This window comes from Zophobas morio, unplaced genomic scaffold, assembly GCF_036711695.1.
Source record: "Zophobas morio isolate AGI-343-1 ecotype UQ-CSIRO unplaced genomic scaffold, CSIRO_AGI_Zmor_V1 ptg000019l, whole genome shotgun sequence".
In the NCBI taxonomy this organism is placed as follows: Eukaryota; Metazoa; Arthropoda; class Insecta; order Coleoptera; family Tenebrionidae; genus Zophobas; species Zophobas morio.
In genome coordinates this window covers 101,164-173,252 of record NW_026972124.1, presented here as the reverse complement: position 1 = coordinate 173,252, position 72,089 = coordinate 101,164, and the positions used below count along the sequence as shown (strand labels likewise).

At 39.7% G+C, this 72,089-nt stretch overlaps 3 protein-coding genes across 3 annotated transcripts; 1 reads left to right on the top strand and 2 right to left on the bottom strand.

Moving 5' to 3' along the window:
• Positions 1-27,302: 27,302 nt before the first annotated feature.
• LOC135131155 (uncharacterized) lies at positions 27,303-30,079 on the bottom strand. The gene is made up of 4 exons (XM_064058734.1): positions 29,954-30,079; positions 28,246-29,516; positions 27,930-28,201; positions 27,303-27,880 (listed from the first exon to the last, which is right to left on the bottom strand). Exons 1-4 carry the CDS (start codon positions 30,077-30,079, stop codon positions 27,303-27,305), a joined length of 2,247 nt encoding a protein of 748 aa, XP_063914804.1.
• Positions 30,080-48,183: 18,104 nt separating this feature from the next.
• Positions 48,184-48,987, bottom strand: LOC135131154 (uncharacterized). Its single transcript, XM_064058733.1, has one exon. It carries the CDS (start codon positions 48,985-48,987, stop codon positions 48,184-48,186), a length of 804 nt encoding a protein of 267 aa, XP_063914803.1.
• A 4,567-nt stretch (positions 48,988-53,554) lies between these two features.
• Positions 53,555-56,218, top strand: LOC135131153 (uncharacterized protein K02A2.6-like). Its single transcript, XM_064058732.1, has 5 exons — positions 53,555-54,375; positions 54,443-54,728; positions 54,790-55,730; positions 55,808-56,156; positions 56,198-56,218. The coding sequence occupies exons 1-5, from the start codon at positions 53,555-53,557 to the stop codon at positions 56,216-56,218; spliced, it is 2,418 nt and encodes an 805-aa protein (XP_063914802.1).
• Positions 56,219-72,089: the final 15,871 nt, after the last annotated feature.

The window sequence follows — 72,089 nt, the reverse complement described above, 5'->3', positions numbered from 1 at the left end:
TTTTTCTATGGCACATCTACTCTTTTGTAGAAGGTCCTCATTGTTGTGACCTTTATTTAAGACGCTAGTGTCATCAGCAAACAGGGTACTAATTGATGGTGCCAATGCATCGGGAAGATCATTTATATATACTGTAAATAGGAACGGTCCCAAGATTGAACCTTGTGGTACACCATGTTTAATTTTAAGAAAAGTTGATTGTTCACTGTTTACGATGACACACTGCGTTCTGATAGTAAGATAACTTACCAACAACTCAAGAGGTTTACCCCTGACGCCATATTTAGATAGTTTACCCAACAGAATATTGTGGTTTACACAATCAAAAGCTTTGCTTAGATCACACAAGGTAATTTGCGAATCAAGCCACTCATTTAAACCTTCTACTATGTCACTGACTAAGTTAGCAACAGCTTTTACAGTAGAGCGTCCCTTCATGAACCCATATTGATGTTTTGTTATGATGTTATGTTTGTCAAAAAACGAAATCAATCTATTTTTTATCATCGTTTCGAATATTTTGCTTAGAACCGGCAAGATGGAGATAGGTCTATAGTTTGTGATAGATGAGGGATCACCCTTTTTGAATATAGGTAGTACCTTTGCGGTTTTAAGACAATCAGGAAAAATGCCCTTGCTCAAGCAATCATTAAAAAGATCTGTGAGAAATGGGGCACTAACTTCAGCTATGTTTTTTATCATGCCACTGGTTATGCCATAAATATCGGGACACTTTGAATTTTTTAATTGGCGTGTACACCAGACTGTTTCTTCTGTAGAAATAGGTTGGAAAAACAAGATGACTGATTTTCAACTAAATTTGTTTCCGAATTTGCAGATTTCGTATGTAACGAATCAATAATAGTTTGAGCAGTATTTACAAAAAACTTGTTAAACTCAGTGCTCGATATTCCGCATACATCAGTCCTTTTTTTAGTAACATTTCTTTCCCAGTTTATTAATTTCCACGCCGTTTTATTGTAATTATCCGAGTTGATTAACAAATTTCCATAGGCAGTTTTTTTTGCTTCAGCAATAGCCTTTCGATAAAGTGACCTATATGTTTTCAAAGCGGCTTTATCGCAGTCCAATCTAGTTACTGTGTATATTGTGATAAGGCTGTCTAATGTACTTTTCATATTTTTAAGATTTTCATTATACCATTTGATAGGTTGTTTATTGACTTCGTTAAGTTTAGTTAACGGGAAATGGGTATTGCTAAGTTTTTCTAATTTTTCTTGTAAGCAAGAAGTAAGATTATTTATGTCATCATGTTTTGTCTTATTTAGCTCACCAATTTCCAGCTCAAAAGAGGCACTGAATTGCTGAAGCGTTTTGTGTGTGATTTTCTTTACCCACACTTTATCTGAGTCATCCTCCCTCACATGTATATTTTTTAATGTTATAGACGTGCAAGAATGATCTGAGATAAAGGGGTGTTCAACGAGGGTGGTAAGGTCACAGGCTCTTAGATTTGTACATATGTTATCAACGCAAGACAATGACTCTATTCTCGTTACCTCTGTGATTGTATAGGTAAGACCATGTTCGTTTAATAAATTTTCCATGTCTGTGCATATCTCGGAAACGTGCTTTGGAGATACAGTTAAGTCGAAACTCAATGTTGTAGTCACCCAATATGATTAAGTTTTTACATCTGTTGAAGCAGTGTTCAATGACTTGATTAAATTTATCTGAAAAAATTTCAAAATCACCATTTGTTGATCTATAGGCAGTCACAACAAGACAGTTTAAAGTTTGTAAATGTAGAGCACAAAACTCAGCATGTAGCTCCACACAAAAAGCATTTACATCTAGTTCGCGATACTTCACTTCATTTCTTGAGAAAATACATACGCCTCCGTGTATATGTTTCTGGCGACAGAACGACGTAGCCATAGTAAACCCATGTAGATGAATGGTTTCCAATAGGATCTTCTGTGTTACCCAGTGTTCCGACATACAGAAGACGAAACACATGTTTTGATCAAGATAAGTGCCTAACACGTCAATTTAATTGTTTATGCTTTGGACATTGAGATGTGAGATTTTCAGACCTGAGATGTGTTTGGTGGAGGTGCCGAGGTTTTCATTTATCTGTCTTTTCTCGAAAAAACTGCTCCGAGAAATGAAAACGGCTAACGTGTATATTTTTTGGCCAGAAATTGGGGGTGTATAGCTTTTCTTTATGTTCCATTGGGGCACCCACCTGAAAAGAGGGGAATCTGCTCTTGCTGGTCAGTTGTTTACATTGGATTTCTTCATGGTCATCAATTCTCTCCTTAAGGTACTCTAGTACGTCTTTTATTGTAGTTCCTTCTTGTGCGCGGGCAATTCGTAACCAAATTTTTTTACTGGTTCCACACAATTTATTGTTGGTATCACCTGTTCCGACGATGTCTTGTCGTTTTCTATTGAGTTTTGTTTTGTTTACAAAAGTTTTTTGGGGGGCTGATTGATTTTGGTTTGTTGTTTTGTTATTTACAGTCACCGACGCCGACGTTTGTGTATTTGACTTGACTTTGTTCCTATTTTCTGCCGGGGGCTGTGGGGATGCTCTTGATTTTGTTTAGGTTTCTTATATGTGATAAGCGTAAATTCTTCGCTTTTTATATCCGAACTATCCGTCGGCAGTATTTGCTCTTTTTGTATAGTTTTGCTGCCGGATTTTTTGGGAGTAGCTTCTTTAACAACAGAGGTTATCTTTCTGCTGTTAGGAATTTCGATGCCATTTATGCTGGCAGGGTCATTTTTCCAACAGCGGCAACCCGAATTTATAGAATTCGCAGTTTCAATGTCAACATTTTTTTGGGATACTTTCTTTTCAATGTTGTTCATCTTGTGATTTAGTTCTGTAAAAAGTATTTTGAAGTTGTCATGTAGGCACCAAAGTAAAAGGTATTGGTAGCTGGATTTATGACTGGTCCAAATAGAGTGTCGCCTCTCTGTAATAATGTTTGCATAACATATAATTGGGCTACGTCAGGAAACTGTTCAATAAAGTTGTTCATTTTTAACTTGTTGGTTTGTTTTTTCTCCTTCATCATTGTCATCTTTATCGTCATCTTCGTTCGTCTCCTCGGGTTTTGCTTCAAATACCTCTTCGCTCATAGGTAAATGTCGTTGAAACAACAAGTCCTTGCGATTGCCTTCACGTCCATAACTTTTGCGACGTTGTCCGTTTGATTCGAATACTTCAGGAAATTCTGTTTCAGATTTAGCAGTAGTATTTCTTGTTGGTACCACTTCTTTGAGTAGCGGTAACCGCTCTTGTATTTGTTGCAATTTATCTAAATGTTGGCGTTGTTGGTTTTGCTGCTCTTGATGTATTCGTCGTTGTTCAAGAAGTTGTTCGAAAGCCTGCTGTTGTTGTTGGAGCTGGTTTTTTTCTAATTTCATGGAAACTGTCTTTATAGGCTCCACTATAGGTTGAAATAGTTTATTTAGTGATTCATCATGCTCTTGTATTTCCAACTTCAAAGCCCTATGTTTTGTTCTAATCTTATCAGATATTGCAGTAAGGCGTCGCTTTAGTTTAACGTCGCTCGTGATACCTATTCAAATTGAAACTGCATCGTTGAAATGAATGTTTCTCTCTTTATATCTTAATGAAACTGTCAAATCCTTTTCGATATCGTCCGTTATTTAATTGTTTTCTTTACTTATTACTAAAAATCCAAATTTGTCCTTCCAACATTCTTGAAAAATTTATCAAACGTCATGTCTGTACCCACGTGATCTCGATGAGCATGTCGCAGATTCATTTCACCTTGTTGTAGTAATATTAAAAAATTTGCGTTGTCGCGTATCAAATGCTTGGGAATCCGAGTATAGGTCTGACAAAGATAGAAGCAATCTGTATTTCTATGTCTACCCATACAAAAGTAGCATCTTATAATATTTTGCTTATCACATGCTACGTCATCAAAAACGAAAATCGAATTTGGTCTTGCATTAAAAGGATCCACAATCTTGGCGTCTTCATCGTATGGGAAATATCCTATTCCTTTGATTGATTTTAAAACCGTTTGCAGAAGCTGATACTTTTGTTGAAAAAGCGATTTCGAATAAACATACACATTTTCAAACTTCAATCCGTTTTTATCAAAAATCAAGGTTAGCAGAATATTAGTTTTCCCAGAACCCGAAGGTCCTGCTATAATTGCACGAACGGTATTGGGAAAGAGTTCCCCATGTCGTGATGGTTGTAGTTTTGTTTCAGAAATATCGTGATTCTTCACTGACAGGATCGTGTGTTGCTTAATGATCTTCATTGTTTATACTAACATAAATATATATACAGTGTTCGTTTTTATAAAGATTGTTCAGTTCAATGTTAGTCATCAAAGGTAAAGGACTTGTTAACAGTCTCATTAACAAATTACCTGTCGAATTACATTTACCTGGCTTGGGCACGTGTCAAAGCATCAGACGCTTCGTTAGGAGAAAAAGCAAGTGCTTGGTTCGTAACGAATGCAATGAAAGTTAAAAGAAAGTTAGGGATGAGTTTGCAACTACAAAGAAAGAATACGAAGAAGAAGAAACCGCAGACGCAAACAACTCTTCAAAAAGCTGTGTTAAAAAATTTGAAGAAACAAATTAATGACGTTGATGATGTGTCGACCTTATTAAAAACAGCCCGTGTAGCGGTGAAAAAAGCTGGTGGTAAAAAACGCATTCGAATACCACGAATAATACCACTGCCTAAAATAGGTGGTATACTACCAATTTTACCTGCAATATTTGCTGGTTTATCGGCTATAGGTGCTATCTCAGGAGGGGCCGCAGGTATAGCTAAAGCGATTAACGATGCTAAAGCGGCGAAAAAAGCGTTGGAAGAATCTGAACGACATAACAAACAAATGGAAGCTATAGCTATAAGTAAACAGGTCGATGGTTTATACTTGATGAAACATCTCAAAGGTTATGGACTTTTTCTCAAAAAGTTTCGAAAAAACTTCCAATAAGGCTACCCAAAAGAGCACTCACGGACTTTGATCTACGAAAGTACGCAAAACCCTTAAACATTCCGCATTTTCGAGACGTTTTCATGAGAGATGATCTGCCAAAAGATGGTCCTCGAAAACATTAATCTGGTATTGTAAATTTGGATTCAAAACATGGATGTGGAACTCATTGGGTAGCCTATAAGAAATCGAACAATATTATACGACACTTTGATAGTTTCGGTAATCTGAAATCGTGTTCAGAGCTAGTAAGTTATCTAAATAATTGTAGAATACTATATAATCAAAATAAATACCAAAATCTAGGATACAATTGTAAGGAATTTCTCTCGTGAATGGGCTACGAGTCGCACATGGAAGGAATTCGACCAGCACTGGATACAGTTCCAAATAAACAATGACGTCATGGTACTCCACTGTGGTTATGGTCCACGAGGGGAGTCATTCGATTCGCAGCTATCGCCAAGTCATGTACTCGTAAACTGAGCTGTCCGAATTGATTTTAATAAAATATCTGTTTTGAAAACGTTGAGTCTTATAGTGCAGCGGTGGGATCGGAACTTGTGTGTCCATACCGCTCGCAAAGTGTGTGTGCATTTGAATGATAAAAATGCAATAAAATAGCCGATCTCGTACCCGGTATTCACCGGACGAGGATGCTGAACGCCAGCACCGGCGAAGCCGCCTTCGCGAACGCCTCGGAACGCGACCACATGTATCAACTGCGTATCATGAGTCGCGCCGAACGTGGACGCCTTCTCCAAGCGGAGTACGACGTCGGTCCCGAAGCTGATCGACCTTCAAATGAAATGACTCGCAACGTAAGCACTTTTAATTCTAATTATAACTCGAACGATTAGAGCGTTTGGTGGAGACGTTAATTACCGACAAGATTAGGCACGGTCGTGATTCTTATGTTATGAAGTCGGATTGTATTCCGCAATTTTCACCTGGCGATTTGACGATGACAGCACAACGTTGTGTTGATAAGATAGACCACTTGGTGACAATCAACCAATGAACCGAAAAGACCACAAATTACCACATACAGGGCCATTTTGCCGGGCCTAGCAAAGACGTGGTATTATCACCTAATCGATTATCATTATTCGTGGGAACAGTGGAAAGCTTTGATTACTAAAACGTTTGCGAATCAAAACGAGTTTGCATCAAAACTTCGGGCATTGGAAAACCGAACAAAACTGAAAAACGAGACATGGACGCGTGTCAACGTTCAAAAGAGGGGAAATATTTAAAGTTAAACATCATAACTACCCTAAACGGGATAATGAGTCCGACGGGGATCACACCAAATACAAGCACCGCGATTTTAAATGTTTCAATTGAGGGGACAAGACGCATATAACAGCGAACTGTCCTAGACCACGTCTGAGTGCTCGAGATGCCACCGTTTGGGGCACGAAAGCACTGATTGTAAACGACCCCTGTCTTCAAAAAAAAAAATGGAGTGTGACACTGACAAAAACGATACGCAAAAGTGCTATTTACGGATTGTTTGATAGATGGGAAACGATTTTGGGGCTATACCTTAAATACTGGCTATAGCATTATGGTTGCCTTGACAGAGAGCGTTGCAAAAAGTTTGCAAGTCGATTTGATAACGTGTCAAGTGATGATTGTGGGCTACGGAAATGGTCGCACGCAAGTTTTAGGTGAAACCACAATACAACTCGAAGTCGATCTTGCTAAGGCCGAAGTGCAAGCCTCTGTTGTCGCTGATCGAGACCAAGAGATCCCTGTAATGATTGGGCAAAGTTTCCTTAACAAAGCAAACGTTGTTGCTCTTATTGTAAAGAAAGACGAAGTCAAATTATTCGATCCGGAGATGGTACAACTACCTCAAGTGGATGGCTTGTCACAGAAAAAGATCACTTTACAAGTGAAGGATGACGTGATCATTCCCGAAAACCATATCGGTTATGTTAAGATCGTGGAACGCCCACTATGCCAGGGAGAGATCTACATAGAACGTACCGAATGCTTGAAACCGGGGCAAGAATATTGTGTACCAAGCTGTGTTATCTCCGCAGATCAAGAAGTTCTCCCAGTTCCAAATTGTTTTGACACACGAATCAACTTCAAAGCTGGACATGTCCTTGCTAGAGGAGAGCTATGTTTGGAAGATGTTGCCACACCATGGGTGAGTGCTTTATCCTTACAGACTGCGCCTCTTCAACCGTTTACGATGGCTTATATAAGTAAAGAAGTCGATGAAACTCTTCCTGAACATTTTAAACGTAGATTATTGCAACTCCTTAACGAGTACCGCGAATGTTTTGCAGAAAATAGTAACGAATTAGGTGTTACTCACGATGTTGAAATGTACATTAAATTGAGTGAAGATAAACCTATAACATACAGGCCATATCGGTTAGCTCCCAAAACGGGCGAAAGTTCGCGATGCGGTTCAAGAGCTTTAGATAGTGGTATTGTGGAAGAGTCTGACTCTCCCTATGCTAGTCCAATACTACTAAAAAAAAAAAGACGGGTGAAACACGAATATGCGTTGACTATCGTAAACTGAACAAGTACCCACGGCCAAGGAAGTTACCGTGGTGACGAATATGCACCTTACGGCCAACGTTGTAAGCCAAAGAACGAACACACAATTTCTCATTGTGTTATGTCGACCACTGATGAGTTCAAGGCATCCCAAGTGTTAGCACGAGGGTATCCATGTGAAGAAAAGTTTCTTCATTTACCTCAAACGACGATAAAACGATAGAAGCTATTAGCAAATACTATTGGTTTGCAAAAATGACAAAGTATGTCAAAAGATACAGATACATAGCTTGTTATCTGCCTTTGACAAGGGTCCGAATCCAATGCACACTCTACACATTGATCATTTGGGACTGTTTGTAAGAATTAGTAGCAAAAGCACCTATTTAAAGCAATAGATGCTTTCACAAAGTTCAATTTTATGAAAGCAGTAAGCAGTACGAAAACTGGACCAGCAATGTTATTCCTTAAATGAATTTTTGGACTGTTTGGTATACCGGAAAGATTAATATGTGACAGAGGAATTTGCTTTATGAGCAAAAAGTTTCAAAACTACGGCAAGGAATGTGGCATTAAGATAACATTTAATGCTACAGCAACGCTTCGGGCAAACGGTCAAATGGAACGATACAACAGAACGATTCTAAACGCATTGAGTTGTCGTGGTGAGAACAAAGTCAAATGGGACGAAAGAAAAACCTAATTACAATTTGGTTTGAATTCGACAGTATGTAAAAGCACTGAAAAAAAAAGAAAATACGGATGACTTACTGTTGGATTATCGCCCATACAGTATAGACGATGCATATCTCCTACATACGTTTAGTTTTGACAATGAAACTCAGGATTTGCAACAGATACGGGCGAAAGGTGTCCAGAAGATGTGCGAAGAACAAAAATGTCAAAAAACAAAGTTTTAACGCTAAAAGACGACCAGCTGATCAATACGCAGTGGGTCAGCAGGTGTTGGTTCTCGCCTCAAATGAGGAAAAAAGCAAGAAGTTGCTGTCCACGTTTTCAGGCCCGTATATTAACGTACAGACATTACCTCACAATCGATACGTTGTCGAAGATCTTCCTGGAACACATCGTTCCCAAAAATTCAACAGATGAATTGTACCTGTAGAGAAGTTGAAGCCATACGTACTAGATATGGAAGAAGACGAACTATCCGAAACGAATAATGATTGCCCTAACAGTACAGTTGTATACTGAGTTTTGTTCTAATAACAATTGAACTCAGTCTGTATCCTTAATGTTTGTTTAATAAAAGTAAGTTTTGAATTCGTCTCTTTCAGGACTGCAAAACGTTTACTATCGCAAAGCACAGGGTCAAAGTGTCCATGTTTTGAATATTAAATCTATATAAGAAATGCAGAATGAACGTCATTCTGAACAACAGAAAGTTGGCTCAAAAATAGAAAGTTTATTCACTCAAGCAATACAGAATGAACGTCATTCTGAAGAAAAAAAGTCTATTCAAGAAACGCATAATGAACGTCATTCTGAAGAACAAAAGTCTGTTCAAAAATAGAAAGTCTACTCAAGAAACGCATAATGAACGTCATTCTGAAGAACAGAAAATCTATTCGAAAATAGATATTCAAAAAAACGCGAACGCCTTCTGAAGAGCAGAAAGTCTGGTCGAGCATAGAAAGTCTAGTCGAAAAATGCAGAATGAACGTCATTCAGAAAAACAAAAAGCATGTTTGCAAGTAGAAAGTCCATTCAAAATAAGTAGAATGAACGTCTTTCTGGAAAACAGAAAGTATGTTAAAAAAAAAGAAAGTCTAATAAGAAGCACGATTCAAGGCAACAGAAAGTCTGTTGAACAGAAGAAATGCTTTCCTAAAAGCATTTCGAACGATGTATTTGACGATTCAGAAGGCAACAGGGAAAAGTCCGTATTAATTGTTATTAAGATACCGACCACGAGGTTGGACTGATGCGTAGGTAACTGCACAATGAAGTCGACATCGATGAAAAAGTTTCTGATGTCAGTGTCGTCCAGCTCCAAGTCGCTGAACGAACAGAAAGAGAGCAAAGAAAGCAGAAAGAAAGGTATGACCGGAAAAGAAAACGCCGACTTACGTAGTCAGGCAACAGGTACTGATGCATAAAGCTGTTGCATCTAACGACGGGAAGAGCAAAAAAAAAAGTTTTACCCAGCTATGTCGGTCCTTACCAGGTAACCAAAGTGTAGATATGTCATAAAAGATCTGCCTGGATCGCAACGTGCGTAAAAGGCATATGAAGGGGTCACCTCGGTTGACAGACTGAAACCTTTTCACCCCACGTTGATCAGTGACAAACTGAGGTCGTCTGATGAGGACGAAATGGGAAACGTGTCCGGGTGTAGTACCCAACCGCGCAAAGATGATACATACCACGTATCTGCAAATTGACACGAAAGAACGCAATTTTGTTGTTACGAGAAACGTTTTTTCCTCCTTTCAAGTAGGTTCTTAATTTTAGGTTAATGTATGTATAACGTTTACTCTACGAGGACGTAGAGTATGGTAGCGTGGACGAGCTGTAAGGAATTTCTCTCGTGAATGGGCTCCGAGTCGCACATGGAAGGAATTCGACCAGCACTGGATACAGTTCCAAATAAACAATGACGTCATGGTACTCCACTGTGGTTATGGTCCACGAGGGGGTCATTCGATTCGCAGCTATCGCCAAGTCATGTACTCGTAAACTGAGCTGTCCGAATTAATTTTAATAAAATATCTGTTTTGAAAACGTTGAGTCTTATACAATTGTGGTCATTTATGTTTGCAGTTCTTGATTCAATAAATTTGTAAGCAAAACTAGTTTTTTATTTAGTCATGAGTCGAACCTTCACACTAAAAGGTCACGGTAGCTTCCTACAAGCTGATTTATATCCACCTGTGGAATTAAATCCTAATTACGATTATTGTTTGGGATTAATAGGATTATTCACATATAATAGCATACCTAGCGTCGAAACCGGACTAAATGATAAACTTTATTATTATTCTTCATCGTCGTCAAACTCGAAAGAGAAAGAAGATGTGGATCTAAAGAAATTAATTATTCCGACAGGTAGCTATGAAATAAGCGATCTGGAACGTTACATCCAAGAGCATATCAATGGATCGACTAAAACATCGAGAGATCAAATTTTTTCGTTGAAACCGAATAATAACACATTGAAAGCAGAATTACAAAGTATCTACAATATTGATTTTGGTAAAGAAGGTACACTAGGAAATTTATTGTGTTTCTCTAAAAAAGTATTAGTAGCGAATACAAAACACGAATCTGATATGCCTGTAAATATTATTAAAGTAACCTCAATTCGAGTGGAATGTAACATTGTGACAGGTTCATTTTACGCTGGCCCACCTTGTCACACCCTCTATGAATTCTCTCCAACAGTAGATCCTGGATATGGCATAAATATCGAACCAATGCATCCTTTATATTTGCCATTAATTAACAAAAACGTCATTGATAAAATAACCATCAAACTGATCGATCAAAACTCAGATCCCATTAACTTTCGTGGTGAAGAAGTAGTGGTCCGATTGGAATTAAAAACTATTAATGGGTCTTACATTTCGCAATAACACACGTAATATAAATAAGAAGTCATTTAGGATCACATCTTTAGTTGACAGATATTCGCCAGTGAAGACACTATCAACCATACAGCGTTTACATTCTACGTTCCTTGGGTTACAGTGTCAGAAATTTTGGATATCTATCAATCCCCACAATAGACCAAAGCGTAGATAGAGAAGAGGAACGTACTTATTATCCTTACGTGCAATCGTTTAATAACAGTGATGAGATACAAATCGACATTCATCAACCTGACGCATTTATTTGCATGAGTGATTCGAAACTTCGAATTATTGGCGAACTAAAAGAAGAAGCAACTACTACAGTACCTGTTGCTATAGAAAGTGAAAAAACAGAAACCCCTGTTGCGGGAGAACGTAAATTAACAAATAATGCAGGTCTTTACCTGTTTGAATCTGTAATTTACTCTTTTAATGGCAAAGAAGTTGAAAAAATAAGAGATCCTGGTACTACAACAACCATTCATAATTATTGTGCTTATTCAGAAAATCAGTCTAAGAATCTTATACAAGCCGGTTGGAATCCAAATGCAACAGGCCATACAATACTTACCCAAGACGAAAAAACCAAGAAATTTGAAATATGGGTGCCATTTAGTTATATTTTTGGTATATTCTTTTACTATAGAAACGTTATGTTTGGACATCATTCTATACGACTTGTACGCAGTCGCAATGATGATAACGCGTATATGGTCACTAGAAGTGCAAAGAAAGCAACCATAAAAGTGCATAGCGTGTCGATACAAGCAAAGCACATTTATCCCAGCGACAAAGCGAAAATAACGCTATGGCCGAAGATTCAAACCGATAAACCTATAACTATAGGTTACAGAAAATGTGAACTTCATGAATTACCAAAGTTAAAAACAGGCACTGACAAAGAAATTTGGAGTATTAAAACTACGGCAAATTTAGAAACGCCCAGATACATCGTCCTCGCATTCCAAACAAACATAAAAGACAACCATAAAAAAGATGTTGCGAAATTCAGCCATATTAACTTGAAAAAATATCAAGCATGGGTGGGTTCAAGTGTTTATCCTTATGCAGATTATAGTCTCGATTTTAGATCTAATCAATATCTATCAGCATATACGGCATATATGAATTTAGTGCAACAGTTGCCTGGAAATTCTGCTGCCGATCCAATAATTGACTACTCTACCTTTGCCAACACACCTCTGTTTGTAATTGATTGTTCACAACAACCTGAACCTGAAAGCGTCAGTGGTAGATATAAAGTTAGAATTTGAAAGTCATGAAAATTTTCGACCAAGGCTTATTGTTTAATTATACACGATAAGATAATTGAATATAGACCTAAAAGTGAAAAAGTGCAATTCTTAATATAAAAAAAAGTGTTAGTTTCTCTGAAGCACCTCCAACTATTCATTATATGTGTCATTGGTCATACGCTTACTCTCAAGCCAGAAGAGGTGATAAATGGATACAATATGCTGCAGATAGAGATAGATTTCGTTTACGTATTCTGAGGACTGAACAAATTTTAAATCCTGTATTAAAAGTTGAACACATATCGAAAAAATGTATCAGTCTAGGTTTGACAGTCTGAACAAGATGAAGTTTCTGGTAATAAATATGCAGGGATTTTGTATTCCTGAATTTATACCGAAGGAGCTCACATTCACAGATGGTCGGTATGTAGCCCATTATTGGATTAAATCACTCAAGCCGTTTAAAGATCTTGATCCGAAAATTAAAAACATATACGATGGTTCGAGAACAGTCATCATCATCTGAGATACAACGACGGCATCGTGGAATCTAACGAGGTCCCGAATATTTTATACAAACTGTAACGAAGCGAATTTTCGCGGGCCGGAAATCGTACCGCGTACCGCGAGAACCGGGAGTAAATTCGCGATGGCCGCGCCGCCGCGGCAGGAGCAGAGGACTCTTGCCTGAAACTCCAAGGAGTGCGGAAGTGTTGGGTGAAGAAGAGTTTTGATTTTGAGAAGTGTGGCAGAAGTGAGCAGTTCGACCCCCCGACCTCCGTAAGTACTTTTTTGGGTCGTCTGCCTGTTTTGTACCGGTTTTGGAATCGCCGCCCCCGAGCGAAAAACCGTGTCACCGTCACCGCGTTTTTTTTTGTCACCGTCGAAAGTCGACACCGTCGTGCACGCGTCGTTACCGTCACCGCGCTCTCCTCCCGGGTCGCCGCGCCGTCTTCGCGCGATTTCCAGGTCCAAGGTCGCCGCCCCCCAGAGCCCGGAGGAGCCCGGCCTGAAGGAAGTCGCCGCCCAGGAGGAACGACCGTGCCAGACATTTAATTTAATTTAGTTTGTAAAACCGTTTTATATTTATTTAATTTGCTTAGCCGTAAGTTTTATTATTTTAGACCGTGTAGCTGGTGGCAGGGAATAAACCCTATTAATTGTATAAAATTTTCTGCAAATGCTACCTCTTGCTCTTTTTTCTTAATTATTGAGTAAGCCTGACCTAGTTGTTGCGAATGTGACACAGCATATGATCCACGACCACGGCTATCACCACTACGCTGACGATGCGAATTTCTGAAATTATTTCTTCCGCGTGTTTGACCTCGATTTTGATCAAAATAAACATTTTGATTTCCATGATTATTTCGAAGATGAAAATTACCCAGAAAATGTCTGCTTATTTCCGAAATTATTTCGAACACGCGGATTCTGCGCTCGCACGCTGCCAAATTGTAGATAGTAAAGAGGTTTTAAATTGTACTCCTATAAAATAACATATTCCTACACATGTAGTTTAAGAGTGTTTACCCAAAACGTCCAGATTTTTCGAAAAAAAAAAATCAAAACTATAAAACAACATTTTGCAATTTAATTTTGAATCTGCCAAACCGAATGCTTTGCGATCTTGCAGATGTTTTAAGATTATGATAGGCGTGATAAATTTTTATTCATAATATATTTACTTATCCCCTCTAAAAAATTTATGACGTCAGCTCAAAATTTTTACAATATATCCTATCTAAAATGTAGAAAATATGATGAGTCAATACTTGTGATTTATCACTCCATTAATATTTTTTGGATCTGCTTATACAATATACTCAAGAAAATTAATGAGTGCGTAAATTTATTTTATTGATTAAATGAGAAATAGCTCATAGTAATATCGCTTGTTGTCTTAAATTGAGAATGCTTATACATAAACGAATTACCTCTTTTTCAGTTGCCTTTGGTAATAGAGTAAACTGTTTCGTTATTTTATTCATTATAAATCAATATTCAAGACGACCCAATTCATTTTCCCGAACTATCCGAACTGATATACGTGTAATTGCAAAAATGTTGATGACATCATCGCAAAATTTTGTAATAGAAAACTCACTTGAAACAATCGGGTAGCAAGTTTCTTTACTTTTACTTGAACATTACTACGTATTAATTAAATTTTATTTTACTTTAGTTTTAATTGTGAACGGTGTTTAAGTCTGAATTGTATTTATTTTTGTCCTGTTAATGGATTTGTATCTGTTGGGCAAATACATATAATTATTAATATTATTATTATTATTACCTGAACAATTCTGAGGTAGAATTGTGGGAGTGAGTAAAAAGCGAATAAAGCTTAATAATAATTTTATTCAAAACAACCTAACTTATTTATACAAATCTAACTATTTACAGCGTACGAGTGGTTCTAAACTTAAAAGTAATGAGAGATATGAAATTGCATTACGACCCAGTTTCTTGTATGTTCTTTTGTTCCATTACCGCTGCTTTCTTAACGCTGACGATGGTGCTTGTGCGATGGTCAGCGTTTCGTAGTTCTGGTGCTTACAATTCCATGTTTCAGCGTTCTACATTCCTGTCGTTGATCCTGACCTCCTTATTGGTGACGTAAAGAGGAAATTTAAATTTAAGAAATTATTGTTTAAATTTTAAGAATTAAACATGTTGGGTCTCTCTCTAAATGGACAGGAACGATGAGGTTTTTAAAAGGGTTGCACTGGGAACGCAATGGTATGTATTGGTAATTAATTAGGATACTCTTGGCGGGTAAATGGGCATCATCTCAACAGCCTCCTCTTGAGGTCGTGGTTGCGTCCGTTGTCTTCTTCGTTGAAGCCAAACTGCAGCCACAATTGTTAGAACGGTGAGTCCGATAAAGACGTTGGATCCCACCGCATGCAAATGTATTTTTCGCCATGTTGTTTCTTGAAGATCAGTCTGTACTTCTTCTTTCTTCTCTAAATCTTCAATCGTGTCCTGAGCGTGGACCACGGTCTCTTTTATCGGCAATAGTGGTTGCTGCATCTTTGGTGGAGCCAAATTTGCCACCACAGGTCGAAAGTATCTGGCTAGTACCGGTACTGATGCTGTTCTTCTGGGTGTTAGCAGATTTTGTTTTGTGTTTATCACGCAACTTTAATCTATTGAAATGACCCCGGTCTTGTTGAGGGTTACGTCTTCTCTGAGCCTCTTGCAAGTGACTGCTATTCTAGTAACCTCCGGCATTATGAATAGCCAAGTGTTCTTCGTGTACATCTGCTTCCAAATAGTAGTTCTCTGTATTCTTCTTTTAAGAACGGGATATGTTGTGTTGTCAACTCTTTGATAGATTTCATCGATTACACAATTTGGGCTGCTTTCAATGTTGTAGAAAATGTCGGGCGAACATACGTAATAGTGACTGCCGAGCTGAATGCTTTCCTTGAGTTCTTGTTCGTTTATGTGGAAATACATTTGAGTATTGTAGTCTATTACCAGCATCTCATTTGGAAGATCCAAAATCCAGTACGAGTTATTCTCTATCTTAAGGGGTATTGGAGTTACTTTGACTACTCGTTCATTTCTGCCAGCGTGAAGTAACCAAATATGCGAATGAAACTGTCATTGTGTTCGACTTGTGTTTTGAGAATAGGGTGCGAGATGATGGTTAGAGTTGACTGAAGTTTTTTAGCTGCTTCGTCCAATATTTGTTGGATTTGTGCCGGTGTGTAATTGATAGAAGAAATTCCCCGAATTCGTGTATATCTCTACGACAGCTCGGTAGTAGCTTTCCAAATCGTCTATGTAGCTTTCTGCCAGCTGATAAACACGGAGTAGATGAATGCTTATCTTGTTTTCGTCGACTCCTGCAAACCATCGTTGCATATGGTTTACAGCTTAGATACCTTCGTTCAGTTTTTCTTGAAACCGTTTCAGTCTGTTCTGAATTCTGTTTTCTGTGTCGTTGAATGTTGCTAGAGCTTGCAACATTATTTTTGTTTGATGAGTGGATGTCCTTATGAGTTCATGTTGATTTTTGTCTAAGGCTTCGATATCATGGTACACTTCATCATTTACTCCGAATACTGAAGTCAATAGTTCTCCTAACAACCCTCTTTTCTGACGATCACGTACTAACTTTTCCAAACTCTTGCTTAGCCATTCCACTTCTTTTTCTTTTAAATGATGAACCAAGAACTTGCATTCTGTGTTTGCAGATACTTCTCTTGCGCTAGCACAAAGTTTTTCTGTTTGCGTTACTGTTGGAGTCACCATTTTCGTGTCGTTTTTCATTCGTTCTTTTTCGAATTTTATTTCCAGAGAGCGGAAAATATGCAGCAAAATTTTGGGAAATATGATCATATGATATGCACCAAATTTATGCAAATATGCAGTAACTTTCTTAATATATGCAGAGATATGCAGTTGCATATACTCCAAAAATTAAAAAAAAAGCTCAATAAGCGAACTAAATTTATGTACAAATTACAAAAACAGGTTTCCCGAGCTTACGTTTTATTACAAATAATACATCAATCACATTGCAAAGAGTTTAATTACATCTCACTAACACATAAATCACACTTTTACCAAAAATAAATACAAACAGAACAAATTAAAATATAGTAGTAATCGACTGTTTAATTACTATTTTGGTAACAATTTGTTTTTAAATATTTTTCAAAATATTCTAACAAAACGTTTTTCCTGTGATTCTATAGTATGTATTTGTAAACAGAAAAACTGCGTACTACGTCCACAGATGTAAAAATACTTACCGGTCCAGAAAAATGAAAAATAATGGGATAACGTCCCTCCGATCACTACAAAACATACCATTAATACACCGAAGGAACAAACAAAAATATTGGGAGTGAACTGATTTCCAAAAGTAATTAGGGTGCGAATTTACCTGGAAGGATGGCTTAACACCCAGTCGTTTCTTCAAACTACCATAAAATCCAAACCTTTCCTAGTTATTTGAACCTTAGGACAATATTTGCAATATGATTTATGAAATTTCGTCTTTCTAGATAAATGTCGATAGAATGACAATCATTTTTTTTTTTAAATAGCACAAAAATTGATAAAAATGCAAAATATGCACCCGTTACGTGAAATATGCAGCAGAAGGCAAATATATGCAAATATGCAATTTTTTATAGATGTATTCATTTCTAATTAGCAGGATTCGTTCACATATTAAATATCAAGACTTATATGCAAAAAATAACGGATATGCAAATTTCATAAAATCCGCTCTCTATTATTTCGATTCTGAAGGTTCCTCTATTGATCCTTACATGTCCAATGTGTTTAACATACATGCCATTCTTGAGATATTGCACTTCATATAAGGATGATCAAGCATGAGTAGTCTTAAAGACGATGAATAATATTGTTACGAAATACACCCTTACGCCGCCCCAGTACGACGCCTATGGCCGTCGAGAGCTTTCTGGACGTACGCACGGCGCTCATGGGTGAATCATCACTGCTGACGGTGTCGACGGCCGAGCGGCGGGCGCATAAAGACAGGTCTGGAACCGTCTCGAAGCGGAGTCGCGATGGATGTTTGTGAAAGATCTCGATCAGAGAAGTATGCGACCGTCGGGGACGGATTATTCAGCCAGTGAAGACAGTCAAGAGCGTCCAGTGAAATTCGCCGGCATAATTTCTGTACATATTCGTTGCAATAGTTAGTAGTGTAATTCGAGCTAAAGAAATAAATCTTTGAGCTTTACCTACGCCCGATTAATTATTCGCCCGTCAAAAGTAACAATATCATGACAAAATGTCCATATTTGATCGGGACCTTCTTGCCTGGCCCAAATTGTTTACGGGTCCAATGGCTTTTTCAATTTTCTCCTTCGGAATTTCTTCTCTAGGAAGTAGGATGAGTTTGCATAAACTTCTTTTAAAGAGATTACCATCTGATCGTTGTAATGTGGCCACTCGTACTCTTCCATCTGGAGCTTGTTGAACCTCTTGTACCTTTGCTAGTAGCCATTTGCTTGGATTGATATTTTCTTCCTTTATTATTTCGAGGTCTCCTGAGCACAAGTTACCTTTTTCAATTTTCCACTTGTACCTTTGTTGCAAGGAATTCAAGTAATCAGCTGACCAAACTTTACAAAACTCATTCCGCATTTTTCTTATCAATCTCCATGTTTCCGAAAGATTTGTGCCAGGTTCTGTGGTGATGGGGCATGTCGGTGACATCAATTCGTTTCCTATGAGAAAATGTCCAGGAGTCAACATAGAACGTCGTTGATATCTTCCGTAATTTTACACAGTGGGCGAGAATTCAAACTCAATCTGGCAGATCAACGTGGATAATTCTTCGTAGGTCAGTGTGGTGGTTCCCAATATTCTTTTTAAATGATACTTCATTGATTTTACTCCTGCTTCCCAAATTCCTCCGAAATGCAGACTTGCGGGAGGTATGAAGTGCCACTGGATGCTTTGAATATTCGATTCGGTCATATTTTTCGTTACTTCTTTTTCTAAGAGTCGATTTGTTCCAACAAATGTTGTGCCCTTATTACTGTATAAATGTGCAGGAGTCCCTCTCCTAGCAACAAATTTTTTTAGAGCTGCTGTGGCGAGACAGATGAATACCGCAATATATCCCTTGTACGACTTGTACCCTCGGGCCTTTCGTTGCTCTTACTTGAATAGGTCCAGCATAATCTATGCCAGTATGTTCAAATGGTGCGGAAGGGATTACTCTTGCTGCTGGAAGTTGTCCCATCAATTGATCTGTCGTTTGTGCTTTCTACCTGAGGCACTTGACACATTGATGTTTCAAATGTTTCACCGCATTTTTTCCATTTAGAATCCAAAATTTTCTTCTTATATATGCTAGTGTAACTTGGTTCCCTCCATGTAAAGTCGTGTGGTGAGCGTCCAGAACAATTAATTTAGTTACGTGATTCTTGTTTGGTAATACATATAATGGGATGCTGCTGAGTGTATGCGAGAAGCGAATGCTGCAATCTTCCCCCAACACGAAGTACTCCGTCTTTGTCAATGAACGGATGTAATGCACGGTTAGCTTGAAATACTTTTAACTCAAAAGTGCTTGCACTCTAATTTTTTTGCGTAGCATAGTTTCTTTAAATTTTGTGAACCTTTTAAACAAAAAATGAAAATAATCGCTAGAGCCGTTTAAAAAAAAAACATGTTTTAATGAATTCCATAGAATCAGATCTGTTTAGTTGAGTTGGCTGGGCTTTGAATCGTTTTGTTGTGTGTCAAAAATATGTCAAATGTTCCCTCGCTGTCGGAAACGTGACGACTGCATGTCTATTATGTTTTTTTTTCCCAGTAGATTTCATTTTTTTGTGAGTCACCCGGTATATGCAAATTCAAAAAATATGAATAGAATGATAAATTACAAGTACAGACTCATCATATTTTGTATATTCTAAATAGGATTTATTCGGCAAACTTTTGAGCTGACGTCATCAGTTTTTTGTAGAAGATAACCAAATATATTTTGACTAAAAATTTATTATGCTCTTTATAACCTTAAAACATTTGCAAGATTTCAAAACATTCGGTTCTGGAGTTCCTGATTAAATCAATAAAATACATTTACCCATTAATTAATTTTTTTGGGTCACCCTGTATATGCAAATCCAAAAAATATAAATGGAATGATAAAACACGAGAAAAGACTCATCATATTTTGTACATTTTAGATAGGATTTATTTAGCAAAATTTTGTGGTGACGTCATAAATTTTTTAGGGGGGATGAGCAAATACATTTTGATCAAAAACTTACGATGCTTATAACTTTAAAACACCTTCAAAATTTCAAAGCATTCGGTTTTGTAGTTCCTGAGTAAGTCAATAAAATAAATTTACGCATTCATTAATTTTTTTGAGTCACCCTATATACGCAAATTGTTTCATCCAACCAATACACGTTTCTCGAAAACTGTCTCTTGAAATCGTACTTGTTGACGAGTATGTGGAGTTCCATCGGACAAAAAGTGAGTTATACAACGTGGACAATCAGCGGGCTCCAAACCGTGCACTTTGTCAATATGGTATGGATGTGACCGTGTTCTTTTAATGTAGGATGCACTACAAGCTGCGAAAATCCAATTTCTTCTTTCTGTCCCATCACGACCACGATCGTGAGTTTGAGGTTGAAGGTACCATGATCTCGGAGATGCTGTACCACTGATGCAAATGTTCGCGCACACACTCTGCATTGGAAAACTCTACCATACACCGATTTCAACGACCGCTCGATAATCACTGGCCCTTTTCGTGTTTTTCACGTTGCGATTAAAAAAAGTGCCTGATAAAGTTACTTTTTTGGTTCTTAAACCGAGTCGCCTGCCATTCATTGCAGTAATTATGTAGGTCACCAAACATTACCAGCAGCAGTATAACAATTTACATTTAATTTCAAATATTTTTTTCTAGACACTGCTACCACTTAGGACCCTGAATTTTTGCCAGTGACATAATCATGTTGTGACCTATTCCCCATTTTTTTTTGCATGTATTTCGCAGTCAGCCTGTATGTGTTAACTCTTTACTAATCTCCATTTTTCTTCTGGCGATTTTGCTTTTAATTTTGGACATTCGTAAATTGAATGGCAGTCTTGGGATTATCTGCATAATTTCAAAGTGGGGTTCTTTTGTATTTTGTGAAACTGGGTATTTTCTTTCTTGTTTGTCTTAATTATTTCGAGAGATACAAATCTTGTCTGCAGGAATTACATCATCTTTTCGAATTCCTGCTGCGACGAAATTCCGGTTGGACGGTCCGGAATCTCGCCGATAACGTATGGGGTGGCGGCGTACTTGGGTGCCAAGCTTTGGGTCGACTAGTATCGCTGATATCAGAAACACGTCTGGTCGACCAAGCTTATGTGGCGACCTTCACGCCGCCGGGGGTGCGCCTTGGGTCAGGAGCGGCGGTCGCTCGGGCGCCAGCTCCCTCTCCGGGGGGAGGGAGCGCCAGGGTGCTTTAAAGCCGGGGACACGGAATTTAGGTGGTGAGCCTCCGCGAAAACACGAGAATAGATAAAATAAAACGGCAAGGATATTTTACAATAAATAGGGTTTATTCCCTGCCACCAGCTACACGGTCTAAAATAATAAATCTTACGGCTAAATCTTAATTAACTAAAAATTAAATAAACACAATAAACGCGAATTTACCCCCGGCTCTCGCGGTAGGCGTCACGGTTTCCGGCCCGCGAAAATTCGCTTCGTTGCACTGCATATCGTGTGGATTGTTCAATGACTGTTCACACAGCCTATTTGTTTCTGTGTCCCATTTTTGAGAGACTATTTTGGTGAGTATTGGTCCCCACGTGTCGGTCTGAATGTCTAAATTATGTAATGCTTCTAGACATTCTTTTATCGTGTCATGTAATTTATTCTAGCTTTTCTGCTAATTCTTCCTGTATTCTTGGCTGATCCAAAATTTTGTCTACTAACTTACTTACGGCAAGCCTTACATTGCTGAATCTTTTTGCCAACAGCTCCCATGCAGTTTCGTAATTATTTTCCGTTATCTGAAGATGTTGGATGACTCTGCTGGGCTCATCTCTGATGTACGTCTTCAGATACTGCATCTTTTCAATGTAGGAGAGCGATGTATTTTTGTGAATGACTTTGCTGAATAGATCGTGAAAAGTGGGCCAGTCTTCATAATTTCTGCTAAACGTTGGAAGCTTAATTTGGGGTAATTGGATGTTTGGTTTCTCCTGTTGATGGGCGAACGGTGACTGGATTTTTCCTTTCAGTTTCTCGACCACAACCTCGTAATTTTCTTCAATCTTCTCATACATTTCGTCGGCAAAATATTTGTCTTCGAATTCACTTTCATGGACGTAGATTTCTTCATGCAGTTCCATGATGCTTCTTCACTGACCTTGGATTTTTTCGGCTAGAAGTTCGCACCGGTGGCATTTTATTGCATAAAGTGACACAGCTGACAGACAACCATGAAAAAAATCTAAAGTTTGTTAAAAAAAAGTGATAAAAATTTTGACTTCTTCGCCAAGAAAAACAAGAAAAATATTCCAAAGCGTGCGTTGTTTACCACCATATTTTCATCATCTTTTCCGGAAATCATACTGCTTTGATGGGTGCATTTAATTCATTAAAAAAGAAACATTTTCTAGGTGTTGCTATTTTTTTGAAAGGCAGTGTAGTATAATGGTTTTACCTTTTCGAAGAATTAAAGAAATTTGTTATTATATTTAAATTTGGTTTTCTTTGATGAAGAAAAACACCATACTTGGAAATTGTGAAAAACTCCAACAAAATTTTACCTACTTCATGGAGGATAAAGAAGTAGATGTGATAATATTTACAGGTAACGGGCGCAACTCGGAACATTCATCTACAGTAAAAGGTGCGCCATTGGAACTTTTTGAGTTCGAAAACTCAGGTAGTGGATGCAATTCAGATCCGTCCTCTTAAACGTAAGCTCCACGTGACTATTCTCTAGAATCATCAAATTGTGCCAGATAATTACACTATCTTCAAATTTATTCAAAATTGTCCAAACAGATCCTTTTCCATGAAAAGATAAAATAAAATCCACCGCATCCACTTTGCAATCAACGACAAATCTAAAATGTGGCACCCTACAATCCAGTTTTAGTATTTTCGCATTGATATTAAACCTGGAATTGACTTAATATTAATTACGATTGCTGAAAAGTTATAAACTTACTCCACTTTCGAGGAAGTCGTCTCGTTAAAACGTGACCCTTCTAAACGTTTGAAAACCTGTTTCACACGAACTAGTTCACGGCCAGTAGCAGCTTCTACCTATATTAGAAATTTCAAGGGTTCAATGTCCAGCAAACTCACTTTGAAGGGAAGACTCATTTGTTTTATAGCGTTTTCAGTCGCTTTGTTTTTCGTTACATTTTATAAAACTAGAAGCTAACATTTTTTATTTGAAAAAATGATGATGCTATATAATGGTAATACACTGTAAAGTTGTTTCGAATTTTTAGCGTTATCATAGAGAATCAAATAGCTTGTGCGCTCTCCTAGACTGCGTATAGAGGAAACGCGACTGTTTTGTTTGCTTGTTGATTATTATTTTTCGCTTTTCCTCCAGTGAGACAAAAGAGCTGTATAGCGAGTTATTTGTTGAGTATTTCTTGTATTTGGAAAGTATTGTGGTCAAAAAGGAATTCAACTCTACGACTATTTGTCGGATTATTGTTCGTGCCATCGTAATTTTGGCGACAACTTGCGTCGGATTAAACCTGGTCTCCAGTGAGATAGATAGACCTCAGACCACCGAGAGGTAATTATTTTTAATATCTTCGGTTTAATTATAATTCTTTCATCCTATTCTCAAAATAAATTCTTACTTCCCTAACAAGTGTTGAAATTCATCCTATTAGGTAGCTTGGAATCTTAATTGATTTGTTACAGGTTGAACAATTCTGGCGTAGAATTGTGGGGAGTTTGTAAAAAACCAGTAAAGCTTAATACTGATTTATTGAAAACAACCTAACTTATACAATGTATCAATGTTTCTAAACTAAAGGTAATATTGAATATGAAAATATATGGCCTCCCAGTTTCTGGTGATTTCTATTGTTCTGCTGCTGCTGTCTTCGGAAAGCTGACGATGATGCTCTTACGGTAGTCAGCGTTTCGTAATGCTGGTGCTTGCAATACCGATGATTTCGCGTTCTGCATTCGCGTCGTTTTCTTGACCTTATTATTGGTTTCGTAAAGAGGAAATTGAAATTTAAAAATTATTGTTTAAATTTAGGATTTTTGCCGTATTTCGGAGTGTCATTGGGTTTTGTTTTGATCTTGAATTGGTGACTGGTTGAGCAGTTCTCCCAATTTTTGCAGCTTGCTGAGTTTCTTTTCTTGTCATCATGTTTTTGACCGTTATGCGTTTGTTATTTCCGTGTTCTTCTTTTATTATGCTACCGAACAAGATCCATCCAAATTCTGTATTTTGGTCCATAAAACCATTATTTGTTTTTTGGATACCGTTGAGTATTATATTGCGGTATTGGCCCGCGCCTAGTAATACGTCAATTGGAAGACTGGCTCCGTGATGATGCGATTCTGCCATACCTGAAGATCTGCTTCGATGTCTTCTTCCGGTAGAGATTCCGTAATTTTTGATAACACCAATAGATCTGCTCTGAGTGTAAAATCACTTGAAAATCGTGGAATGTACTCGACTGTAATTTTGGAGTTTGATTTGTTCGGTATTCCCCCTCCTTTTCTTGTTGGCCGTAATTATATCGAGAGATAGAAATCTTGTCTGCAGAAAATCCATCATTTTCTCGAATTCTTGCATATAGTGTTGGTTGTTTAATGACTGTTCATACAGCCTGTTTGTTTCTGGGTCCCATTTTTGAGAGATAATTCTGGTGAATATTGGTCCCATGTTTCGGTCTGAATGGCTAAATTGTTTAATGTTATGTAATTTTTTCAACTTTTCTGCTGATTCTTCTTGTATTGTTGGCTGATCCAAAATTCTGTCTAGTAACTTACTTACGGTAAGCCTTGTGTTGCTTTTAGTCAACGGCTCCCTTGCTGTTTCCTAACTATTTTCTCTGATGTACGTCTTCAGGTACTGCATCTTTTCAGTCTTGGAGAGCGACGTGTTGTTGTGGATGACTTTCTTGAATAAATCGTGGAAAGTGGGCCAATCTTCATATTTTCCGCTAAACGTTAGAAGCTTAATTTGGGGTAGTTGTATGTTCGGTTTCTCATGCTGAAGGGCGACTGGATTTTTTCTTTCAGTTTTTCAACCACAACCTCGTACTTTTCTTCAGTATTTTTCTTCGAAATCAATTTCTTGGACGTAGATTTCTTCATGCAGTTCTATGACGCTTCTCCACTGACCTTGGATTTTTTCGGATAGAAGTTCATACCTGGCTCGGCTGTAGTCCTGAGCTAAGTCACTGTTTATCTTGGTCAGTTAGATGGAGATTTTTTGCCGTTTGAACAATTGACGTCGGATGTGGGTTTCTTGCTCCGGGTCGACGTAGGATGACGTCTGAATTGAGTCGAGGTATTTCTTTGCGTTCTGAGGGTGGGCCCCAGTATCTTCAATTCTTCATCATTTCACTGAACTTCATTCCAATATTCTTGTTCTGCCTTATTGGATCGCCAAATTTTTGGTTTTTCTGATTGCAGGATCTTTTCTCGCCTTAGTTAAGAGAGCTTGAATTTTCTTCCCCAAATCCTCTTGTTCTTTGGCTTTCTTGTTGAATTCATCTGTGACGAGTTTTTTCTTGCACCCTTAATTCGGTGAAAGCCTGCTGGGTATAAAGGGCACCGCCGACCGAAAATTCTCTCGGAAGTGGTGACGGCCCGGAATCTCGCCGATAACGTGTGGTGGCGGCGCACCTGGGTGGTAAGCTTATGCGGCGACCTTCACGCCGCCGGGGGTGGCGCCCTCGGTCAAGAGCTCACCACGCCCGGGAAAACATGATAATGAAATAAAACGGCTGGAAATATTTTAAATAATAAATAGGGTTCATTCCCTGCCACCAGCTACACGGCTAAAATAATAAAACATACGGCCAACCAACTTAAATAACCACAGGACAAATTAAATAAACAAACAGAATTAATTATCCGGCACGGTCGTTCCTTCAGGACGGGCTCCTCTTGGACTTGGGGTGGCGACCTTGAACTTGGAAATCGTGAGAAGACGGGAGAGGAGTGCGTTGACGGTAACGACGCCTGCACGACGATTTCGCACACAAGTTTTACTAATATCACTATCACAGTCGTTAAAAACGTGAGTATTAATCACAACTTTACTAATCTATAAGAATGTAAATTTAACACTTCAGTCGAATTTTTTTGCACTTTCTAAAACCTGTTGCACACTAACTTGGTAATTACATCCTGATAACTGACGGTATAAACTGAAACGTTTTTCCAAACAATCCGTTTGAAACTTACCGGGTAAAACGTATTGTACTTTGAGTTTCTCTATGGCAAAATTTATGATTTTGATAAGAGCTGTAGTAGCTTGAATAATGACTTGGTGTCTTTAGTCAAATGTCCATATTTTAGATTCAAATTTTGCCAAGCTTTCATCCAAGTTACAAATTTCTCCATGAAAATAAATCTATGATCGTTTATGTTCTTAAACACACTCTGATTTGAATCGCGTTTAGTTACATCTTTGAAAAGACTTTTCACATTTACTATTTTTCACCACCTTAGTATGATATCTAAAAAATCTGCTGTATAGCCACTATCTAAATTCCTAATTCTTAAAGCAGCTACTGTTTTTTCTTGAAATATATTTTCAGCCAACATCACTTTTTGCCTGTCGAGATTGGTTGGATAAACACTTTTATAATTAAGTTTAACCGCAGTTGCTAATAATAAGTTGGTCAAATGGCTATGTGTGTTATAGAGTTTTCTTAAATCTTTAAAGCAGGCCTTTTTAATAATACTGTGGTCATCAAAATCTGGATAAAAAAAGTTTTTTCATCATCTTTTTCATTGATCCAGTTATTCCTGAGATCTTTAAACATATGTACAGTGGCATACGTTAAAAATAAAGGTAAAGTAGGGTATTTTGGGTTATCAATTTTAAATAAATCTTCTGACTTGAAATGTTTGACTACTTCCTTTTAAATTTATTCTCTAAAGATTGTGGTTGGATCTAGTCAAAGTAGCGGTACTACGATGTAATCATCTCGAACGAGACTCTTATATAATTATAATCGAACATCACTTAAGGTAACTTCGTTTGATTTTTAATTATATTACGAGTCTCGTTCTTCGAGATTACATCGTAGATGTTTAGAGCAAACCAACTTAGTCTTTATTCCTTAATACCTGTTACAGAGCTTAATGCCATAATAACATTATTCAAGCTAAACTTAATTTAAGACTTACTTAAACTTATTTTAGACTTATTCACCCTGTTGATTGAATAACACCTCTACAAACGATTCTTTTCTTGGTTCTATCAGGCGTTTGTATCACTTTGCGAACACCTGTGAGCTGTACTCTTTATGATGTTTACATCTAAACCTCTCGCCTCTGCAGCAGACGTGGCTGCGTGTCTCGTGCTGTGAGCAGTGTATTTGGGATCTATTCCGGCTTCCACGAGACAGCACCTTATCCAGCGGCTTATTGATTGCGCAGTTGCCCTATGGTTGGGCCTCTTAAATGTAATAAACAGGTAGTCTTCATTCCCTCTTAGAACTCTGGTTCTTTTTATGTATTTCAACAACACCCTGGCGACGCAAGCGCCCTTTCGCTCTTTAAAAAATGGTAGACTGAATGAGGGTTGTGCAACTCCGACTCTAGATGTTTTAATTTGCTCCGATATCTTTATGATAACATTGCTCTTCGAAATTGTCATGTCACTTATTTTGATTAGGGACAATGTCTGAACCTTATGGGCTGTAGCTAAGGCTAATAAAGATACCAACTTAAAGGTGAGAGATTTTAGGTCCAGGACTTTCAATGGTCCCAGTGCTTCTGCCCAGTTTAGAACTGCCTCCTGTGTTCCAGGTGGTGTCATATTTAGGCTTCGGTGGTCTGTTTTTAAAGACTCCTTTAAAAAAACGACTAATTGCAGGATCACTACCCAAGTCTATCGTGCTTATCAGATTAATCGCTGATATCTCTGAATTAAGTGTGCCGTATGATGCCTCCTGATTGAATCGAAATGTTAAGTATTTTAAAACTAGGTAAATATCTGGTTGTAGGGGGTCTCTCTTTTCACTCTGGCAGTAACTCCACCAGTTTTTAAGGGCTGTGTTGTATTGTTTCAGAGTAGAATCCGTTAGTGAAGAGATTAGAATCTCTACTGCTTCTGCTGGCACTAGTTTCTGTTGATACGATCGCCGGAGAGTCTCCCTGCAACCAGGGAAAGATGATCCGCTAACAGGTGAATTAGAGACCTGCAAGGAGATAACAGAAGCTTAGGTGAGGGCGAAAAATACAACGGTTCTTCTAATAGCATTGATTTAAATATGGGAAACCAAGGCTGGGTAGGCCAGTGAGGGACCACCACTATTCCCTGAGCCTTATCTGAATTGATTTTTTGTAGCACCTTAGCAACCATCGCGAAGGGAGGGAATGCATAAAAAAGGTATTTACTCCAATTAACTGTAAAAGCGTCAATGTACCGAGCTTCTGGGTCTCGTTTCCAGGAGCAGAACACCTCGGTCTTAGCATTACTCCTTGATGCGAACAAGTCTATTTCTGGGAACCCCCACCTTTCTACTATGGTCTGAAAGAAGGGGGCTCCTAACTCCCATTCAGTATCTACATTGACTCTTCTAGATTCCCTGTCTGCGTCTGTGTTTTCCCGCGAGGGGATGTAGGAAGCAAAGATCCAGATTCTTCTTTTCTGACACCAAGTCCAAATATCTTTAGCCCCTTGATTGAGTTCTACGTATTGTACACCCCCCATACGATTGATATACGAAATCGCCGTAGTATTGTCAATTCTAAGTAAGATTTCGCAATTTTGGACTTCCCTAGCAAAGCACTTAAGCGCCAAAAACGCTGCTATAATCTCCAGCTGGTTTATATGTAACTTCTTCTCCTCCTGAGACCAAAATCCGTGAGTATTTTCTCCGTTGCAGTGCGCACCCCACCCTGTGAGCGATGCATCCGAGAAAATCTCTAACCTATAATTTAATGACCTAATCGGATTCTTTGCTACTGGAATATTCTTCAGCCACCACTCCAGATCTTTCTTTACATATGAATGAATGATCATCCTTCGATCAAAGTTTTGATCGTTTTGGATTAGCGCCTTCATTTTTTCTCTTTCCAAGATTTTGGTATACAGCATCCCATACGGTACGCCTGGGCATGCTGCAACCAATCCACCAATTAGACCCTCCATTTCGCGAATAAAACAAGAATCTCTGCTTAAAATTTCTCGAATTGTTTTAATTAACCTATACTTTTTCTCCTCGGGTAAGGACAGAGTCATGTCCTTAGAGTTTATAATAAAACCCAAATACTTACATTTGTAATCTGGCTCGTCTTTACTTATCTCTTCATTTATAATGAACCCAAGCTCCGTTAGAGTTTTCCTCGTGACTGCTACATTTTTCTTGCACACGGCCCGAGATTTGCCGATGCAAAGCGTATCATCTATGTACGCTGTCGATAACCATCCCCTTTCTCTAAGAAAGTTCAGGACTGGCTTTAGTAACTTTGTAAATACAGGGTGACTGCGAAATAAGTGCAAATATTTTAACCACGGCATCCCCCACCCTATTAGAGCCGAAATATAGAAAAAACAAATTAAAAATCGAATGGGGCAAAACCCCCATGAACCACCCTCGATACGAAGGCACTGAGCCACCTTGTAAACAGAGTTGGAAAAACGTTCGAATAAAAACGACCTAAACACTTTCCGTTTCAATTAAAAGTAAAACCGACTTTTTGCTGCTTATCATTCGTTCATTCATTTACTCATTCATCGTTAAAGGTTAGTGTGAAAGTTTTTTGGTAATTTTGATTCTGACGGATGTTTGGTCCTTGTCACAACGATTTTAGATTGTTTATTGGAACAGAAATAAGAGCAACTTAGAATGCTACTACCTTTTTACAAGAAACGTTGAAAATGTTGTCCTTGACTAGCAATACAGGCGTCAGAGCGTCGCAAGAGGTTTGTTGATAGGTAAAAACCACTGTCACTCGTTGAAGCTCTTCGATAATTTCTGGACACTGTTGATTTCCACAAACGAACTGTTTCATCCAACCGATACACATTTATCGAAAACCGTCTCTTGCAATCGTACTTGTTGACGAGCATGTGGAGTTTGATCGGACAAAAAGTGAGTTACACAACGTGGACAATCAGCGGGCTCCAAACCCTTTACTTTGTCAACATGGTATGGATGTGGCCGTATTCGTTTAATGTAGATTGCACTACAAGCTGTGAAAATCCAACTTCTTCTTTCTGTCCTATCACGGGCACGATCGTGAGTTTGAAGTTGAAGGTACCATGATCTCGGAGTTGCTGTACCACTGATGCAAATGTTCGCCCACACCAATTACCATATCGACACAATCTGCATGGGAAAACTCCACCATAAACCGATTTCACCGACCGCTCGATGCTAACTGGCCCTTTTCGTGTTTTTCACGTTGCGATTAAAAAAGTGCATGATAAAGTCACTTTTTTGGTTCTTAATTCGACTCGCTCTGTTCCATTCATTGTAGTAATTATGTAGGTCACAAAACAGTCCAGCGTACAACAATTTACATTTAATTTAAAATAATTTTTTCTAGACACTGCTACTACTTAGGACCGTGAATTTTACCCAGTGACATAATCATATTGTGAGCTATTCCCCATTTTTTTTTGCATGTATTTCGCAATCACCTTGTACATACGGACTTGTACAAAGTCCAAAGGGCAAGCATTGAAATTCAAATATTTGACCCTTGAATTTAAATCTTAAAAATTTTCGACTACCCGGACCAATTTTTACCAAGAAATATGCATCTTTCAAGTCTAAACTACATAGAAAATATTTTTTATAAATTAATTTCAAGGCTACTCTCATATCCTCGATCTTAAAATGACTGGTCTTTATAAATTGATTTAAACATTTAAGGTTTAGTATGAATCCCTTAGAGCCATCTGGCTTTGGCACTAGAAAAAACGGTGATAAAAATTGGTCTTCTACAGCTTCGCATCTAATTATTGCCCCCATAGCTACCAGTTTTGTTATTTCGTATTCTAACAGTTTTTCGTCTTCTGCCGAAAAATGCAATTCTTTATTAAAGCTCAGGGACCGTGGTGGTCCTTCAAGAAGGAGAATTTCATACCCTTTCACACAATTCAGGACAAAGGGATCCCTGGTGATTTTTTCCCATTGCGAAAGGAACTGACTGAGTCGTCCTGCTACTAATCTCACCTTATTATTTATTTCTTTGCATCCCTCAGTGGCCGTGGCTTGCTGGTTGACTTCGAGACATTGCTGTATGTACTCTTGCTGACCGGCTGAGATGGGAGGAATTTCGTCTGATACTGTTTTGGGCCCTGATACGAGTTCCCCTGTCTCGGATACGGGCCCCGCCAGTTTAAAGTGCGTCTAGGGGCTGGCTTGCTTGGTTTCTTGCTAGTACCAGTAGGTCGATGGAAGAGGAGAGGCTTTAATCTCTTTGCCGATCTTCTCCATTGACTTTGCAGTTTTTATCTTTTCAGTTAGCTTCTCTCCAAACAACAGAGACCCAGGCTTGGTCGTCTGTAACAGATTTTTCATTGACTTGGTCAATATTGGAGAGATAAACGCTCTTCTAGCTGAAGAGACCTGGAAATGTAGCTGCGTAATTAGTTTTCCTGCATCCGCTAATTTTTCTAGTAACTCCAGACGATCTAGGGGTTCTTCCTCATCTTTTAAAATCATCGTGATGCCTTGTCCTAATGCTGATAAGGCTGAACCAGCTAAGTTCTGTTCTTGGGTAAATAGCTGATCCCTCTTGGCACCCGTTTCGTTCAGAGTAGCTGCTATTTCTTCATTTAATTCTGGGGCCTCGAGAGAAATATTCCCCTTTCGAGGATATTTGTCCACTACTTGGACTTTAATCTCTTTCGGCAATCCGTCAGACAGCCAAGATGCCCAACGCGTCACCAAGCTCTCATGCAGCTCTACTTGATCTTTTTTCTTAGCCCCTGGACCATCTCCTAGAAGCAGTTCCACCTCGTTATCTAGCTTCTTAGACTCAGCTGCCTCAGTAGACTGGGCATCATCCTTTACTACTAGGCCCTCTTCCTCAGCCTGCATCTGCGCGATCTCCTCGAGGATCTTGTCTGAGCCCGAGGTACACCTGACTGACTCTTTGAACCCGGGATCCCCGACTAGGGGATTGACGGATTCATTTTCATTACCAGGGTTAACCTGATTTCCATCTGCAAGGAAAAATAATTACTTAATTTTTCCCCTAATGCCAGATGAAAATTTACTGCACTGGTTGTTATTGCCTCCTACGTGCAAAATTCACCAGCCTGGACGCCCGTCAGGGTCTCATCCTATAGAGTCCTGACGTCGTGTTATTTTTTAGATAATTTCTAATAATATAATTTAATTTACCTTTATCGAGTGATTTTATAAATGTGTCCGTCAGGCACTGCACCACTCTTTCTAACCTCTTAATCCGCTTCTCGCACTTGCTCTCCTCATCTCTTTCTCTGCTGCGTTTTTTCCCCATGTGTAATCTTCGTCCGAAAGACAATAAAGGACAATAATTCTTGAATAAACAATTAATTTCTTGATAGAATTAAATCCTCAAACATGTTGTTTATTCTAGCACAAAAAACGTTATGACGATTAGCCGCTAGGGTGCGGCGTAGGAGCAGGCGGCGGGAAGCCGAAATTTTAAATTTATTCTCTAAAGATTGTTGTTGGATCTGGTCAAAGTAGCGGTACTACGATGTAATCTCGAAGAACGAGACTCGTAATATAATACATATCACAGTTAAGTTACTATATATTTTGTATAAAATTTATATCTTTTAACATTAAATTAGTCAAAAATTCACCTGTTAATGTTTTTATAAGAGTTAATGTCCTTGCAAAAATGTTGATGACGTCATCACAATATTGTGTAAAGATAAAACTTAACTCGAAAATGCTGGATTTGCTTCATTGTACCTCCGGAGTGAGGGAAGTTCTGTTGAAACAACTTTCGAACATTTTTTTTATAGTAATATTAATATAATATCGAACCCCTCGCCTCTGCTGAAGGCTAGTCGGAGCATAAGTGCTAATTTCTGAAACAGGTAAGGGAGTTTTCTTTTATTTCTTTTTTCTATTCTATCCTGTTTGATAGTTGATAGCAAAAACCAGTGAAATACAAATGCACATTGTTGGAAGTTCATTGTTTTTTAACTAACGAATGCTGAAGAACCTGCTTGTCAGTAAACAAGCCCAAGATGAATCAGTGAACCCGTTGAAGTCATGTACATTATTTTTACTTCCTCAGCGTAAGCAAAGGAAGTGTAATGGGATGGCTAGGGAGAATTAATCTACACTTGCACTTGTTTTTATAGGAGTTAATGACACAATTTCTTGAAAAGAACCGAAAGCTGAATGCACCATAGATGCTTGAATAGTTCGAGCTTCCAGATTTGTGTTGTTTGTTGCTTGACCTGTTAATTCATCACCTTTATATTGAACGGATAGATTTACGTAAATCTCATCTACAGTTAAGATAACATACCTTTCTATATCTGTCAAATTCTTAGCTACATGGTTTAAAAAACATTGTTTGTTTTTTCACAATTTGGACTTATGTTTAAATTACTTGATAATCTTTGTAAATGTTTTGGATGAGGAAGGATAAGATTCCCACTGTTACGAAGAGCATTATAACCCGCAGCTGAGTAGTAATGTAATATAAAAGACAGAATAACGGTTTCTTTTGAATATCTTGTGATAAACTCTGTTTGTCATGAATCCCCTGATGGGTGATTACCAGGGTACATACTAGTAACTCACTTTCACACTTTTATTACGTCGTTCTGTTCTACACACTTCTACACTAACAATAACTACTACTCCTTCTGTACTCCCAATTCATGTACACGCCTTTTCCGCTAAACGTTGGAAGCTTAATTTGGGGTAGTTGTATGTTCGGTTTCTCATGTTGAAGGGCGGACGGTGACGGGATTTTTTCTTTCAGTTTTTCAGCCACAACCTCGTACCTTTCTTCAGTCTTCTCGTACATCTCGTCGCCAAAATATTTTTCTTCGAAATCAATTTCATGGACGTAGATTTCTTCATGCAGTTCTATGATACTTCTCCACTGACCTTGGATTTTTTCGGATAGAAGTTCATGCCTGGCGGGGTGTAGTCCTGAGCTAAATCGCTGTTTATCTTGATAAGCTCGGTGGAGATTTTTTGCAGTCTGAACTATTGACGTCGAATCTTCGAGCAACGCTTCTAATTGATCGAAATATTTCACTTCGAAATAATTGTGGGTAGTTCTGATGGTGGGCCCCAGTATCTTCAATTCTTAATGATTTCATTGGACTTCATTCCAATATTCTTGGAGTTGTTGTGCCCTTTTGGATCGCCAATTTTGGGTTTTTCTTTTTGCGGAATCTTTTCTCGCCATAGTTAAGAGGGCTTGAATTTTCTTCCCCAAATCCTCTTGTTCTTTGGTTTTCTTCTTTCATTTATGACGAGTTTTTTCTTGCACCCTTAATTCCGTGAAGGCGTGCTGGGTATAAGGGGCACCGGCGACCGAAAATTCTCTCGGAAGTGGTGCTTGTGTAAGGATGGTATCATCGAACTGCAGTTTCGCAGCCTGAAATTGTAGATTTGGAAATGGTACCGGATTTGCGGATGAACACGGCCCGAAAATTGTAGACTTGGAAATGGTGTTGTATTAAAAAAAGGAGTGGTGCCACTGGACTGTAGTCTCACAGCCCGAGTTTTTAGACTTGGAAATTGGCACCTGGTTCAATAATGGCTCGAAAGACCATGAATTAAGGACCCGGATGGGTTAGGTAGCACCGTGCTTGCTCGCTGCACCTTGGGTCGTGGGTTCGATTCTCGCCCTGCTCTAGGTGTTGTGTATGTCCCCCGTACCCTGTAATTGGGCCTCCGGCCTGTAGGGTAACGTAATTGAATAAAAATTAAAAAAAAATGAACAATTCTGGGGTAGAATTGTGGGGAATGAGTAAAAAACCAATAAAGCTTAATACTGATTTATTGAAAACAACCTAACTTATTTATACAAAACTACATTTTTACAGTGTATGAGTGTTTCTAAACTAAAGGTAATATTGAATATGAAAACATATGGCGTCCCAGTTTCGGGTGTTATCTATTGTTCTGGTGCCGCTCTCTTCGGAAAGCTGACGATGCTGCTGTTGGGCTGGTCAGCGCTTCGTAATGCTGGTGCTTGTAATACCGATGATTTCGTGTTCTGCAGTCGTGTCGTTTTCTTGACCTTATTATCGATTGCGTAAAGAGGAAATTGGAATTTAAAAATTATTGTTTAAAACAGCAACGTCGCAATTAACTGTCAAGCAGAGGCCTAAAATTTAAATGGCCCATTTAAAACCGTATTGAATTTACAAAACATAAAAAAAGAGTTTTTACTGGTAAAAACACACTGAAAATTCAAAACATAAATAAAATAATTCCTCACACTGAACAAAACATAAATTCTACAAAAAAAGCAACAAAATTTAAACTAACTACTTACGTCTAAATCAAGTTTTCTCATAAGAAGGAATGAGCTTTAAAATTTAAAAAGTTTTTGTTAATAAAATAAACACTACAACTAAAGACAACACATAAATAAAATACTTACTCACATTGTACATTTCACAGTATAAATTTCAGAAAAATAAACATCACAGTAGGTACTATGCACCTGAATTAAGTTTTCTTATAAGTAAGAGCTTTTCGATTTTTACTGCCTTTGTCTACTACCGCTGCTGCAAAAGACAAATTTTTTGTTGTTTTGTAAAATTATTAAACAATATGTTGGCGAATGTAGATAACAAATAGAATAATAACAAGGATTTATTATGACCACAACCACCATCATGTACCTACATGATACCTATTTAGAATTTTAGAGATTTTTCAATTTTAATTTTTGATAATTTTACAAGTATTTGTTTATGACCATTAAGACTTAAAAACGTCGATTTATATTTTTCAGAAATTAACAGGGAAAAAATACCGGTCACAGTTATGCAATCAAGTCATTTGAGGGGGCAATCAATCCTCCGCGTTGCAGTTGATTGAAATATGTGTAATCGGCTTCGGTTTCTCCATGAAAATAAATCTATCATCATTTATGTTTTTAAACGCACCTTGATTTGAATCGCGTTTAGCTACATCTTTGAAAAGACTTTTCACATTTACAATTTTCCACCAGGTTAGTATGATATCTAAAAAATCTGCGGTATTGCCACTATCTAAATTATTAGCCCTTAAAGCAGCGACTGTAGTTTGATGGAATACATTTTCAACCAACATCACTTTTTGCCTGTCGAGATTGGTTGGATAAATACTTTTATAATTAAGGTTAACCGCAGTTGCTAATAAGTTGGTCGAATGGCTATGTGTGTTGTAGAGTTTTCTTAAATCTTTAAAGCAGGATTTTTTAATAATACTATGGTCATCAAAATCTGGATAAAAAAAAGGTTTTTTCACCATCTTTTTCATTGGTCCAGTTATTCCTGACATTTTGAAATATATGTACAGTGTCATACGTGAAAAATAAAGGTAAAGTAGGGTATTTTGGGTTATAAATTTTAAATGAATCTTCTGACGTGAAATGTTTGACTACTTCATTTAGCATATTTCTATTAATTCTATATCTACGTATCACAGTTAAGTTACTATTTTGTATAAAATCTATGGTTTTTAACGTTAAATTAGTCAAAAATTTACCTGTTAAGCTTTTTATAGGAACTAATGTCCTTGCAAAAATGTTGATGATGTCATCACAACATTGTGTAAAGATAAAACTTAACGCGAAAATGCTGGATTTGTTTCATTGTACCTCAGGAGTGAGGGAAGTTTTGTCGAAACAACTTTGGACCAATTTTTTTTTATAGTCATATTCATATAACATCGAACCCCCCGCCTCTGCTGAAGGCTAGTCGGAGCATGAGTGCTGATTTCTGAAACAGGTAAGGGAGTTTTCTTTTATTTCTCTTTTCTATTCTATCCTGTTTTGATAGTTGATAGCAAAAACCAGTGAAATACAAATGCACATTGTTGACAGTTTATTGTCTTTTAACTAACGAATGCTGAAGAACCTGCTTGTATTAGATACACAGTCAGTAAACAAGCCCAAGGTGAATCAGTGAACCCGTTGAAGTCATGTACATTATTTTTACTTCCTGAGCGTAAGCAATTACAATTAATCTACACTTGCACTACTGATGGATTTTTATTTTATAATTTTCCATAAATACAGCGACTGAATATTATTCGCGCGACGTTCTTAACGGCTCTGTCTTACATTTGGTTTTTTCTAGTTTTGTAATATTTAGTTAATGAGGTGAAGGGAACAAGACGCCTAAAACAAATACATTTGATGATATTTTAATGAGTACAAGGAAAATACCCAACACCTATAAGAAGTGAAAAACAATCGTGTTTAATGGAAAAATATATATAAATTACGAGTACATTACAGGACTGTAATCGAGTCCGTCGACCCACTTTCTACTTTTACGTTTTCTCGACCTTTCATGACCCGTAGACTACGAAGAAATAGGTCTCCCTTTTCCGTCTGTCTGTCTGCCCTCACGGATTTTAATTAGACAGATAATACAAAAGTACTGGACCGATGTTATCAAATGTTGTATTTATATTAGGAATATCATGTTGATGTAGATGGAAAACGCTAATCAAAATTTGTCTAATCTAATGGGTTTTAAATTGTATAAAATAACATAGTCCTCCACATGTAGTTTACGACGCCATGTTGAGTTTTTACCCAAACGTCCAGATTTTTTGAAAAAAAATCAAAATTATGAAACATGCTATCTAAAATGTACAAAATATGATGAGTCTGTACTTGTGATACATCATTCCATTTAGATTTTTTGGATTTCCTTATACAACACCAAATGCTTTAAAATCTTGGAGCTATTTTAAAGTCATCATGAACATGGTAAATTTTTAATCAAAATGTATTTGCTCATCCCCCCTAAAAGTGATGAAATAACCTCAAAATTTTGCAGAACTAATCCTATCTTAAATGGTCAACAAAAATTTATTTTGAATTTAAAAAAGACAAGGGAACTTCTCTCTTTATACAGGTTTCCGTGTCTGTCTGCTCAAAATTTTGTCGAATAAATCCTATCCAAAATGTCCAAAATATGATACTAGCGATTTATCATTCCATTCACATTTTTTGGATTTGCTTATACAGCATGAACAAAAAAATTAATCGGTGCGTGAATTTATTTTGTTGATTTAATTAAGAACTGCAAAACCGAATGCTTTGAAATCTTGGAGATTTGTTCACCCCCCCCCCCCCCTAAAAAACTGTTGACGTCGCCTCAAAATATTATTGAGTAAATCCAATCTTAAATATGCAAATTATGATGAGTGTATACTTGTGGTTTATCACTGCATTAATATTGGCGGGTGTCTCAAAAAAATTAATAACAGGGTCAATTTATTTTCTTGATTAAATCAAGAATTGCAAAACTGAATAGTTCAAAACCTTGCAGACATTTTGAAGGTATTGTAAGCATGGTAATTTTTTATGTACAATGTATCTGTTTATCAACCCCAAAACATTGATGACTTCATCTGAAAATTTTGCCGAATAAATCCTATCTAAAATGTGCAAAATATCACATGTAATTTATCATTGCATTCATATTTTTTAAAATTGCTTATACGGAGTGACAAAAAATTTTATTGATAAATCAAGAATTGCAAATCTGAATACTTTGAAGTCTTGCAGACGTTGTAGACTTATTGTGAGCATGGTAAATTTTAAAAATTATTCATTTAACTAGTGATCGTTATTTTATTATAGAACTATTCACTGTGGATACATGATGTATAAATTAGCAAAAAAAAGACAAATAAACGCAGAATTAAGTTTAATTTAACAAAATAACATAAACAGAGCGACAATTTGAGAAACGTCTGTAAGAGTTAACAGCATTGTTTTCGCGTGAAAACGTTTATCAACTGCAAAACTTATAATCAAATGATGAAAAACACTGTTAACAACAACACCCTCCTTCATTGTTTTAATTAAGAAAATATCGTACTTGGTCTGTTTCTGTTATTCTGTTAAATTAAATTTAATTCTGCGTTTATGTTTTCTTTTTTTTGCTCATTTGTACAACATGTGTGTTCAGACTTGTAAAAAGCGATAAAATTGTTATTTAATTTTACGGAGTGTCGAGAAATTATACATACAACAGTAATATACCAGAAATGTTTGAATGCAATATTTTATAATAATTTAAATTGTGAAATGTCTCACGGGATGGATGGTTCTACTTAAAAATATTATTTCAATTTAAATAGATTCACATTTGAAATTCTAACAGTTTTTGGCAATATTCAACATTTTAGTTTTAAAGATTGAGTCGCTTTGGAAATAATCAGCGAAATAAATGTCATCGTGGATTCGAAAGGGGAACGGGATTTTATGCTGATTTTGTGTTATGTTTTATATGTTTTATGTTCTCAATTTTGGAACGTTTATTTTCAAAAGTACCTCTCAAAGCGATGTACAAACCGAATGATATTTTGTGTTTTGACCATAGGTAATATGTGTTTTATGTATTTATGTGTTGATGAGTTCGATTCACGATGTATTCTTATTTCATAAATTTTGTTTAATTGAATTCGCTTGACGAGTTCGGGCCAAGTCAAGATTGACTAATTTTCCCTGTCATTCATATGACTGTTTATTCGCATACTGGATGCCGCCAACACGAGACATGCGGAGGGTGGCCTACTAGTAAAGGAAACTTTACTGGGGGTAGCCAGTGTTGCGTGTCACGCGGTGGATGGATTATAGTTACGGGATAATACTTGAAGCAGCTGCCTCAGGCGCCAGCGAATACAGCATGGAGATAGCGTGGCGTTTGTGGGGGCATCGCGGCTTGGTTGTACGTAGCTGTGGTGGTGCAAAGAAATAGTTCGATGACAGTTAAATCGTTTTAAATAATCAAAATCTGCCACCATAATGATTTGGGAATTGCTTTCCATTTCCCTTAGATATGAATCTACAAACTAGAGCATTGTGTACCTTTAAGAACAAAACACAACGTAAGGGTTCCTCCACTTGATGACGATCACAGTTCATGGCCACTTTTCGACTTTTCGCGGGTTTTCAAATTTTGTGCGCATGTCTCAATTTTGGCGGAATGTTTGGGTTATTACAGCCTAATTAAATTCACATCTACTGTGTCGTGCAGAACTGGTCGAAGGCAAGAGAGGCAATGTTTCACTTTGCTCCCTTGATATATATGTAAATAACTATTATTTATTTATCTAAACTAATTCACATAACTTACAGGATCGACATGTCATACTGTCTACATATTTAAAAAAAATGATTGAACAATTATGTTAAAAAAAAAAAATTAATAAAAGAGACGTCATGACTAGACAGCGGATTTCTGTCGGGCTACGTCACGACTATAGGTGGGGACGCGCTGGGTCACGGGGACTCAGTAGCGGGTGATAGAAAATCACTGAATTTAATCGTCACTTATTCCATAACCATTAACGATTTATTAATCAAACGGCTAAGTAAATGAGAACGGGAATTAATAGCAGAGTGCAACGATGCAGCGTTATTCTAATCTCAAATAAACGAACTACAGCCCGTAACTGCAATGAATTCCCATTCCGTACGAGCCGTACCGAGTTTGGCCTTGCCTAGCCCGACAGAAATCCGCTCTCTAGTCATGACACAAGCGATGACCCACGGCCGGAAACATGAAGGGTCTGCACTAGTGGTATTTGCAAATCAAAATCCCACTTACAATGTCAAAACAGTGGGAATTTTGATTTGTAAAAAGTATCCCTGGTTGGCATACTTCCCTGGCGGGATTGTTATTGAGAATGAGGAACCAAGCAGAATTGTGGAAATTAAATGTCGTTTTTTGGGCAAGTGGTTTAATTTTTTTCGTTATTTAAAATTGATGGAAATTTCTTGCAGGACAAACTAAATCCATCCAAGAAGTTATAAATGAAAATAGGTTAGTTTATTTAAATGATGGCCTAACATTAAAAGACTCAAACCCAAAGTCTGGTTCCGCTACATGGATGACACATTTGTCATATGGCCCCATGGTCAAAACGCCCTTTCAGTCTTTCACGACCATCTCAACAGTCAACACCCCGACATTCAGTTTACCATGGAAGTGGAAACCAGCAATTATTATTCCTTTCCTTGATGTTATGGTAACAAGGTTACCGGGTCAGATTTGATTAAATAAGTTTAATGAAAATTAAAAGTTATTGTAAATTCAAAGTAATTATAAAAAGATCAGAGAAGAATGAAAGAATTATAATAAAGTCCGATAGCTTAAACTAATTGAACTAAGATATTCTATTTTTTTCTTTAACAATTAAATTAACCTTGTAAGTTAGATGAATACTATACAAAATAAAGTTAAATTCTAAGTGAAATTTATAGAGTTGAAAGATATTGAAGGGATAAAAAGCTTAACATGGAAAATTACAATACGGAGAAATAATATGGAATAAGATGGAATTATAATATAACGAATCTACAAAATAACGCTAACACGTGCCGTTATAACATGACAAATCATGTTACTACATATTATCCGTACTGATTGGCGTTTTAAAACGTAAGAAACTTGTCTAACTACTAATTATTGTACGCAAAGAGATAGAATTATAAGTTTCAATCAAAGCGAAAGTCGAATTTTACGATATTTCCAAGGCGATAAGAACGATAAAGGACTTAGCTGGTTGTGGATCCAAGGACGTCTACAGCTGGTGAACTAGCAACGATCTCACAGGCGAAGCAACTGCGATCTGCTCCGGGAAGTTGATAGCAACGATCTGGAATTGTTCGGAAAGCGAAATTCAGCTTCTTCCTTGACGTAGATTTTGGAGAATCTCTCAATTCCAATATGTCGACGCAAAAAAAAACAACGATAATTACTCTGAGAAGGCCTCAAACGATATTCTCTGGAGTTAAGAGGTTCAACAACGATAATTGGTTGAGTTACACAACCCTAAACGGTACAAAAAACGTTAGATAACGGTAATGGGCATAAAAATTTCTGGACTACTCCTGATTCTCACAACACAACTTGACTCGCCGGTTCACCACGACCGAATCCCTTAAAAATGGAAAACTTCCTCCTCCATCCGCTCTTAAGGAAAACCTTTAATTGGCGTCGTACGCGTGTATTGACATATTTGACATCAAGATGACGGGTTCTTTACATCCGGAAGTCGTACCGATATTTTAGGCTCGCGTAGGCTTATAATTATCGTACTTGATGAGATGTTGTTAGTACAAGTCGCAAAAGAATTAGATTGAAGAGAAGAAGCGTGAAGAGAAAGTGATAGTAAAGTAAGAATGGAAAGATAGAAGAAGGGTTGCACTGTTTGGGGTGTCGACAAAGAGTGGAAAGGAAGGGAAGACCTTCCACAAAACTGTACAATGGTACTCTGGGAAATAGTAGAGAGAAGACGAGAGGAAAGATAAAAGTGTAAAGAAAGAGATTTGAGTGGTATGGCACCCAGGAGTGCAGAGTTACACCCCTTGTGGTTTATAGCAACCACCCGCTGACATGGGAGGGGTAACAGGCGTGGCTCCAGCCGCCCCATATCGGCTGGTGCCAAAAAAACAAAAATCAAAACGGAAAGAAAATTACTGTTAAAACCTGAAAATCCTGAGAAAAACGAACATATGCAACCAGTGATACTTAATTTCACTACCTCAACACTACTATATATTCTTTTAGGCCCTTTACTCTTTTTAGTTGTCTTTTATGGTGTTCAAGACCGATGTTAAGCACCCAAGTATTTGTGTGGCCCTTTAAAATACGCCCCACACACCGGCAAGTAAAAGTAGCATGCTACAGTGTAACAATCTAAAATTAAAGTGAAAACATCTATACGCATTTTGTAAAGATTTCTAGGTTATTCCTTCATGAGTGATGTAATCTGCACTAATGAAGGGCCGGGAACACACAACGTGGTATGGTCTATAAATTCCCGGTCTCCCCTATTTTAAAAATATGTGGGATTTTTATTTAATTAGATCAATTTTGGCTCCCGTCTCATATTTTAGATTCTTTAGATTTAGCTCTGCGATTTTTCCACTTAACATACTGCGAAATTTTTGTTCTTCCACAATAATTTTAGGTTTTCCCTTATTCATGTTTTTTACATTTGTCCCTGTTAGTTCGAAATATATGTACCTATGGAAAATTAAAGACTCTTGCTTCAACACATGCCAGTTGTTTATATTATCTGCGATCGCATACGACGAACAGGTAATGTCAATAAAAGAAACGCTTTCGTCTCTTTGAAAAGTAGGTACTTCCCCATCATTGTGACAGACGAAATCCAAATTCGATAACATTTCCACAAGCATGTCGCCTCTTTTGTCAGTTTTTGCAGATCCCCAGATGACCGACTTTGCATTAAAGTCGCCCATGATAACGCTATTATTTTTGTCTTTCTCAATGTCGCTTTGCAGTTCTACTAGAAACTTTGAAAATTCCTCGAGTTTAGCATTCGGAGAGAAATAGCACCAGAAGATGTTGTATTTGTTTATTTTAACGCGCACGTAGCTATTTCGAGCTTCTATGTCGGATACTACCACTAGCTTGTTTCTTATAAGTATAGCCACATCCTTACGTTTGTCCGTAATCCACTCTCCCTGTTTTATACGATTTTTATTTGGTTCACATAACACTAACATATCCGCGTTCAAATGTGCTCCTGTGGCCAATGTAAGATCGTGTGCATTTCTTACCCTATCTATATTTATTTGTAATATATTTATTTTACTGCCCATCTTGATTTGGAGTTTGGCTTTGTTTTCGGACTTTCATCCTCCTCACCATATCTTTATATATAGGACAGGTCATTGTTTCCGCCCGATGTCTCTCACTTTTGCAGAGGTAGCATCTAGCTATATTTTTACATATATTAGCTATGTGATCTTTATCTCCACAGTTATAGCATCCAAGGGCCTCTTTATTTTGTGTGCATTCTTTACCGTCATGTCCCACCCTTTTACACACGTAGCACTTTGGCGGCGTTTGGAGCTCCTTCACTCTCCATCTTAACCATCCTGTGCCTATTCTCTTACTTGCTATCAGCTGATTCGCCTCTTCCACTCCCATTGCTACGAACGCAATTTTCTTTCCTGCTTGGTTTGTCTTGTCAACAATCCTAATATTAACTTCTGCTATCGGGTATTCTCCCCCCAAGTTCGTCCCTAAGCACTCCTTTTACCTCCTCTTCGGTAACCGTAGGATCCAGATCAATCAACATGAATGTTTTCATTCTTCTTCTTTTCGCAACTTCTGCTCTGTCCTTCAGCTTCGATCTAAGTTCTTCTCTAAATTTGTCTCGGATAGCCTGTTCTTTGCCCCGGACTCTTAGTAGGATCTGTCCTTTCTCACCCTTGGGTATGCTGTTAATACGTACTCCACCAGTTGCTACTTCCTCTGTCATGCTCCGAATTATTTCGGCGTACGTGGCTCCTCCCGTTGCCTTGACGATGACATAGGCGGTCGAACCGTCCTCCATAACTCTTCCAGATATAGAAACGCAGGTTATCATCTTTCCAATTGTTAAATCCTCCATCATTTCGAGTATTTGCGGGTATTTTCTCATGAGATTTTTAATTTTTCCATTCCTATCTTTCCTGTCTTTATCCAATATGATAATTACGTCATCTTCCGCTGGATCTCCCTCTGTTACAATTGAGGATACCGTGAACAATTCCTCTTCCCACTTCAGGTTTATGACTTCGCTAACTGATTCCTCATCAGCCCCGCTATCCAGTACATTTAGGATTTTCTCTTTCCTAGATATAACTTCTAGATCCGTATCTTTTATTTCGTATTGTGTACCGCAGTCTTTTACCGATTTTTTGGCTCGACTACACTCTTCCTGGTTTGGCTCCCTAATCGTTTCCTCACCTCTTCTATTATTATCTAGTACTGATCTGATATTGTCAGTACTCAGCTGACTCATTATACTGGCTATATGCTGAGTGACCTCTTTGATTTCGACCTTGGTATTTCTATTGCTTTCCACTTCTTTCTTCAGAGTTTTTATGCTCTTACTTAATTTATTCATCAGCGAGAGAAATGTTTCCTCTTTGGCTGCACTAACTCCAATAATCGTACTATGTTTCCTCACTGTAGGACTCTCTTCTTCCGCTCTAGGTCTTTTGGTTGCTTTACTTCGCTGCGTGTTCTCGTCCCAAGTGAGATCCAGGTAAGTAATATTTCCCGTCGGTGTACCCAAACTACCCCTGGATAGTTTGGTCGGTGTTCCACTCCAAACGTCTGGGGGTGAAATCGTAAGCCTGCTGAGTTTTGAACTTCTCTTGCTTGGCGTACTTGTAACTCCAGTAGCACTAGCCCGCACCGAGCCCTGGGAGACCACCTCCGGTGCCGGCTCTAGAGCAGATGCATGATGACGGTCGGGCAGAGCCTGTTCTAACACTCCAATCCCGACCGGAACTGGGGTTCCGGGCCCCTGCTCCGTAATTCCTGTTTCGTATATTTGTTCCGTCATACTTTACTTTTTGTTCTCATGATCCTTTACTTTGCCTAGTCGTCATATCCCCGTGTCGTAGAGTGTCTAGTCGGTATCCTTGATCATAAACCTTATCAATGCAAAATTTGCGCGCCCGCCACCCGGGGGACGCGCCCAGTAGGAGTTTGGCTTCTACCCTGGGGACCTGACCTGACCTGATCTGACCTGACCTGACCTTTTTTTTTTCTGTGAAAGGGGAAACCCTCATGGGCACCAGAGACATAGGTTCGATCGTCCCTGGTAGTGTCGGACTTTTACTGACTAAAACCCCTTTCTCGACCAGCTGTTCTCCTACCCCCCCGGAACCGCGTTAGCATTACTTCAAGGGGGTGGTTGGTCGTAATTTTTTGTTTTCTTGTCTTTTTTTCACCTTTCTTCCTTTCTTCTCCGTGTTTTTTTCCCTTCCTTGTCATTGTCCATGTTTTTTTTTATCACTTCCTCTCTCTTCATATGCGCATCTTTTTTTTTCTTGCTTGTCATTTTTCGTGTTTTGTTAATTACTTCCTCTCTCTCTCCACATATACATTTTTTTTCTGCTTCATTCACTCACCTCTTTTTCCTAATTCCATTTCGCATTCTTCTCACTCTCATTCATCTGTGACAATCAAAAATCGCAAGCTCTGCATCTTCTTCCACTTCTTCCTCGCAACACCAGCAAACTAAGCATTCAATCTTGCCTATCCTTTTCAAATAGGCCCCAAAACTCCCGTGGCCAGTGAGCACTTGGGAGTAGTGGTTAACCTCCCCGTGCCCCCTGCCGACCCATTCAGTGAGGTTCGGGATTAGCCGCCTTGTCCAGGCGGCCTTCTCCGTCTGCCTCCACCTTTCGCACCACGCTTGCATCAAATCTTTTCTCGCCTTCTCCTTACTCTCCCTTCCATTCATACTGTGCCTTTTTTTTGTTTTTCTTTTTTTTTCTGGGCATTATACGTTTCTTTGATGTGCACTTCCATTTCTCCACACAATTTTGCTGCCATCTCGATTGCTTCCATGATTGTGAAAGCTTCTGAACTCTCTGTCCTTTTGTATGGATCCAGCTTATCCAAGGACGTGTCCATTACTTTCTTTTTTCTGTCTTTCCTCGGACACTGAGTTACATCGCTGTACTTTACTGACCATATTAAGTCTACTGTGCACCAACGATGACCTTTCTCCTATATTAGTTGTTTTCTTTTTATCTTCACAGAGAGCCTGTTCTTCTACAGACAGTATGCTTCGATCTGCACTCTTCCTTTTATCTTTTTCTATTTTTGTTAAGTCACTCATCTTGTTCCCACGAGTTGGGACCTAATACAGTCACCCCTCAGCAGTGGGCCCTTACTGGGAGGAACGCATTTATACTGCAGGGTGCGATCGGTGCCCCACAGGTTGTAACGATTTCGCTGTCGGTTATTTTATAGAGGTTGTCTCCTTGCAGGCCGGCCGGTTAAGGCAAGCCCCCCGGTCGCGGGCCTCCGCAGACGTACCACCGCCGCGCTCAACGGTGGTTGTTGAATGCTGGCCGAGATTACAGTATGTGTCCGAGAGGCTACGCTCCACCTCCCGCCTTCGGGTCGTTGAGCTATGTCTTGTCCGTGTCCATACCGTGTCTGTTTTGCTAGTCCCCCCTCGATGGGCCGCCACCTTGGCGTGGTGAACTGGCTTTTTATTATTATTATTATTATTATTAGAGTAAGTTGATCAACAGGCACTAGTCCCAATTACAGACCAACAGATACATACAGAAGGTACAGATGTATAAAAACTACTGTCAAATTCATCACACAGCTATAAATTACCGCCTGACCCGGAAAGGTTAAATTAAAGCAAGAGCGGCCCATTCTTACTAGCTGTAACCAAGTCGTGTCGAGATCCATAACCGGGGTCCTCATCAGTGTTTTTATTCCTGGAGGTTGTCTCCTCCTTGCTCTATTTGGTCCGCGACGGCTATTTTATTTTACCGTAACCCGCCGGCAGAGCCGGTGCGGGCTTCCCCTATCCGCCACTGTTGTGAAGGGGTTGTGACTTAGACACATATGTTTCGATTTCCCGTTTATTTCACTGACCACATAACAAAACTTACAAGACAACTTTATACATGGCCATAATCACATGGCAACTTCTTCAGGACCCTTACACACATTCTCTCTCCCCCTTGTCTCTTCGTTGACTCCTCTATTTATCACTTCCTCGTAACGAGGGCAACTGACCATATTCTTACAAAATACAGAGGAGTCAACGATTACAAAACATTTGGACAAGCAACCTAATTTAATATAGCTAACAAAACTATGGCGAAATGAAATTATAATGCAACAATAACCTACTTTACTTTACAACACCACCCGGGGGACGCGCCCAGTAGGAGTTTGGCTCCTCCCCTGGGGACCTGACCTAACTTTTTTTTGTGGAGGGGAAACCTGCTATTCAGGCGCCCCCCGCTGGGTGTCATTGCGGGGGGGAGTGTGGGGTTCTCCACTCATCCTGAGTTGGCCGGACCCACTAAAACCACTCCTTGTTGCCATCAACATACCGGAAACGTCCCTTTGGGCACCACGTCAGCATGTTCGGCCTGTCTTGTCGTTCTTCTGGCACTCATATTCTCTCTGTGTCGTCCCTTTCGTCCCTTTCTTTCTGCTTTATTACCCGTGGTATATAATTTTCGATTAACTTCCAGTTCCTTGGACTTTCGATCATTTTTGTTATTACATTTCCAGGTGTGATGTTTATGTTTAGATCCAACTCTATCTCAGTTCTCCACCGTTCCCATTTCTCACACTCGAAAAAAGTATGTTCTGCCCTGTCCTCAGCTTCGTGGCAGTATGTACAGCTGCTGTCCTCCTTCTTTCCTATCCGCTTCGTATATGCCCCATATGTCTCATATCCCGCAAGAAACTGCGTTAGTGTGTAGTCTGCTCTCCTGTGGGTACACTCGAGCCATTTCGCTATGTTGGGAATAAGCTTTTTTGTCCACTGTGCGGTCGTCTTGTGTTTATCCCATATTTCCTGCCATTTTCCTATGGTCGCTGGTCTTTGAGTTGTCGCCGGTCCTGCTCTTACACCTAGTTTATATACCTCCGCCCTCTCCTCCACCATGAGCTCTATCGGTGGTATTCCAGCTATGACCTGTACTGCTTTCGTCGAGACTGTTTTATAAGCGCGGGCAACGCGTATGAGTAGTTTCCTCTGCGCACTTTCTTGCATTGTTCGATACTTTTGAAACCTGATGACCTTGTACCAGACTGGAGCTCCAAACAATAGAATGGACTGTACCGCGTTGTATAATAACTTTCTTTTCCAGTATCCTGGTCCTCCTATGTTTGGAAGCACTCCACTAAGCGCCGCCGTCACCTTATTGACTTTTTCCACAGTTTTCTTTATGTGCTCTCCATATGTCATTTTGCTATCTATCCAGATGCCCAGATATTTAACATTTTTTACGGGTACCACTACCACCCCATCCAAATTGAAAACTACTTTGGTTCTGTCTCTCTTGCCTCTCAGGATTACTGCCTCTGTTTTCTGGTGGGCCAACTCCAGCCTGTTTTAACTCATATTGTGCTTCACTATAGCCAAAGCCTCATTCGCCTTCTGTACCAATTCCTGCTCTTCTTCCGCCGCAACCATTAACGCTGAGTCATCCGCAAAGGCAAAAAGTTGGCAGTTTCTCGGCATCTTGGCCGTCAGCACCGCGTTATATAGCACATTCCACAGGGTGGGGCCCAACACTGAGCCTTGTGGCACCCCCGCCCCCCCTTTATTTCCATCACGCCTTTTTTCCCAAACAGAATTTCCCTTTTACACAGGTAGTTTCCAATCTACACATAATAAGGTCCCACGACGCCGTATTAAATGCATTTTTTACGTCCAGAAGTATCAGTAGACACCATTTGCTTTTTGTGACTTTCGGATCCTCTGTAACCGCTAGCACTGCCTGAACCGTTGCCCTTCCTTTGCGAAATCCGTACTGCCTTTCGGCGAGGTATTTCTTCTCTAGTTCCTTCGCCGGTCTTTCCCTGATCAGCATCTCGTATAATTTGCCAATGGCGTCCAATAGGCAAATTGGTCTGTAGGTCATCTCACTTTGTGGTCCTTTCATGCCTTTTGGTATGAGCACAACTCTTGATCGTTTCCATTTTTCCGGGAAATTCTGCGTCTCCAACAATCTATTTAGCATTTTAAGTATGAGTGTTGGCATAGCACTAGCCACCGTTCTAACCGTCTCCGGGGTCAATCCGTCCGGATCTGCTGCTTTACCAGTCTTTATTTTGTTTCTTGAGGTCTCAAGTTCGTCCGTGTCAAAAAGTTTTACTTGCGGTATATTCCGTCCGTATCTTTCCTCTTTGTCTTCGGCGCTTGGAAATAGTTCGCGTACGATCCTGTTTATCTCATCGTCATTTATGTTGTACGGTGGAATGGGCTTTCGCAGCTGCCTCATGACCAACGGGCGGAATTGTGTTTCATACGCTAGATCCAGTGCTGTCACGGCGACAGTTTGATTACAAATATATTTTTCGTTTGGACTATAGCAACATAATATAACATTTCAAGATCACAAATCTGTGGTCCTGTGTTTGAAAAATTAAAAAGGGCATCGAGTATTATTTTTTGAAGTAATATAGTAATATAGAAGTAGTTTTTTAACAAGCTGTAAACACTCCTAGCGACGCACTGGCTACGACCTTGTGGACCAGATCAAAGCGTCCCCGCTACTCGCCGTAAAACACACCTTGCTTCAACTGGGGAATTGCATCCGTAAGATAAATTTCCGCCTACTGCTCATGACGGTTTTATACGCGTTTCCAAAGGAGTTTTTCTTCAGTTCCGCACATGCGTTCTTCCAGTATTTCCTCTTTGTCTTTTTAATATTGCTGGCGAGTTCTTTCTGCAGTTGTCTCAATTATTCCTCAGCTTGTACTTCCTCTACATTTCCTTGACTTCTTCTTTTTCTTGTTCTAGCACATAATCTCTTTGCCTGATTACACTTCTGCTAGGTCTCTTCGATTTCGTGGCTCCACCAATATGGCTGAACTCTAGGTTTTCCTCTGTTATCCTTCCTTGTCACTTTTTTTTGTATATCTTGCAGCAGATCAATCATCTCTTCTGGGGAGTAGCATTTTGTGACGTCAGTTTTGTTCCGTAAAAGTTCCGCTTGCCGTTTCTCATTTATAAATATCTTGGCGGTTTTTCTCTTCTTCCTTACGTTTTTATCGTCTACCTCGAAATGTATATACTTATGTAGACTAAGTGTTTCTTTCTCTGAGACTTGCCAGTTGTAGGCATACTTACTCATGCCGCTCGTAATTAGGGTCAAATCGATATGTGATCTACTTTCCCCCCTCTCGAAAGTAGGGTTTCCTTGGTTTAATACCACCAAATTTAAAGTCGCAATCCATTCCTCTATATACTCGCCTCTTTTATCTGAGCTTGGTGAACCCCATGCTGTAGATTTCGCGTTGAAATCACCGGTCACTATTGCTTCTCTGTTTACTTACTTTGGATGCTATAATGACGTCCATCATTATAGCATCCAAACGTTTCTTAAAAAGTTCTAAAGTTATATTCGGCGATATGTAACACGAGTATATTGTGAACTTCTCCAACTCACATCGTACGTACCTTACCCCACTTTTACACACTTGTACCCCAATATCCTTATTCACACATAGCATGGCTGCGTCTCCTTCCTTGTCGGTCATCCATTCTGATGTCGCCGTCAGCTTCTTATTAGGCTCAGATACCAGTATCACATCTACGTTCTCCAGATCTATCTCTTTTCTAGCTAGATCATGAGCAGCCCTACGTCTTCCTAGATTGATTTGCAAAAATTTGACCATTCTTTTTTCTTTTCTTTCTTTGACCTGACCTGACCTGACCCGACCTGACCTGACCTGACCTTTTTTTTTCTGATGGAATGGAAACCTGCTCATCCAGGCGCCCCCCGCTGGATGTCAATTGCGGGGGGGAGTGTGGGGTTCTCCACCCATCTTGAGTGACGTACCCACTAAAACCCCTCCTTTCCTTTTCCAGGAGCACCCTAGTCCCGTTTTTGCACTTACCACAGGGTGTCCCAGCCAAATTCTGTTTTCTTCTATCTTTTTTCATCTACTTCTTTACCTTTCATGATTTGCTTCATAAAAACTTCAACAGAATGCCATCGTTCTCTGGAGGTCAGCATGACGGAAATAATGTTGTCAGGTGTCATTTTAATGCCAACATCTATGTTAGTTGATGTCCTTGTCAATTCCCATCGTGGACATTGGAATAATGTGTGCTCCACGTCATCCACCTCATTGCAGTACATACATTTATCTGAGTTCCTTCTTTTATTCCATACAGATACCTCATAAACGCACCGTGTCCTGTCAAAACATTGTGTCATGTTGTAATGTATTAGTTATTTTAGTGCCAACAGTTGGCAGCATTTTGGTTGGTCTCTTGGGCATTACGTTAGCGTCGGGAGAAAAGAAAAATGCAATGTAACAGAAATAGTTATTCACCCTCAAATGTAATGTTATTAGTAGTTGATTAATAAACTTTTAAATAAGTAGTAGAGACGCTACAACTGGCGACGAGAATAAAGTATACGAAGGCGTCACAAACAACACAGGAAGGTGAGGGAGCGAAGAAGTACCTAGTACGTGGGTCCGTACAAAATGGCGTTAATCGGAAGCATCCACAATTTCAATCCAAGAGGGGAGAACTGGATCCTATATGAGGAGCAGTTAGAGCAGTTTTTCCAGGTGAACAATATCATCGATGTAGCCGCAACCGAAACAGCGCCAGCTCAAAACAAACGGGTTGCTGCGCTTTTAAGTTTAATAGGGCCTGACACCTACAAAATGTTGCGAGACTTGTGCACCCCGCAGATGCCGAAGGACAAGACGTACGATGCACTGTGCACGCTACTGAGGAAACAGTTTTCACCGACCACATGCACGTATCGAGAAAGAATCGAATTCTACGATGCCAGGCAGGAAGAAAATGAAACAATCAATGAATGGTATGCAAGGATACACAATTTGGCAATTAACTGTGATTTTGGGCAACAATTGAACCACGTATTAAAGGACAAGTTCTTATGTTTGATGAAAAAGAACACCATTCGAGAAAGGTTATGTGAAGAGAAGCCGGAACAGACGTTAGAAAAGCTAGTAGAAATAGCACTGAACAGAGAGTCAACTATACTAGCCACGACCGGAGAGGTGAACATACTGCAGCATAAGAGGGGAAATGGATTTCCAGCAACAAGGAATCACCGAGGTACCAATGAAAGGCGACAAAAACAAGGACAAAACAAAGACCGACAAGAGAGCTCAAAAGGTGAAACAGTCTACACGGGTAACAGTAACGCCGGAAAATGGAAATGTAAATGTTGTGGGAATATGCACTCGGGACAGCAAAAATGTAGGTATAAAAATTACACATGTAATATTTGCAAAAAAGTGGGACACTTAGCTAAGGTTTGCTAGAGTAACAGAACGCAAAATAGCTTAGAAGTTAATTTAGGTAAGGTAGAGATAAATACGCTTAATGTAGACAATCAACAACCACATAACATTGTCAACCAGTTCCAGTTAAATGAGGTTAAATTTAAGGATGGTAATCCAGTATATTTACCTGTAAATATTAATGATATAGAGTTGTCACTATTAGTAGACTCTGGAGCGGCAGTTTCAGTAATTAGTGAACAGAGCTATTTCAAATATTTTGTTAATACGCAGTTAAGAGAAAGCAGCATTAGGCTGAAAACTTTTTCAGGTTGTCTGATTGAGCCTGTGGCAATATTTTTATAGAAATAGAGCACAATAATATAAAGCATGGTAATTTTAAATTAGAGATTATACCAGACAATGTAGGGATAAACGATATACTTGGTCGAGATTTTTTGAAATTATTCAAATATAGGTTAGTGAAAGAAAACGAACAAATGAACAGTTTAGATGTAAACACAATAGTCAACAAAATGGCAATAGAGTTTAAGGATGTATTTAGCTCAAAGTTAGGAGTTTATAAACATAAAATTTTCAAGTTGCAGATGAAGGACACGGCTGTTCCCATAGTCCTAAAACCCCGACCCGTCCCATTAGCGCACAAGGAGAAGATTGAAGCAGAGTTAAAACGACTAGAAGATGCAGGTGTTATAGTCCCGACTGAAAGCAGTGAGGGGGGCACACCATTAGTTCCAGTCCTCAAGAAAGACGGTGGAATACGATTATGCGGAGACCATAGGGTGACGGTAAATAAACACATACAGGAGGTCAGATACCCTCTGCCTCTCATTGATGAGTTATTTGCAAAGTTGAATGGAGGTAAAACCTTCTCAAAAATAGATTTGAGCAATGCGTACAACCAATTAGTTCTAGATGAAGAATCTTCAAAGGTCTTAACATGGAGCACGCACAAAGGCTTCTATAAAGTGACCAGATTACCTTTCGGAATAACCACAGCCAGTGCCTTATTTCAGAGGACCATAGAACAAACGTTACAAGGGCTAGATGGCGTGGCTAATTTTCTAGACGATATAATAATAACGGGAACGTCCACTGAGGAACACGAAAAAAATTTAAGGGCAGTGTTTGCTAAACTAAGTAATGCAGGATTTAAGATCAACTTAAACAAATGCAAATTCTTTCAAAAAGAAGTAAGCTTCTTAGGACACACAATCACTCAAGAAGGCATTAAGAAAAGTGACAATAAAATAATGGCAATATTAAAAGCCCCCACAACAGCCACCCACAACAGCCACCCAAGTAAAAAGCTTCGCAGGTATGGTGAACTACTACAGTAAGTTCACACCTAGACTTGCTATACTAATGCGTCCTATATACGATCTACTTAAAAAGAATGCCAGATTTGTATGGACAAACGCGTGTAATCAAGCATTCGAAGAAATAAAGAAGATTATCGCATCAGACGAAGTATTAATACACTTTAACCCAAAACTACCGATAGTTTTGACCACAGATGCGTCCAACGACGGTGTGGCAGGAGTGCTAACTCACAAATTAGGAAACGGCGACACGAAACCCATTGGGTTTGTATCCAGAACGTTGAGCATAGCGGAAAGGAACTACGCAGCCATCGACAAAGAAGTCTTGGCGATAGTGTGGGCTATCAAGAAATTTTCATTCTACTTGGTAGGAAAATCGTTTACGATAGAAACTGACCATAAACCGCTAGTTTCTCTGTTTGACAAAGAAAAGATGGATTTTATTTTTGTCCGGATTCAGTTATAACATTCAATACATAAAGGGAGCGAATAACAGAGTAGCAGATATGTTATCGAGACACCCAATAGATGCAGAATCAGGGACAGAGGAACAAGCAGTGCCGACAGTCAATCTAATCATATCAGAAGGTATTCCAATTGATGCTGAAACCATACACAAAGAAACCGTAAAGGACACAACTTTAAAACAAATCCACAAGTTCGTAATGAACGGTTGGCCAGAGAAGATAAACGATGAAAAGTTAATCCAATTTTCAAGAAGGAAACAACAGATAACGACCGAGGGAGGATGTTTATTATGGGGCGACAGGATAATTATACCAGAAGTACTAAGGAAGAGACTGCTAGAGGAATTGCATGCATTGCATCTAGGCATTGTTAAAATGAAATCAATAGCACGGTCGTACTTTTGGTGGCCCAACATGGACAAACAAATCGAGCTCATCACCAAAGCATGCAAGGCATGCATCATCACAGGAGACGATCCCCGGAAGACAGTACGAACACCCTGGCATCAAAGCTCAAAGCCATGGGAGAGAGTACATGTGGACTACCTCGGGCCAATAAAAAACGACTATTATTTTGTGATGATTGATAGCTTCTCCAAATGGCCGGAGATATTTAGAACGAAGAGAATGACGGCGGAAGTGACGATTCAAAAATTAAGAGAAAGCTTCTGCAGATGGGGAATTCCCGAAACCCTAGTGTCCGACAATGGAACTCAACTAGTCTCAAACGAAGTGGAAAAATTTCTGGAAAGAAATGGAGTACATCACGTAACAAGCCCTCCTTATCATCCCGCGTCTAACGGCGCAGCGGAGAATACAGTAAAATCTTTTAAGCGAGGAATGAACTCTGCGCTGCTGGATCCGAAAAACGCAGGGGTAGATCCGGATGTGCTAGTTGCCAGGTATTTGCTATTGTATAGGAACGCAGTACATAGCACCACAAAACAAAGACCGGCTAAGTTGTTGATAAATCGGCAAGTAAGAACGTTATTCGATATATAGCTAACGAAGGAAAGAGAAATCTGAGCAAGCCAGAACACCAGAAATTTGCAATCAATGAAAAAGTGTTCATTAGAGATTTCAGGGATTCCAATAAAATGAATTGGATCGAAGCCATAGTCACGAAGCAGATTGGCTCAAAAATATATGAAATGAAAATAGGTGACAACGGCAGAACAACCAGAAGGCACATAGATCACATAAAGAAGTACATCCCCACCAAAGAGACAGAACAACAGCCACGAAAACCTCGCTCAAAACAACCTGCGGAAAACTGCAACAGAGAGAGGTTGACAATTGCGTGTACTCCGAAACCTCCTGTGCCTCCTGTACGAAATCCCAATTTCATTATATGGTGTTATTTGTTTAGTTTATTACAGTAAAGGTGTGATACGTTAGGTAACAGACTTAGAGGGGAGGATTGTAATGTATTAGTTATTTTAGTGCCAACAGTTGGCAGCATTTAGGTTGGTCTCTTGGGCATTACGTTAGCGTCGGGAGAAAAGAAAAATACAATGTAACAGAAATAGTTATTCACCCTCAAATGTAATGTTATTAGTAGTTGATTAATAAAGTGTTTTAAATAAGTAGTAGAGACACTACACATGTAATATCCTACCTGACCCCATTTCCGTTTTATCCACGGTTTTATCTCTTTGATGAGTCTTCTTGTCCACTTACCATTTGGAGAAGCGTTCCATTCATTTTGCCATTGGTTTATTGTTTCTTCTCGAATGTCATCTCCATTATGTACGTCTCTAGGTGCCGTTCCTGGGCTGACCACCATGTCCTGTTTACCTTTCGAGCAAAACAAGGATCTTCTCTCTGCTGCCAATAGATGTAAGGGTATAAGACCCGCCACCACCAACAGCGCATCAGTGGATGTGGTACAATAAGCATTGCACGTTCTAAGTGCCATTATACGTTGTACCGACTTAATTTTGTTTTTGGTCCTCTCTGTTTGCATGGCCCTTTCCCAGATCGGGTACCCATATACAACGATTGACTGTGTTGCCATGGCCAATACTCTCGTCTTTTGGGATCCAGGTCCCCGTATGTTAAGCAAAATTATGCATAGGGCTTGTAACATGAAAATGTTACGACGATTTGAATAGCGCGCGCATTTAGAGAGTAGGGGGGTAGGAGATGGAAGGTTCGAGAAGAACGAGGCTTCGGTTTTGAGACGGCGACGAGAGAAGGTCGAGAGAAAAAGACACGGAAGTTTTGGGGTGTCGTTGTTCACAAAAAAGGGGTGAAAAGTTAGTGCCAAGGAGAGGTGTCATCCTGTCATCCTGGTAAGTCTGTCGAACCGCCGACCTGGAGGTGAATTAACCGCGTTCATGGACTGCTAAACGCTACAACCAACGGAACCCCTGCCCACCACATTTTTTTTCATTTCGAGTCATAGTTTTGTTTTATAATGTAATTAGTCGATTTAATTTAATTTGTATAAATAAAAAGAGCATTGGTGAAGTTGGGTGGTCTCAGTCCCCCAACCCTCCTTTCCATCATAACGACTGAGTGGCGCCCTACTATTTTTGGTTAGTTAGAGTTTAGCAACGAAGTTGAATCCAAGGTAAGTGCAAACACCACGAGAAGAACCCGCTCTGCGAAAGCAGCACCGGCGTGAAAAAAAATAAGAGGTTATAGGCTTTTGCTGTTTTACGCGTTTTCTCGCATGCAACCTCTATGTGCTTCCCAAAGTTTAGCGAACGGTCTAGTGTAATGCCTAAGTATGTGGTATTTTTACTGCTTATAATTGTGTCTTGTCCAAATTGAATTCAATGTCCTCGATTTTTCTTTTCTTGTTGAGTATTATGGCCGTGGTTTTCTCTGTCGCCGGTTCTAATTTATTTCTCTTCAGTCTCAGGTAGATAGAGTGTAGCACTTCGTCGGCTTTGATCATTAGCTCTGTTGGGTCCTTCGCCGTCACGGACACTGCCAAGTCGTCGGCATAGCAAATCAACTCGACGTCTTCTGGCGTATTTATGGCCATTATATCGTCGTATAGTACGTTCCACAGAGACGGTCCAAGGACCGATCCCTGCGGAACGCCCCCTCCCAACTTGCTTGATGCAGTTTGCCGCTAGGAGAACATTTCGGTCGGTAAGATATGATTCTATCAGGTTAATCAGGTATCCTTTGAGTTTTTTCTGTTTCATCCTCTTGATAATAAGCTCCCAAGACGCAGTATTGAAAGCATTCCGTATGTCTATTTATATCAAGGCGTTCCATTTTCCTGAGCCACCAGCTCGTCTTGCGTTTTCCACAACCAGATTCACGGCATCTATGGTGGTTTTGTCCTTTCTAAAGCCAAACTGTTTTTCATGAAAATCTCCGCGTTTCTCTATTTCTTCTAATAGCCTGCTATTTATGAGGTTTTCATAAACTTTTGCGATGGTATTTATAAGGCATATCGGACGGTATTTATTTGGTTCGTTTGGTGACATCTTGGGCTTCTCGATTAGTATCAATTTTGCGCATTTCCAACTAACTGGAAAGACATTCTCACGCAGCGAGTTGTTAAACAAGGTTTGGAAGTAGCCAAGGTTATTTCTGATTATCGATTTGGTAGCCTCGGGTGGCAGACCGTCGGGGCCTGGGGCTTTTCCATCTTTTAATTTGTTGCATGCTGATATACTTCGTCTTCCGTGAAATTCTCTCCATATCGTAACTCTTTGACCTTCTTTCTTTCTGGCGCCTTTTGTTTTTCCTTCATCAAGAATAACTTTTTAAATTCACTTTCTTTTTCTTCTAGTGTCAATGTTGTCTTTGGGTTAGTCACTTTCATTTGTGCCTTTATAATTCTATATCCTCGTCTAGTGTCTGGCACAGGGTCGCCCAAGCTTCCCTTTTTTCGTTACATATGGCAAATCTCGCTCTGTATTCTATTTCGAGTTTCTCTCTGGTTTCTTGTACTTTCTCCTTCTGGTACTTCCTTCGTTTTTTCTTAGTCTTCGCTATTTTTTCTTGTATGTCGTCTGTCCACCAGTTAGGCATTTTTTGCCCTTCTTCGCATTTCATTTATTTTTCGTATTGGTGGTTGTTTAAATCCTAAATTTAAACAATAATTTCTAAAATTTAAATTTCCTCTTTACGTCACCAATAAGAAGGTCAAGACCAACGACGCGAATGTAGAACGCTGAAACATGGAATTGCAAGCACAAGAACTACGAAACGCTGACCACCGCAAGAGCACCATCGTCAGCATTACGAAGACAGCGGTAATGGAACAAAAGAAAATACAAGAAACTGGGACGCAATATAAATTCATATGTCTTATTACCTTTAGTTTAGAACCACTCACACGCTGTAAATAGTTAGTTTTGTATAAATAAGTTAGGTTGTTTTGAATAAAATCAGTATTAAGCTTTATTGGCTTTTTACTCACTCCCACAATTCTACCCCAGAATTGTTCATGGTCCTTCGAGCCATTACTGAACCAGGTGCCACCTTCCAAGTCTAAAAATTAGGGCTGTGAGACTGCAGTCCAGTGGCACCTTCCTTAACATAGGCACCATTTCCAAGTCTACAATTTTCGGACCGTGAGACTGCGGTTCGGTGGTGTCTATTCCTTTTTACCCAGTGGCACCTTCCAAGTCTACAAACTCGGGCTGTGAGACTGCAGTCCAGTGGCACTACTCCTTTTTTTTTACTAGAACACCATTTCCAAGTCTACAATTTTCGGGCCGTGAGACTGCGGTTCGGTGGTGTTCATCCCCTAATCCGGTACCATTTCCAAGTCTACAATTTCGGGCTGTGAGACTGCAGTCCGGTGGTACCATCCTTACACAAGCACCACTTCCGAGAGAAATTTCGGTCGGCGGTGCCCTTTATCCCCAGCACGCCTTCGCAAAATTAAGGGTGCAAGAAAAAATTCGTCATGGAAGAATTCAACAAGAAAGCCAAAGAGCAAGAGGATTTGGGGAAGAAAATTCAAACTCTCCTAACCAACGCGAGGAAAGACCCCTCAAAAAGAAAAACCCAGAATTGGCGATCCAAAAGAGCAGAGCAACTCCAAGAACTTTGGAATGAGATTCAGCAAAACCATGAAGAATTGAAGGTACTAGGGCCCACCCTCAAAACTACCCACAATTATTTCGAGGTGAAGTATTTTGAACAGCTAAAAGCGTTGCACGAAGATGCGAAGAAATACCTCGAGTCAGTTCAGACGTCGCCCGACGTCGACCCGGAACAAGAAGCCCGCATCCGACGTCAACTATTCAGACTACAGAAAATATCCACCGAGCTGACCAAGATAAAGAGCGATTTAGATCAGGACTACAGCCGAGCCAGGTATGAACTTCTAGCCGAAAAAATCCAAGGTCAGTGGAGAAGCATCATGGAACTGCATGAAGAAATCTACGTCCATGAAAGGGAATTCGAAGACAAATATTTCGCTGACGAAATGTACGAGAAGGCTGAGGACAGGTACGAGGTTGTGGTCGAAAAACTGAAAGGAAAAATCCAGTCCCCGTCCGCCCATCAACAGGAGAAACCAAACATCCAATTACCCCAAATTAAGCTTCCAACGTTTAGCGGGAATTATGAAGATTGGCCCACTTTTCACGATCTATTCAGCAAAGTCATTCACAAAAATACATCGCTCTCCAACATTGAAAAGATGCAGTATCTGAAGACGTACATCAGAGATGAGCCCAGCAGAATCATTCAACATCTCCAGATAACAGAAAATAATTACCAAACTGCATGGGAGCTGCTGGCAAAAAGATTTAGCAACGTAAGGCTTACCGTAAGTAAGTTGTTAGACAAAATTTTGGATCAGCCAAGGATGCACGAAGAATCTGCAGAAAAGCTGAAAAAATTACATGACACGACAAAAGAATGTCTAGAAGCATTAAACAATTTAGACATTCAGACCGACACGTGGGGACCAATACTCACCAAAATAGTCTCTCAAAAATGGGACACAGAAACAAATAGGCTGTATGAACAGTCATTGACCAACCCACACGATATGCAGGAATTCGAGAAGATGATGGAGTTCCTGCAAACAAGATTTCTATCTCTCGAGATAATTACGGCAAAGAAAGAAGATGCCGAGTTTAACAAAGTGGAAACAATTTCCAACTTAAAATCATGCAGATATTGCCAAGAGTGCCATTCAATTTACGAATGTCCTGACTTCCAAGCCGAATCGCCAGAAGACAGATGGAGATTCATAAACAACGAACAGCTGTGTACGAACTGCCTAAGCCACGATGCAGGCAAACAATGCTTCAGCACAGCATCATGCCACAAATGCAAAAGAAGGCACCATACATTATTACACAACGACCGAAGAAGCAACCCAAAGGTCAACCAGCAAAAAACATTCGACTCAACAAACAAACAAACTCCAAACTCTGGAGAGAACTCAACGAAGAAAATTCAAAGCCATGTAGGCATTGAAAACAAACAGGTACTTCTGGCCACAGCGCTAATAAGAGTACGAACAGCAAATGGGACCTACGAATACCTACGAGCCCTTATTGACCCGGGATCACAGGCATCGCTCATAACAGAAGAGGCTGCAACACTCTTGTCGCTACCCAGAGAGCGCATTCAAGCTGATATAACTGGACTTGGAGGAGAAATACCGAATAAATCAAACTCCAAAATTAGAGTCGAGTGCGCTCCACGATTTTCGAGTGATTTCACACTCACAACAGACCTACTGGTACTACCAAAAATTACAGAATCTCTACCAGAAGAAGACATCGAAACAGATCTTCGGATGTGGCAGAATCATATCATCGCGGATCCAGTCTTCCAAGATAAGGGCCCGATTGATGTATTGCTGGGCGCGGGTGAATACCGCAACATAATACTAAACGGTATTCAAAAAACAAACGATGGTTTAATGGGTCAAAAAACAGAATTCGGATGGATCTTGTCCGGTACATTAATAAAAGAAGAAAAAAGAAACAACAAACGCATAACAGTCAAAAGCATGATGACAAGAAAAGAAAATCGGCAAGCTGCAGGAATTGTGAAACCTGCTTCAAGACCAAAGCAAAATCCACCAACACTTCGAAAAATGGCATCAGTTCCAGTCACACCCAAACCTACCACACGGCCGGTGGTGGCAAATTTGGCTCCACCAAAAATCCAGCAACAGTTAACACCAAAAAAAGAAGCCATGGTCCAGGCTCAACACACCAAAAGAATTAGAAAAGGAATAAGAAGAAATACAGTCCGAACTTCAAAAAACAACGTGGCCAAAAATAACGCTGCTCACTATAAGATTCAACGACATCATCAGAAGCAACGTCCTAACAATTATCACGGCTGCAATCTGGGCAGCATGGTTCTTCATCATCGAAGAAAGCAGCGGACACAACCACGACCTCAAGAGGAGGCTGTCGAGATGAGACCCATTTACCCGCAAAGAGTACCCTAATATATTACCAATCCATACCATTGCGTTCCCAGTGCAACCCTTCTACAAACCCCATCGCCCCTGTCCATTTCGAGAGACCCAACATGTTTAAATCCTAAATTTAAACAATAATTTCTAAAATTTAAATTTCCTCTTTACGTCACCAATAAGAAGGTCAAGACCAACGACGCGAATGTAGAACGCTGAAACATGGAATTGCAAGCACAAGAACTACGAAACGCTGACCACCGCAAGAGCACCATCGTCAGCATTACGAAGACAGCGGTAATGGAACAAAAGAAAATACAAGAAACTGGGACGCAATATAAATTCATATGTCTTATTACCTTTAGTTTAGAACCACTCACACGCTGTAAATAGTTAGTTTTGTATAAATAAGTTAGGTTGTTTTGAATAAAATCAGTATTAAGCTTTATTGGCTTTTTACTCACTCCCACAATTCTACCCCAGAATTGTTCAGTGGTCATTGATTCGTTACATCCCGTAACGGTAGCCCTTCTATTTCGTGTTTCCTTCTGAAATACTTTGTTTAGGATTGTCAAGTCTGCCTTACTGAATTTCCATCTATTGTTTTTCAGTTTTGTATTCGAGATTTTCAATATTATAAACTGGTGGTCGCTTGGACAGAATTCCTCACCTAATTCCAACCACTCAGGGTGTTCGGCCATTGTCTTATTGCAAACGAGAGTCAGGTCCACATATGAAATTCCGTTGTGTCTTATCAGAGTCGGTTTCTTCCCATCATTAAGAATATTTAAGTTCAGAGCATACGTCCAGTCTAACATTATCGTCCCTTTTTCGTTTGTTTTGTTTCCACCCCAGTAGGGGTGTTTTGCGTTAAAATCACCCGTGATGACCACTTTTTTCTTTTGTCTATTTCTCTTTTCTAGGTCTTTTCTTACCTCGCTTAAACTTTCTGTGAGTACCGAAGACGGATCATTCGGAATGACGTATACGCTATATAGGATATATTCTGCAAGTTCGACGCATACAAAGCTCAGACCAGTATCATATTTCATAACTGTGTATAATTGACTAGAGTAGACGATTTCCACTGCGCCTGGTTCATTTGCATACATATTCCTATTTCCTGTTTTGCATATATTTCTATTTGGTTCACTAAAGACGATAAAATCGCTTCGTGTCTTTACTGACAGAGCTGTGGCTATATCATGCCCAGCCCTGCTTCCGTTGGCATTTATTTGTAGTAAGGTGAAAGCGATTACGCGTTCTCCTTGCCAGCCTCTCTCTTCCTGAAGCATCTAGTTACTTCTACCGTTTCTTGCAGTTTACACATCTGCAGGCCGACTCGTATTTTCCCTAACTTCAGGAGGCGTTTTGCGTCTCTTTTTCCCAGAGTTACCGTAGTTATTCTGCTATCTCTTCCGGTCGGTCTCATGGATTTGACTTTTACTTCCTCTGCGTTTTGTACACAAGAGTTGTTTACGACGGCGTCTCTAACCTGTATTTCGTCGGCCAGATTATACAGGGCTTTCACATGTATTGTTATGCGTTGCACGTCGTCTAGTGTTCTCACTCTACAGTTTTGCACTATTTTCGCTACTGCCTCTTTGACCGATTTTGCATTGTCCTTCAACTTAATCAGTACCTTGCCTTGGATTGTCTTTTTCACCTGAAGTATTTTGTTTTTCGTTTCTTCGTCTTTCAGCTCTTCTTTGAGCTTCTTCAGTGTTTCGGCGTATGTTATTTCTACATCGCCACTTCCATTTTCGATGAGCACTGCTTCTCCTCTTTTCCTGGTTAAATTCCCCTGTTCTTTGCTGCTGCTCATTATTTTAACCTCACACTGAGAACCGTGAAATACTGCCTCTGTCAACTTTATCATTGTTTCTTCCCTGACATCCTTTGGATTCTGAATAACAAAATTTTTGTTGTCTTGTTTCTCAACAAATTGCTTGAATTCTTTCAAAATCTCATACAAACCTTCTTGTCTTTTGTATTCGTCTTCCGTGGGGTCGTAGAAGGCTCCTAAAATATTTTTCTTCTTGACATTTGTTCCCACCTTTGTTCTAAGTGTCGTCACTTGTTCTACAGCCACTATTCTTCCTCCGCTACAGTCATACCCTTCTCCTTCCGTTAATTCGGGGAATCTCTTTAAAATTCTTTTTTCGTTATTGTCCCTCATGTTTGTCTTATTTTCGAGAATGAAGGTTATGTTATCCGCTTTACACTGTAAAATGTCTAAATACTCTAATTTTGTGTTCGTAAAGCATTTACTGTGCCAATTCTTTTTACTTATCTTGACAAAATCCTCGTAGGTTTCTACGTTTTCGATATCTAGGTCTATCTCCGGTTCTGTATTATTCTCTTCCAAATTGTTTCTGCATTTCGTACATATAGTAGGTTTTTGTAACTGTTCTGATCTCGTTTCTGAGGCCACCATTTTTTGTTTTTCTTTCAGTTTTTCCACATCATTTTTCAATTTCAAATATTTCTCCTCTTGCTCTTTTTTGTATGCTTGGTACTCTTGTTTTAGGTTAATCAGTCCCAGGTTCTCGTATTTGTATTCTTCGATTACACCGCGCATTATGCTTGAGGCCTGTTTAACCCACCCTTTTATGTCTTTCTGGACATTCGTCTTGTCAATACTAAATTTCTCTATCTGGTCTATCTTCGTTTTTAGTTTTGTCAGATAGGCGGTCGGCTGGATATCTGATTGTTGGATGACCCTTGGACTTTCAGACATACGCTTTTTCTTCTTTTTTTGTTCATATATCTCTATAAGGGCTTCCGTCGTTCGTTTATGTTGGCTGTTACTCTCTTCTTCTTCCGACGTCGATATTTCGTACGTATGCATTACTTTTTTGTCAAAGTTCGCAACTGTAGGAGTTGAGCATAACGTCGTTGATTCTGCAATACCTGCTATGTGCACTTTTTGTCCATTTTTAGGTTTGCTCATGATTTGATTGTAAGAAATATAGCGCGTCGAATGGTAATAACTGCTATGTGTTAAAAATTCGCGGTTATTTTTAAATTAAAAAAGAAAAAACCTGCCATGTGTTGGTAGTCAAACAACCGCTCGAAATATCTGCTATGTGCATATAATACACACAGCATTTGCTAGTATTTGCTAAGAAAAAAACTGATTTTAGCAAATAACATATCCCCTAAGAAAATAGAGAGAAAGTGGGAGAGACTAGTACTTGCTAAAATAAGACAATTTTTGGGAAATGATATACTTTTTAAGAAAATAGAGGGTGAGTGGGCGGGGCTAGGATTGCATAAGTTAAATTTGCGATTAATAATCTATAAAACTAGAAACTCAATGTTTCCCTCTCAAATAAAGCCATTTAGAACAATTTCAATTTTTTTGGAAATTTTGGGGATTTTTGAAATATTTTCCCCGCATTTCTCAGTTATTTGACGACAAGTCGTCAAAAATATTTTAGATTCGTAATCTGCGAAAAATTATCTATAAGCCAACTATTTTCCGTTGGGTCAGATCGTCTTTTAACTGTTTCAGACAAAAAATTTTTGGAAATTACGAAAAATTTTTCTCATTTTTCTCGCTGATTTTCGGAAATAGTTGAAAAATAGTCGAAAATGTTAAAAGTGCGAAAATCTGTTTTATCTTATTAAATACTAGCCCCGCCTACCCGCCCTCTACTTTCTTGGAAGGTATGTGTTTTGTCAAAATTAGTCTTATCTTACAAGTACTATTTAATTATTGTTTAATATTTTATTTTGCCATTTCAATATATAATATAGTAGTTGCTAAGATAAGACTGATTTTGGCAAATGATATACCTCCTAGAAAAAATACAGGGCGGGTGGGCGGGCCTAGTACTTGCTTAGGTAAGACTGATTTTGGCAAATGACATATCCTACAAGGAAAGAGAGGGCGGGTGGGCGGGGCTAGTATTTGCTAAGAAAGAAACTGATTTTAGCAAATAACATACCCCCTAAGAAAATACAGAGAAAGTGGGAGGGACTAGTACTTGCGAAAATAAGACAATTTTTGGGAAATGATATACTCTTTAAGAAAATAGAGGGTGAGTCGGCGGGGCTAGGATTGCATAAGTTAAATTTGCGATTAATACTCTATAAAACTAGAAACTCAATGTTTCCCTCTCAAATAAAGCCATTTGGAACAATTTCAAATTTTTTGGAAATTTTGGGGATTTTTGAAATATTTTCCCCGCAGTTCTCAGTTATTTGAAGACAAATTGACAAAAATATTTTATATACGTAATCTGCGAAAAATTATCTATAAGTCAACGATTTTTATTAGTATTATTATTATTATTTTATTTTAATGTTTTTGTATTTTTGGTTTAAATAAAATAACTTTCCAATAAAAGTTGTTAATTATATTAATAGAGATTAATTTACATGTATTGTGAAATAAATGACATGTACAAAAGCTGAGCAATGAAAAATCTGCTATGTGAAAATTAGCAACATTAAATGAGTTTTAATAAACAACTGCACTAAAAACGTTATTTTCTGTAAACTAAATGTATCTTAAGCAAATTATTATTTTGTTAAGTGACTAAACCAAACGAACAAGGACTCCCTTTTTTTGTAAGCAGTTTATTGTGTTTCCTGAACAATTTTCAATTTTGCACATAGCAGGTATTGAAGAATCAACGACGAAACTTGCTTCATTCGTCGCCCCTGAATTCTTTCTTGGCGGTGTGCGCGAAATTGAATCTCTTCTCTCGAATGCGTTTTCTTTCTGAACTACTTTACTGTATAAACCCTCCTCTTTTCCTCCATCTGCTTTCTGACTTATAGCCGGTGGCAGATTTGTCTGTCCCACAGTAGCATCACTGAATACCTCGGCCTGCGGGTTTACCGGAGGTATTTGGCAGTCGCTGGCTGACGGTCGACTGTGGCCTGCCTTCACACCACTATCGTCGACCGGTACTGGGATATCCCTTCCCTGTACCCTAAACATGTCCTTTTTATCCGAGTCCATTACGCTTTGTTAACCGGGTATCCATCCCGGGCGGTTTAACCTCTAACCAGGTGAGCCGTCATCCATGTCCGTAGCCTGTTCCGTCACCCATTGCGCCTACAATGGTTCACTAGCCCTCCCTCTATGGGCCGCCACCTTGTCATGGTGAGGGAGCTTTTCACTAAGAGCGACCCATACTTGCTAGCTATCACTGTTTTCTTTATCAAGAGCCGATGCCAAGGTCGTCATCCATGTTTTTTATTTCTTCGGAGGTTGTCTCCTCCGCTGCTCTATTTGGTCCGCGACGGCTATTTTATTTCACTGTAACCCGCCGGCAAAGCCGGTGAGGGCTTCCCCTATCCGCCACCCCGGGGGGACGCGCCCAGTAGGAGTTTGGCTTCTCTTTTTTTTTTTTTTTTCAATGGAAGGGGAAACCCTCATGGGCACCAGAGACTTAGGTTCGATCGTCTCTGGTAGTGCCAGGACTCTTACCGGCTAAAACCCCTTCCTCGACCAGGTGTTCTCCTACCCCCCCGGAACCGCGTTAGCATTACTTCAGGGGGGTGGTTGGTCGTGACTTCTTCTTCTTCTTCTTATCTTCTTATCCTTTCCTGTCTTCTTATTTTTTTTTTATTGTCATGATTAAATCTGTCATCTTGTTTTTGTTTTTTTTTTAACAGTTTCTTCCGGTTTGTCGTTTTTTTTTTATTTTATTTATATCTGTGTCCCTTACTGATGCTGCTGCTCTTTCGTCTTTTTTTTTTTTTTCATTCAATCATCTCTCACTTCCTGTCTCCTTTCTCTCTCTCTCTCATACTCACATTTCGCTTTCATTACTGTAATTAACATCCGTTCTATTATCTTCCATCCTTCTTCACTCTCCAACATCTTCTCAACCATGTTATCAACATTCACCCTCATGCCCAATTCTACTTCACATTCTTCTCTCTCTCTCGTCCATCTGTGACAATCAAAAATCGCATGCTCTACATCTTCTTCCACTCCTTCCTCGCAATACCAGCAAGCTGAGCATTCAATCTTGCCTATCTTCTTCAGATAGGCCCCAAAACTCCCGTGACCAGTGAGCACTTGGGAGGTGTAGTGGTTAACCTCCCCGTGCCCCCTGTCGACCCATTCAGTGAGGTTCGGGATTAGCCGCCTTGTCCAGGCGGCCTTCTCCGTCTGCCTCCACCTTTCGCACCACGCTTGCATCAGATCCTTTCTCGCCTCACCTTTGCATGCCACTGAGGGAGCCGAGTTCCTCCCTCACCCTTTCGTTCTTCCTCCTCTTCCATTCCTGGAGACGCTCTTCCGCCAGCAAATCCAGCGGAGGGACCCCAGCCAACACGCACAGTGCCTCCCCGGACACCGTGCGATACGCACAGCACACTCGCAGAAGCATGTTTCTCTGGACACCCAGAAGCATCTGTCGATACTTCTGTATGCGGTATCCATCGATCCACACCTCCGCCCCATACAACAGAATCCCATGAACGACACTGCACAACACTCTCCTTTTGCTCGCCCTGGGTCCTCCTACATTGGGTAGCAGTCGGCCCAGGGCACCCACAACCAACTTAACCTTCCGTACCACCCGTTCCACTTGCTCGGCCACCCTGAGGTTTCTTTGAAAATCCACCCCAAAGTACCTCACCGCTTCCCGGGTCTCTATCGCTCTACCTTCCATGCACACACTCATTCCACGTATCGTTCTCCGCCCTACCAAGAGCACCGCTTCGCTCTTCTCGGGTGCAAGTGAGAGACCGTTGTCCCCCATCCATGCACCCACGAGCCGCAGTGCTTCTTCGGTCCTTTCTCTCAGGTCCTCTTCATTCTTACCTATCACAATCACAGCTAAATCATCCGCGTACCCGATGAGCTTTACCCCATCGGGTACTTCCATTCTTAAAACCTCGTCATAAAATATGTTCCACAGGAGCGGCCCCAAGACCGACCCCTGCGGAACCCCGGCAGTCATTTCAAATTCACCCATCCTCGTTTGAACCACTCTATCGCTCAGGTAGGACCGCACCACGTTCACGAGATACGGCTCCACCCCCATACTTACCAGACGTTCCAGAATCCCCCTCCACGATACCGTGTTGAAGGCATTCCGGACGTCCACAGTCACCATCACACAAAACCGCCGAGTACCCCATGTACCTACGTTTGCTCCTCTAGCGTACTCCCTTGCATCCATCATGGCGCCGATCGTCGATCGTCCAGCCCTGAATCCATACTGCGTCTCCGCCAGACCACCGAGCCTCCGAACGTCGTTCCTCAGTCTCGCGGCCAACATTCCCTCGTACAGCTTGCCCATCCCGTTCAGCAGACAGATGGGCCTATATTTCGCATTCTCTCCTTCCTTTCTTTCTTTCTCTATCAGCACCAATCTCGCCACCTTCCATTCTTTGGGAACAACCCCTTTCTCCAGACATCTATTCATGACCTCCAGACATTCTTTTCCACATTCTTTGGCATATGTCTTACATACCTCTGGTGGTATCTTGTCCGGACCCGGCGCCTTGCCCTTTCTCAGCCTCCCGGCCGCCTCCTGCAGCTCTTCGGGGGAGAAGGCTGGCACCTGTCCGTCCACCACCAGATCCGTCCACTCTAGAGGCCCGTGCTCGGGAAAGAGCTTACGGGCTTCCTCCATTACATTCTCACCACACGCAGTACCGCTCATTCCTCTTCCCATCCATTTAGTTACTATCTTGTATCCTTCTCCCCACACATTCCTATCTACTTCCTCACATACTCTCTTCCATTCCTTTTCTTTTGATCTTTTTATGATCAGCGTCAGTTCCTTTTTGTTTTGTCTGTACTCCTTGCCTTTTTCGGTCGCTATTTCTGTGTCTCTTTCCTTTTTTTTGCACCTCATCCACTCCCGTCTCTTTCTCAAGCATTCCTTCCTTTTTTCCGCAATCTCTTCCGTCCACCAATACACTCCTTTTCTTTTCCCCATGCATCCCTTTTTTTTTAAACCCTATCGCACGTTTCCTCTAGCACTCTCTTCGTCTCACACACCAGGTCCTTGCATTTATCCATCGTCTTCACCCTCTCCTTCATCACCTCAGCCAGTCTTTCCATCTTCTCTTCTGCAACACTCCATCCCCGTTCCTTCATTCTGTCCTCTCCTCTCTCACACTCTCCTGTCATACCCAGCACCCATACTATGTCCTGGTGATCGCTCAAATTCTCCTGTTCTAGCACTCTCCACTCTTTCATTCTTCTAGCCACCCCTTCCGTGCTGAGGGTCAGGTCGATGTGCGACTTCTGAGCACCTCGCAGGAAGGTGGGGGCATTTCCGCAATTGTGACATACCATACACCTCTCAGCCATCCAGTCCTCAAGCAAACTACCTCGCAAATCATTCGTTATGGGGGAGCCCCACAGGGGTGACTTCGCATTGAAGTCCCCTGCGACCACCACCTCCCCCTCCCATTTGTTCACACTTTCACCTAGATCACCCAGGAACTTTGTATATCTCTCAATACCAGTATTGGGAGATATATAGCATCCATACAATACCCATTCATTAAACTTGATCCATACAAAACCTTCGCCCTTCCCAAACTTCTCTCCCCTTTCATGTCGTCCAAACACTCTCACCGCTACATCCTCTCTCACATCCGTCATCCACTCCACCCCTTTCACTCTCTTTTTGTTGGGTTCAGACACTACCAGTTCATTCACTCCTTCCTCTTGCACCGTCTTCCACATCACGTCCATTGCCACTCCCTTTTAACGCATTTCTGAATGCATCACATGCGCCGCTCCCGACTTTGTGTCCTACTTTTCCTACTTTTCCACACAGCGGGCACTGTGCTTCTTCTCTGCATGTTTTTTCGAAGTGTCCTTCTCCTGCACATCTACGGCATTTTTGCGATCTGTCTTCTCCTTTACAGTCTTTAATTTTATGGTCATATGCCCAGCATCGGTAACAGTGTGTCACTACTACTCTTTCTTGGATTTTGCAGTTGCCTAATCCAATCCTGATACGGTCAGCTTGTATTATCTTTCCGCGTCTTTTTCTTCTGCTTGAATGGTTACCGTCTGGTTCCCAGTCCTGTCGGGTCTTCTTGATTTTATTACTAGCGCATCATTAGTTTGTATCATTCCTGTGTATACTATTGCGTCCCTAATTTCTGCTTCTTCTGCGGACGGTTCTACATACCTCAGGTGTAATATCTTGGTCCTGTAAGCCTTTAGCTGTTTAACATTTTGCCCCCTGGGACTTGACCTGACCTGACCTGACCTGACCTAACCTGACCTTTTTTTTCTGATGGAGGGGAAACCTGTTCATCCAGGCGCCTCCCGCTGGATGTCAATTGCGGGGGGGAGTGTGGGGTTCTCCACCCATCTTGAGTGGCGTACCCATTAAAACCCCTCCTTTCCTTCACCAGGATCACCCTAGTCCAACCTCCCTTCGTGTTCTCCGTCCACCTTTTTTGCCAGATTTCTATAATTTCTTGTCTTTCTTTCGTTCGGATTTCTTGTGTAATCCTTCCTGTCTTGGATTTATGGTACAGGGTTTTTCTTTCTAGGGCTAGTAGATCTAGAGGAGGCTCCGCTGTCACTACTTGGAGGGCTGCTGTTGACACCGTCCGATACCCACTTGCAATCTTTAGGAGACTTTTTCTTTGTGTTCTTTCCAGCATCATTCTGTATTTTGCGAACTTCATCGCTTCTAGCCACCCTGGAGCGCCATATAGGATTATCGAATTTGCAAGTCCATTTAGAATAATTTTTCGAGCTCTACTACCTGGTCCACCACTATTTGGCATAAGCCGACTTAATGTGGATATGGCTTTCTCAGCTTTCCCCACAGCATAGATAACGTGTTCACCAAAAGTTCTTTGTTGGTCTATTACGATACCTAAGTATTTTAGTTTTTTTCTAGGTTTAATTTCATGATCTTTTATTCTGAACATGACC

Bases quoted from the DNA above. Each gene is read 5' to 3' on its own strand.
- LOC135131154 (XM_064058733.1), bottom strand. From the start codon at position 48,987: ATGACATATGGAGAGCACATAAAGAAAACTGTGGAAAAAGTCAATAAG.
- LOC135131155 (XM_064058734.1), bottom strand. From the start codon at position 30,079: ATGTGTATCGGTTGGATGAAACAGTTCGTTTGTGGAAATCAACAGTGT. The intron at 29,517-29,953 runs GTATTGCTAGTC...GTATTTACAAAG, and splicing joins CTTGCGACGCTCTGACGCCT to TTACTAAAGCCAGTCCTGAA. The intron at 28,202-28,245 runs GTCTCTAATTCA...CCCTGGTTGCAG, and splicing joins CTTCTGTTATCTCCTTGCAG to GGAGACTCTCCGGCGATCGT.
- LOC135131153 (XM_064058732.1), top strand. From the start codon at position 53,555: ATGGCAATAGAGTTTAAGGATGTATTTAGCTCAAAGTTAGGAGTTTAT. The intron at 54,376-54,442 runs GTAAGTTCACAC...AAAGAATGCCAG, and splicing joins AGGTATGGTGAACTACTACA to ATTTGTATGGACAAACGCGT. The intron at 54,729-54,789 runs GTAGGAAAATCG...TGTTTGACAAAG, and splicing joins AGAAATTTTCATTCTACTTG to AAAAGATGGATTTTATTTTT.